Consider the following 64,258-nt stretch of genomic DNA (forward strand, 5'->3'; position numbering starts at 1 on the left):
GTATTGGATTTACCACCACTGTGCACAGCACCAGTGGTCTGCCCCACTTTTCCCCACTACAAAGACCCCGATAAGACCCCGTAAAGGCGATAAAACCCCCCGACACGTTTCATCACATATCCAGGCACGTAGCATCGCCCTTTGAGCCACCACATGGTCTAATTAGAAATTCAATTAGACGCCTTTACCTGTCCGTCACGTGACCAGAACACCTCCGCGCCCACTTCCGCAGCTGCAGCCTGCCCCCTAAACGCGTCGTTTTCCGTTGTTATTTTCGGGACAGGAGGAGAGACCGGTCCGGCAGGTTTGTGTGGACTAAACCAGGTGAGGCAGCGGGAGAAGAAGGGCGGGGAGCCGCTGCCTGAGACTGCACAATCAGGAAGAAGCTGACAACATGGTGCGGTGACAGAGCGCTCCGGACACCGACTGAGAGCAGGATTCACCTTTTTAATACTATTCTGACGAGGAAACGAGTAAGTCGAGCTAAAATATAGACGTATAAGCGTTGCTTTGAGTACTTTGCTGTTTGTGAGGTTTGTAAGTGTTAAAGATTGGGCATAAACCAGAGTTTCCCCTGGGCGGCTCACCTTTCCTCTGTTGTCGGTTAAAGTTTCCCACTGGAAACTCCTCAATGATCGCGAATGTTTTGAAATAAGGGTCTTTTTGTCATGTCCAAGAAGAGGTTAACTTTAAAATCTCTACTACATATTTTAGCGGAAACACTGCTTTAGGCTACTTACAAAAATGATTTTAAAAAGCTGCTGGTTCTGTTTGAATGATGTCTGAATTGTTTCCAAATTTCTGGGTAGTAACAATTACTTTTACGTTTCTTTTGTTTCCTGTGAAGGAAGGCTACACGTTAGAAGCTCTCAAGTCAGTATCATTCAGCAATTTACAACTTCAAAAATGATCATAACATGATGATCCATTAGGAGGAATTTCCCTAACAGGATCCAGTTGCTCTCAAGTGGAATCTCTCTGGAATCTGAGTGGGGTTGGGATATATTCAGTACTTCTATATTTTTATATACCTTAATGTGTTCCCTAGATTTAAAATAAGCAAATAAATAAAATTAAGCCCCATGGGCATGAAAACATGGGCATCACCTGTCTCGTCACAATCACATTCTTCTTCCTGGTTGAAATCAGATAAATTTGAAGTATGCTGTGGATTATTCTGTCTGCTGTGGCTCACGTCCGTGCTTTTCTCTGGCCCACATTTGGTCTTCACTAACACTTTTAATGAGGTTTGAGTGGTGCAGTCTCAGCTTTGCCACAAGCCCACATTGTATGGGACAAAGGTCCTGACATTTGGGCCACACCTCTGCCATACAACACATACCAGCGCCTTACCTGAGCTGTGGGTCGCCAAAAGTAGCTGCAATTAGGACCAAATACAGTCTGGATTGTGTTTGGATGGGCGACATGTCTTTATTATGGTATTTCAATGTGGTATCAAATTGTATTCATGTTACATTTGTGATACCCAGACAAACTTGGAGGGCTGGTAAAAGTGGCTGTGTTCCACAATAAATACCAGAATGACTAAGGCAAATCACAGCTGCGAAAATTATCATACGTTTTCCATTCCTCGTGTTTCTGTGTTCGTTCAGTGTCTGAGGTAAATGGACATGTGTATTGAACAGATGTGTCCAAAAAAAAAAAACCCCAGTGTATTGCATTTTACAAAAATATCTTTTTATGTGCTTCCAATGAAATCTTTTGCTTTTGCTCAAGTTTGGGAATTCTGATTAAAATCCATAAGAATAATGAAACTTGACTGAGGTGAATTCCAGAATTTGGCTGTCACAGAAGACAGAAAAATTAAGCACTTAACTTAAACATCACATCCTCATTTTACGGCTGTATTAAAAACTGATTTTAAAATCTGGGTTTTCAGCACGTGTTTACTCTGAAAAATGTAGATTATAAAATGAAAGGGGGATTACCAAGTGGACTGAGTACATTTATACTTCATCCTGGTGTTGTGGGCAACTCTGTATCTCTTTTCTTTGTTTACCTGTTTACACTATTGTTCTTATTTTTATTGTATTTGTATCTACATGGTCAACAATCAATGACGTCACTTAACTGGACCGAGCCCATGCAACGTTAATCTAGACAAGCACAAAACTAAAGCCCAGCTATACAGATGCATTGTGTGATTATAAAACCCAAGGCTTTGGATAGATGCACATCAGCTGTGACGAGGGCTGGCACTACGCTCACTAAACTGGCATCTGAGCTACATATACATATAACTGACAGTGGCTCAACAGGCTCAGTCCCACGTGTGGTTAGATGTAACAACCCAGCGTTTTTAGTGTGCGGAGGACATATTGTTTAATTTTGGAATGTGACTTTTGAATGACTTGAAGGTTATTTATTCAAACAATGAATTAATAATAATACTTATTTATTATTATTATCCCTGTGTCCCTTCTAGGCCTCCATATAAATTTTAGTTGTGTTGACGCCACCCCATTTCCTTCTTTATAACTTGCGTAACCTCTCCATGCTGCAAACTTCTCACGGTCTAACATTTGATAGTAAAAAAGTGGAGCCCTTTACATATGGCTACTATATAAACACGTCTTGTCTGCAGTTAAAACACTGTGATTCAAGCCTGGACACCCTCAATTGTGGCTACTGTTGTATTTGTGAACACAATGGCGGCTGGTGGGTACACCCATCCCAGCCAGCCTGGATGTTTTTTCCATAAACATGCAAGGAAGTTTTTCCTCAGCAGACGCAGCAAGTTGGAGTCTCTTTGATTAGGGAAATATTCGTACTTCTTATGGAAATGCCTGACCTTGAAAGCACAGACAGAGAATTTGAATCGTGACTTGAGAGGCAAATGGACAGAAGAGTGATGTGAGGTCAAGGCTTCACGAAGGCTGTTTTAAAATTTTCTTCAAATTTTCCATATGGACGATCGGACAGGTTTCACTTACTCCATCTGAAGCTTTCTGTTCGTGCTGTCACGACTGTCTATCTGCTTTTATCCATGGTTTAGGAGTCTGTTCTTAAATTAGTGCTTTATTCAATAATATCACAGATTTTCATTCATTTCATTTTTTGCCCTTCTTCTTTTATTAGGTTATCATACTTTCTCCCCCCCAGTACCATCCATGTCTAAGCTTAAGAAATGCTTCCATGGCTAATGTTTGAGATAAGCGTCAGATTTAACAACGTGACGACACCGGGAAGTGTTTTGTGCCAGCGTACTTAATAAATCCGATGTTTGCTACTGAGTTATCCGCAAATATCTGCTAAAGAACTTTCACAAACATTATGACAATGAAACAGGAATAATAGGAACACATAGGATAACAGGAAGGCTCACATCTGTCTTCTTGTCACCATGAAAGTGAATCTATCAACTTTTTCTCTCCCCTCCAACACCTATTTGAACACTGAGTCCATCTTTAGGTATTTTAATTAATATTTAGGGTAATTACTAATCGCTTATTTACTCCTTGAACTGATAATTAGGGAAATAATGTTTTTAAATTGGCATATAAAGTAAGGAGTACGCTTCATTAATCTCGCTTAATTCCTTCATTAAGCTCTGAGTTATTTGCATATCCAAAGACACCTGGTCCTTAAACTGTATTTCCCCCGAGAGATGCAATGGCCCAGCTGCAATAGTTTTGCTATATGGGGGTAATTTAAAGTGAGCACCAGGGTTTTAAAAGTATGGCCTGTAGCCCAGAGATGGCCATCCTTTAATACAGATGTTTATTGAGACTTGGGATGTGAGTTCAGTGTATTATTTGTACCTGTTCTGAACTTCTTAAGGTTTGCCCCTAATCAATACCACCCGTTTTTAGAAGACACACAAAAATGAATGTACACAGTTTTTCATTTTCATTCACTTTCAGACACTTAAAAACTAAAACCAAACCAGCAAAACTCTGGAAATCATCAGAGACTAAACTGAATTTAAATAAATGAGTAAATGAATTGGAAAGTGTAAAACTCTTAACAAGGTCATTACAGGCTCTGTTTAGTTCTCTTGCAGACTTTTGTGACCACTTGCCCTGACATACTCACTGTGCCCAGAGGGGAATGTGGCAACGTCTCTGCCAGTTCACCTGTTTTGCTAAAGCAGCTTTGTGGAAGCTTTTTAATAAATTATTGGTTTGATGGTTTTATTTTTCCTTTGTGGCCCTCTGCCCCAGACTCTTTAAAATCCTTAAAATTACTTACCAAGAGCCCCCGATTTAAGAATGTAAACTGAGTGTGGGTGTCTTTGTTGGCCTTGAGGCCTCCCTATAGGTCACTCCAACAAAAACCACTTCTGTTCAGAATCTTTCTTAATCAAACCTTGAGCCATCTTGAGGTTTCAGTCACTGCTCACATGTGAGGAAAGGCAAACAGATGCAAACTAGGAGTCAAATAGAATTTGACTGCATAGGATATGAAGTCTATGCGTGTTTGTTATTTTAAAAAGGGGGGGAAAGCCAGTTATTGTGATTCCTGCCACGGTCTTAGAGCTTCATCTTAATCCACAGAAACGTTAAAGTCCTAGCGGTACAGTGGTTTGCCCCAGGGCCACGCAGTTCTTCTATTTTATATAGACAGAGAATTCACTTTCCCCAAAAGACTTTTGCAAGCTATCTAAATGCAAACAGAAACATGTTTTTCAAATCATCTTACATCTTTTATCTTTAATAGAGAAGTTGTACGAAAACGACATCTCAAATGGGGACACTAAGACGCTGGTTGTTTTATTGAAAAGAAGTAGACATGGGGCAACATAGAAAACGTATCAGTTTCTTGGAGGCGAAAAAATATACTCGGGTCATTAATGTGAGTGGGAACAAAAAAAAAGAGTGTAGAGAGACGACACCTTTCAAGAGTACAGATGGTGAGGACTTTGCCAGCATGTTGGCAAAACATGAAACATTTCTCAAAGTACAGAATTTTCATAATCTTTGCTACCTTTTACCCTTTTTTTTAAACCTCTATTTTTTTTAATCTATTTTATTTATTTAATGTGCATATTTACTCAGCCACTCATGTAAACATTAAGAGCATTGTGAAAAAGAAAGTGTGATGGAGGACAAACTGTTGAGCAACCAAATTCCTATATGAAACAGTGATGGCATAAACCTGTGTGGCTTAAATATGAGAACTCCTCAGATCTTATTCTAATTAAAGGATTAAGGTCTTTAAAGTGTTCTTAATTTAAATCCAAACGTGATGATGATGATGCTTTGAGGTCATAGCGCCTAAACTTTGGAACCACCTTCCTCAGCCCGTCACGTCGGCTGAATCAGCCGCTTGTTTTAAACAACTGTTTAAAAACCAAACAAACTTTTATAGATTAGTCTTTCTTTAATCATTTACCTGTTAAATTTGGCTATAGCATACACACATATGGAAGCACGTATCTGTAAATGAGTTAAAATATATATTTCATAATGTAAACATAAGTTTATTTATTAAATGCTTTTTACTTAATTAGATAATAAGTGTCATTATAGCCAATACAGAGATACAATAAGACAAACGGATAAACAACTGTTTTAAAAATGAGTGAGTAACAATTCACTAAAAATTCTCAACAGCCTGTTTAAACACTCGTCTGTGTCATCACAATACAATCTACAGTCATCTAAACGTCATGACACAAAAGCAGGAATAATATTCTCCCGTTGAGCTGAGGCGACCACACATTACAGTTTACAAATGTTCCTCAAATGAATCAAACTGATTTTTGAAAAACAACCTTTTTATGATTTTTTTTTTTTTTTTTTTTTTTTTTTTTTTTTCCCCAGTCTCAGTTGTTTTACATTAAAATACAGAGATGGACTCTGCTGACTGAAAAGAACTGAGTATTAAAGAAGATGTTAAGGAAGCAGGAATATGGTGAATAGTTTAGCTTTGTACTGGACTTTAACACCGACTCTGCAGAGAACAGGCAGTCATTGTTCAGGTTGGGGGTTTTTTTTTTTTTTTTTTTTTTTTTTGGGTATTACAGACATCAGCTCACACGGATTCCCCTCAGGTGCTGCAGAAACCCGACTCTGTGTTAATGCGACCAATCGCATCTATTCTGTCCTCAAAGTTCCACAGACACAAATATCTTTCAGTTTTTTAAATGAGGTCAACCAAATCGGTTTTGTTTTCTTCCCCCTTTTTGACTCTGTTAGCAGGAAAATCAGAAATGACTTCCATAAGCGTTAAGTCAGGTTTAGGTTTTAATTCAAGGAACAAGGGATTTGGTTTTGTGGATTAGGGCTCAGCAGTACCACAGACTTGTAAAATCTCATTTTCTTACAACCAATTATGTTTATTTAAAAATATAAACAAACAAAAACTAAGAACAAACCTTTTCAAAATGCCCAAATTCACATACAAAATGTTTCTTCTCAACATCTAAATTTGAAAGTCAAACCTGTTAGTTTGACAGTTATTGCTAATTGTGTAGAACAAAAAATGCCTCTCTTCTTAAATATGTTTTTCATTTAATGAGCAGTTTTTCAGCATTTGAGTGTATTCTCCTTATGTATAGTCCTGATCAAAAGTTTTAGAACACTTGAAAAATGGCAAAAAAAATCATATTTTGCTTGGTTGGATCTTAACAAGGTTCCAAGCAGAGCTTCAACATGCAACAAGAAGAAATGGTAGTGAGACAAAACATTTTTTGAGCATGCAATTTATTGAAAACAACGCTTAACATGAAACAGTCTGTTTTACAGCTGATCAATAGTTTAGGACCACATCCCTTTAAAAGGCCAAATCTGTGCAAAAATGTGGATTCATTGTCATTTTCTGTCAGGTAGTCACACTGTCATGACGTACTGATGGCAAAGGCAAAAAAACTTTCCCTTTTTGAATGTGGTGTTATTGTTGAACTGCATAAGCAGGGTCTCACGCAGCGCACAATCCCTGCTGAGGTGGGACGCAATAAGAAAGTCATTTGGGACTTCTTAAATGATCCTGAGGGTTATGGAACAAAAAAAGTTAAGTGGAAGACTCCAAAATTTTACCAGCACTGAGCCGGAGGACCCAACTGGCTGTCCATCAAGACACTGGATGATCCTCGACCCAAATTAAGGCAGTTACTGGTGCAGACTGCAGCCCCATAACCATCAGACGGCATCGGAGACTGAAGGGCTTCAAAAACAAAAAACGTCTACAAAGGCCTCGTCTCCTTGAACGCCACAGAACCGATCATTTAGACTTTGCAAGAGTGCACCAAACATGGGACAATGAAAGATGGAAGAAAGTTTTATTCTCAGAGAGGAAAAAATGTAACCCTGATGGTCCTGATGGTTTCTAACATCACTGCCATGACAAGCAGATCCCAACTGACATGTACAGTGCGTGGGTACTATAATGGTCTGGGATGCTTTTTCCTTCAGTGGAACAATGCAGGGGCGTCAAACGGCTGCTGGCTATGTCCAGATGTTGCAGAGAGCATTCCTCATGACTGATGGCCCTCATCTGTGTGGTAACGACTGGGGTTTTCAACAGGACAACGAGACAGTACACAGAACAAGGGAATATATCCAGGAGAATAACATCAATCTTTTGGATCATCCTGTGTGTTTTCCTGATCTAAATCCAATTGAGAAGCTTTGGGGATGGATGGCAAGGGAAGTTTACAAAAATGGACAACAGTTCCAGACAGGAGATGCTCTTCACCAATTTGAGAAATGTTCCCACTCACCTCATGGAAGTGCTTGCATGAAGCATCCTGCAATGAAGTGATCATCAATAATGGTGGAGCTACTTTGATTTCTGTTTTGGGGGTGGTTACAGGTTTTTTGGAGGTGTGGTCCTAAACTTTTGATCAGCTATAAAACAACCTGTTTCAGTTTAAGCGTTGTTTTCAATAAATTGCATGCTCAAAGAAATGTTTTGTCTCACTCCCATTTCTTCTTGTTGCATGTTGAAGCTCTATTTGCAACCTTGTTAAGACCAGTACAGTATATTTCGTGTGAGCTTTCTGTAGGTCAGCAGCAGTATTTTAAATATTTCATGATTTTAAAAAACTTCTCTAAATGTAGAGATGGTTTTGAGTTTTAAGCACAGCAGTAAGAAAAATGCGTTTTTCTTGAAAACTGGAATGATCAGTGACTTAATGCTATTTATGATTTTTTTCATACTTTTAAATGTCAGACACCTTTAACAGCACTAATCTTCATAATGGAAGCCATCTTTCCTGCTGTAAAGTCCAAAATGATGCTGTTCTCTTTTAGGCTTTGGAAATAACTGAGAAAACATGAATAAACCTCAGTCTTATTGTAATTGTGTTCTTCTGGATATGAACCAAGTAGAAATGGGCCAAGTGAAATTTCTTATCAGATTATTTTCTTTTCTAATAACTGAAACACAAATACTGGAGCTGGTAGTGGATGACTGCTGTTTGAGTTCCTGCTGTTGTGTTTATATTTCACAATATTCTCAGATTAATGATGGACATTTAGAGAAGTAGTCGTCTCTGGTTTGTATTTTTCATTTCTGAAACCTGAGGCCTACATTACCCACAATACAGTGGATGTGGTGTGCTACGCTAGCAGAGTTTAACTCAGGCAACCATCTGGTGAGCTCATATTTTCATACATGCCTGTGTGTGGTTTGTTTTTTTTGTTTTTGTTTTGCTCTTCAAACTTGTTTTTCACCTAAACAAACATGCAGTCACATGACTTTAACACATTTTTCACACATACAAAAGTGCACTTCGATCCTGTTCATGTACCCTGATGTGAAGACACTGTTTACTAAAAACAAAAGCTGCCTTTCAGCCTTCAAACTTCACACACTGCATAACTATTTCCAGTGAGGTCTTCCCGCAATGCTGCAAACTGTAAATATTATATTTACAGCTGGTACGGCATTATATCAATAAGGGACTAACTTTGAGTTTACTTGCAAACTGGCACTCAAAGTCATTTATTTTATGATTACATTTTTATTTCTGTATCTTTTAATTGACTTTTTTTGGATGGCTTTCTGCGCAGATCTTAGAGAAGACATAGACTAAATATTAGGCCAAATGCAAATTTGATATTTAAGGGTCATTATCTACAGATCCGCAGTCTTGTGCTTCTTGTTTGACTTGTCTGAAGGCTCACCTGAGCAGTCTCACGGAGCGCTGTACCTCCTCCCTCCTCAGGTTTCAGTGTCGTCAGTTAGGTATGCTCTATTCTGTCCCACTCTGTGAATCCCCCCCCACCCCTTCCTGCTCCCCCTGGTTGCCATAGGGATATCCTGTACCAGATAGCAAAACCTGTTTTCTGAAGAGCGATCCTGAAGAGCGTGGCTGCCTCTAAGCCTCACTTTGGTCGTTATCTGTTATCAGGGAGACCTGTGCAGGAACCGCTGAGCTCTCGGGAAAGAAAACTGATGAATTTGTTTGTTAATGAGGCTGCTTTCAACCTCAGTTGACTTCCCAGGTGATAAAACCAGCTTTTTAGGTCAAGTTGATGAGGTTCCGCTTCTTCGTTATTTCACAGTAGTGTCTGATATATTTATTTATACCTCCTAAAGAACTTGAAAATATATTAACATTTAATATTGACAACAGATTGAAGATATCAGCCACAGGAAAAGACATTTAACTTCACTTGTCTAGTTCCAGAAGTTAAAGGGGACCTAGCTCTTTATTTTAACGACTGCACTGTTCTAGAATAGTTTTGTATGATTCACAGTTCAAAATAATCTTTATTTCATGTCTTTGGCACAGCCCAAAGTGCCCTTTTGTTTTGTTTTTTTTCTTCCCCCGTTACTGGCTGTTCATTGTAAACATAAGATTTGAACAGCCATCTCAGAGTCATGACACAAAGAAAGGGTCATCAAAAAGCACGATCCCCTCTGCAGCATGGTGGTTGTTGAGACAAGAAAATTAAGCATTAAAAAAAAAAGTTGTTACCATTATATTTCAACTCAAACCTTTTTTCTTTCATTTTTTTCAAACCCAAAGAGTAGTATTCATTGATACTGTTTCTGACAGGGCAGGTTTCTACATTTCAACTGTGTCATGTTAACTGGATTATAAAGTGCAGTCTGTGGTGTGAGACAAAAGCCCTGCCAGCCTTTAAAATCAACAGATATGAGACATGTTGGTAAAATAAAAAATAATGATAAGGGAAACTATTTCCTGAACTACGGTAAGAGTGTGTCTCATTACCACCATAAACATTTAAAAGTTGAAAAGGAAGGGTCTCAAATGACTCATTTAGAGCCGTGTGAAGCTGGAGCTCATGATGCAATGCTAGACTCATCGTGGCCAAACACAAGCATTTTTCTCATATGCTTGGGAAATTTCTCAGCATCATCCAGTTCAGTGCAGTAATGGCATATTTATAGTAATTTTGATGCAAAAATCATGACTGGCTAATAAGGAGGGGAAACTAAAAAGGAGTGGAAACTTCCTGATAAACGGCTCATTTGCAGCTTTGTAAAACCAAATAATTTTCATATGATTCAATGCTTCTTTCAAGATTCAACATTCAAGAACTTTGTCAGTACAACAATATACACAGTATACAACGTACAGTGGAACCCTGACTTACGAAAGTAATTTGTTCCCGAGGGTCTTTCGTAAGTGAAAAATTTTCATAAGTAGAAGCACCCATCGCTCCTTTTGAGTGAACTATAGGCTAATTGCTAACTGCAACAACAATACGTTGTTCAAATGGAACAGCGAAGCACAAGTACGAAAGCCAAGGGGGTTGTCACATGATTCGGAAGGCATTGTGGGCCTTCTGGACTCAGCCAATCAGAGCCAGCAGATTTTGTTACACGGGCATTTTGCCGTAACACGGGCAGAAAGATTGCCGTTAAGTGCCTTTGTAACTTGAATTTTTCGTTAAATGGGGTATTCGTAAGTCGGGGTTCCACTGTACTGAAATGCTGTTTCACCCCAAGCCCTACATGGTGTATTTATAAGAATATAAAAGATCTATCTGCAAGAGATAGAAAACTAGGAATTACAAATAAATAATAATGATTATTTGTTATCGTTGTCTTTATAATAAAGATTAAAAAGTACTATTACTAAGTATACAATACTATAATAATAACTATACAATACTAACTGTACAATAAACAAAGATGGGACAGAGACAATACAAAGTGGATTGTGCAGTAGGTATTGAATAGCAGGTTCAAGTTATGGTCAGGATATTGTAGACAAGACAGGACGAAGGCATGTGTAAGGTCCAAAATGTGCAAATATAGTATTATGTAGATGTGTTCAGTAACCGTGTGACTGAGTGTGACAAAGTGGAGGAGCAGTTATAATTCTCTCCATTTGTCCCACATGTGTTTACTTTTTTTTTTTTTTTTTTTTTTTGCACATTGTACACGTTATTCCGTTTCTATGTATTTGCTATGATTTGCTATTTGTCAAGTAACATTGCTTCACTCACTATCCCGGGTTTGTTTGTGTAAGCGTTTTGTTGCCGGCAAATCAAACATTCTGCAAATTAAGACAAATACTAAGTTATGTTTCTTCATACTTTATTATGTTACAGATTAAGTCATTTGTTCATACTTACTTTGTTTGTCTTTTCAGTCGTCATAAGGGTCAGGTGTGGGAAACGCCCGCCTGGCATTTCCTCATTTTAAAGTCCTGATGATGTCACATATGACACCAGCAGGTCAAACCAAGTGGAGGGGTTTCTTTGTCCATAGAGATACTTCATTTTGTTTGTGTTAAGGTTTAAAGTGATTTGTTGAATGTTTTTCCTTTCGTTAATACTGCCATTTAGTTGTGTAAATGTGCATATTAGAAGTGTGTAGAGGTTTTGTGTTTTTAGATAATCTGTGTAGAGTTTTAGATCCCTCAGTTGAGTGAGTGGTACTGGCTGGGCAATTGGAGGGAAATTGATGGCCCTATTTAAAGCCAGTCTCTACCAGATGCAGGAGAGAGGAGAGGTGAGCTGTGTCACCAGATCCATGTTATGTTGAGTTTTGTTAATTGAATTGATTTGGGGGAAGTTTTGTTAAGTTACATTAAATTAAGTTCACTGTAAATAAATTGCTCACCTTGGAAACCTAAAATGTCTGCATAGTCTGCTTCCCTACCACCTTCTTTGACGTTCGAGTCTGACTACTTCACACTGAGTGTGCAAATAAGCATGTTGTTCTCAGGTCCAGTTTGTAGTGAATTTGTGCAAGTTTTTATTGTTTTTGAGTCTTTTGGTGAGTATTGTAAGGCGTTTGTGTATATCAGTTGTTTGGTGGTAGTGAGTTGAGGGCTCTGACTGCTTGGGGGGGTGGGGGGGAAGCTCTTGCAGTGTCTGGTCATTATGGTTTTGATGTTGCAAAACCGTCTGCCAGATGGAAGGAGGGAGAAAGGTGCATCTGAGGGGTGGAAAGTGTCCTTCACTACACTGTTCGCACGTCGGATGATGTGTTTGTTGTAGAGTTGGGAGACGGGTGGGAGAGGCCTCCAGTGATCCTCTCTGCTGTCCTCACTATGCGCTGCAGACACTTCTTTTCAGCAAAAGTATTGTTCCCGTACCAGATATATATTTTCTTAGACACATCTATTTTGCATTTGTTTGAATGAGTTCTATATCATGTTCTCCCCTTGTTAATTGACTGAATATTAGTCCACGGATCATTGAGCCTTCTTTGGTTGTATTTTTTTGCTTTTTCTGAAACAACACTGTGGATTTTTCACTTTAAACATGAAGAGTGAGTTAATATTGTGGGCATGTTGACACTGATGCATCTGACTTTAAGCAAGGCTAAAGCTCCACTCCGTTGGTCCAGAGCTGTTTTTATGTTAAGTGGATTGCTTAGGTGGACATGGTGTGTTGCTCTTTAGCGTGTCTTTACAGCTGGTCACACTGAAATAAAGACCCTGTTTATTTCTTACAAACATACACGGAGTTGTTGGAGACGGCTGCATTTACTGGAGTGCATTCTTGTAACCATCAGCTGTCTTTGTACTTCGCATGGACACATCAGGAAGTCTTGGTCTGGATATCCTGACAAATTTCCCAGTAATTGCCTTTTTATTAAAGCAGCTGCAAAACTGTAACTTAACAGAACTTTTAGACTTGTGCATTTATGAAGCCAACTCGCTTGGAAGAAGTTGTTTTGATGGCATGCATACCTGCAGTGATGACAGGTGTCTTAAAGGATATATCCGTGAATGCAGGAGTGACGCAGAGCATTATTTGGCATTGTGTGTTCCTTTGGCGTGGTGTTGTTTGACTGGGTGATGAAAGTTTTTCTGGTTAGACGGACTGTTGTTTAGAATAATTTGACTTTTTTAAAGGTGGCGTTTTTGCTGAGAGATGGTGGAAATGCCAAGTGAGGTCAGAGCAGCAAGTTTTTACTCTACACACTCGATCCCCCTCTTCCTCTCCCGCCCCTCCCGTCATCAAATCTCTGTGTTCCCATGTTTTCGTGTTTGGACTTGTATGTTCAAACAAGGCCCATTCAGCCAAAACACCCACTGTAAATGGAGAGCTTGAATAGAAATGAACTTCTTATATAAATCTCTAGCTGAATGAAAACTTTTAGGAGCGATCTGAATATTACCTTGTTTGTTCAGTCTGTTTGAGCAGTTTCCTGCTGTTTTTGTTGAGTGTATTATTATCAGTATAATCACAGCAAGAGTCTGAAGACATACTCTTACTGCCCCATTTTTTTTTTCTTTCCCTTTCTATGGCTCTGCTTTATCTTTGATGGGACATAAAACCTTTTAAGCAAAACGGCTTTATTCAGCGGCAGTGAATACATAGCTATTAACCATCTTGCATGTACAGTATATTGTGTGTTCGTTGTGTGTTAAATATGTTCATCCCTGTTTTTTGTGGGTCAGACATGAAATTCATGTGTGCCAACAAGTCATTGGTGGAAATTTTGCTGCAACTGTTAATTAAAGTTGTGAAATACTGTTGACGAACACGACGCATGGGAACACACTACAGGCTGTGAGGAGGGCGGGGCTTAAACATGTATGCACAAAGCGTGCCGAGCTGTGTTCCTGGTCTGTGAGAAGACTTCTGTGCTTACCAATTAATAAATAAATAGCCTTTACAGAGGCTCTGGCAAGGAAAGCATGATTAATATTTAATTAAATGTTGACACCGAGCTGGTAATAAATAGTAAATGTAAGCTGGCAGAACATAGAATTGGGCAATCAGTTACAAGCTATGGAACATTTCCTGCAAAAACGCTGTTACATGAACACTGATTGTGGAGATAAAGGTGATAAATGCACTGAGACATAACATGTCGTCTGGTTTAGAAACCTTTGAAACCATGGTTGTGTAGACTGAAGACTCAATGACTAAAATATTTTTCCTTTATGACTTAAGAAGGCTTTAAAACTCGATTTTCTTGCCCAACAAGTGGAAAGGAATTTCTTTGTGTGGCTCACATTCATAATAGGAACACAAGAAAAGCTGGTCCAAGCCGGCAATGTCAGCTGTCAGATGGGCCTGTTACATGGCAGACGTGTTGACGTGTCATTAAGTACACCTGTTTTGTAAAAAAACAAAAACAATATTAGCAAAAGCTCCAAGTGTGACCAAAGCTTTGAATCTGAATGAGTTGCTTGAAATTTAGCTGCCACTGATTTATTCATTGTGCAGTTTTAATTTGACGTAAACCTCTTTTTGGGAAGAGCGCTTGCATACAGATAGACAGATGTTTAAATTCAAAGTGGAAAAAGTGTTCATTAATATGAAGACGAAGAACAGGATGCTGACTGCACTATAATTGCCTCGAGTGGCCTGCTAAGCTCTGTTTGGTACATTTCTGTGTCTCCTGACATTGTTCAGTGCTTATGTTTGGTTTTTGGAAACCAAATTAATCAACCTTATCAGCTGTGCTAAAAGACTCTTTAACAACATTAAACATTAAGCTGATTGAGCGTGCCAATCTGAGCTTGGCGCCTTTTAATCAGGAACTGTTAGTCAGTCAGATGTCAGAGGGAGATTTCCCATAAAATGGCCAATTCATTACATTATCTATCAAAGCTGAGGTAAGACCAAACAATTTTATTTTATTTTTTTTAAAAAGTCATGTATGTTATAGTTATAACCCTCTAGTTTATTTAAAATGAACTATGGCGTCATGCATATTGCCTCTATTGCCGCATATATACTGAAACAAGGTGTTAGACACAATGTTTAAAAATTTATTTGTGGCATGAAATCACAAGCTTATTGGGTAACAACTTATCAATTACAAGTTGTGAGCCCATGAGCGTACAGTTCCACATTGAGACCCGCCTTTCTTTGTCACATCCAGTTTTCCCCCCCACACAAGATTGTAACAATGGAAACGCTCATCTCGAGGCTTCAGAAACCAGTGGATGACATCATTGTAGCTACATCCACCTTTAATCTGTCTACAAAAGATGGACACACATTGATATTATGAAAATAAATTTTCATCTTTTGGATATTTAAACCCTGAATTTGTGCTTTCTAGTATTAGCTGACAAAGAAAATAAGCTATAAAGCTTGGTTAATTTCTTGGTTGATTAGTTACTTGCTAATAAGTGCTAATTAACATACCATCCAATATTAGAATTTCAGTCACCCAAAGGTAAATGGGATTAATTACACAAATAAAGTTATTATTATCATATAACTCTATTACAAATGTTCCAAAAGACACAAAACACAGTTGAGGTCAGAGACTGGTGTAGCATGAAGACAGGTGGCAGCTATTCCCCTTAAAATACATAACTTTAAACTTTAATAATAAATGGATGAGTGGGTTTTTGTTTTTGTTTTTTTGTTTTGTCACCAGTGTACAGTTGTCACTAAGTCGCTACAGAGATCAACAACATTTTGTACCAGGCTGTAAATATGTTTCTGGTCTAAAATTGCACATTTTAACTATTGGCGAGGATTTCAGGTTGCTACCTCATCAGGGCAAACTATATTTTGAAGTGGATCTTGTGCCTCGTGCTGTTTTGTGAGACTGGATGTTTCCCCGATTCTCTTCTTTGTCGTGGAGAGTGCAAAGTTGGCAAAAGAAATAGTCACATTAGGAAAAAATGAAAACTATGCCAGGTTTAAGTAAACTGGAAAAATGTTTTGTTAGAAAGTAAAGTTTATTTATACAACTCTTTTCAGACATAAGTCTCAAAGCACTGTACAACAGTTAAAATACAATATCAACAGAGAAAACCAAATCCTGTATATTTCCATCCTGTAAATTGCACTCGGCTTGGTTCATTTCTGAAGATGTGCTTTAAGACCTCTGTAATTTCCAAAAACAGGTGGACACGGTAGTTTTTAGGGAACACGACGGAAACAAGAAGACAGAAACGTTTCTTTTGTGAGGAACTATTATTAGCAGTCGATAAATAATCTGTGTTCCACTGAGTAACTGAACCGCACAGAAGCACATAGGTTATTATCTGTGTCATGCCATTCAGTGCAGCGGTAAGACCAACAAGGTTTGCTTTATTAAATGTCACAGAACCACACCTCCCCTTCAGATAAACTTTTCAAACACAAGACTTTGCTTTAAACTCTGAAAACTGCTGTTGGAGGTTTGTCCTGCTGTTCCAGTCGTCGCAAATAGGCTATAAAAAGCTCATCCTTAATGAGAGGTGGTGATGACAAGGAGGGAGTGATTGCATTCCTCACATGGACACGATCACTTCGACACGGATCCCACGTCATCACACTGCATCGTTTTGCTCATGGCATTTGTCAGTCAAAGTAGGGAGAAAAACAGAAGTACAGCTCCCTTCTTGTGACTGATTACTGAGTATTAATGGCTATAATGATACTACACGTGGGCGGTCAGTTTTCCGGCCGTGAAAACTTTTAGAGTTGATCAGTCAGCTGGAGGCAGATCTGCATTTCCTGCTTCAGCTGCATTCCTGCTCTTTTCATATTCTTAAGTCAGTGTGTGGCATCTGTAAACCTGTTAGACTTGTGACTGCTGTCACAGCTTTTCCCCCCTTCTTTTTCCCCCTGCAGTGTTCTTACTTTCACTTCTTCGTCTGAGAAACTGAGGCCTGTGGAACCATTAATCCTTGTCAACCTGACCAATTTTTTTTCTTTTATTTATTGAAATATTAATGTTTTAAATTTATTTAGATTGTTTTCATTATAGTCAATGCATTTATTTACAGTTTACTGTGTACATTATGGAAATCTGAAGGCCCCATTGATTTCAACTGTACTACTTTGTATGATGCATTATAGTGTTTGCATCATCTTCCTCATTTATGAAACAGACTTGGAATTAAAAAGAAAAATGCAAATCACGACTTCATGAGCTGTATATAAATGATGGATGCAACGTGTGGGTCTGAAAACTGAGGCCAGAACAAATTGTATAATTATTGTACAAATAAAATATGCTGAATCTGAGGGCTTATGTGGAACGAGCCCTAAGGAAAACTGTCAGTTTAAGTTTCTGGAGATTGTGAGTTTACATTTTCTTTAAGACAATCTTGATACTAACATATGTAAGAGGCCCCACATCCTGAGCAGGTTAGCTTTTAGCATTGGTATTATCATCTAAGTCATATCTAGTGTCTGATGCATCCTTAGTATAAACCTTTATTCAGGAAATCACACTACAGATCATTCATATATTAGTTTTGTCTGGATTAAACTGATCTGCTGACTCCATCTATTCATTTATGTATTCATTAATTTTTTTTTTTTTTTTTGTAAGCAGGTCTGGAAAAAAAGGCACCTGGTGCATCATTGCAGTCGTTGCACAACGTAGCTGTTGGATTGATTGTTTTTAAAAAGTTGCAGAACTTCTCAGAAACGGTCTGAAGACTCCACTGTGAAACAATCTGTAAAATTATTATTGAACCTACTGATCTCTTCATATTTTTTCCTTTCTCAGAGATAACTGACCCGCCAAGATGAGTCGACGACGTGTCGACACCCGGAGCTCCCTGGGGCCTGATGATGAGGTCATGCCATACAGTGACGATGAGACGGATGACGAATTGGAAGAGGAAAGCTCTGAAGGGGAAGAAGAGGCACCAGAAAGAGCACCGCAACCCCAAGTGGAGACAAGACCCACTGGTGAGTTATTCAAGACGTGCGCTGATCCTTTTTTTTTTTTTTTTTTTTTTTTTTTTTTTTCTCCTTCTGATTCAGGGGATGAATGTGTCATTTTATAGCAGTTTTCCTGTTTCATACCAATTTCTATTTCTCCCAAAGTATTGATCAGATTTTAATGGACATGAGATTAATTTGAGGTGAATGACAAATATGTTTGAGCCTCCTTAAATTCTCAGTGGATTTTTAAGTGTTATTAACATGTGCATAACTAATGTCACTATAAGGCAAATAATACTGGTTGATGTGTGGTTAAATGTCCTAGCATCACATCATACTGTGACCCACTTTTGGGGACTTTCTAGTTTCTTCTGAGAAGGTTGATTCTGTTCATCTGGACGTAGCGTTTTTAGTGGGAGAAACCTTTCGTTATTCATCCAAGTGACTTCTTCAACCTCAGCTGACTGCAGTTTTCCCCAACCTTATAAACAGTACATTTGCACAATGACGGAAACTAGCACCACTGAATGAACAGTGGGCTGTAAGGTCAGTTCCTTGATTATTAATATGCAAATTGTTATGACCATTGATAAGCTGATGTTTACTGTAAGCCTACACACACAGATCAGTATTTAAGGGGTTGACTCTCATTATCCACTGGAGCATAAACTGAGTGTCATCAGGACGCTACAACACAGAGCGAACACCATCCCCACTGACAGAGAGACAGCGGCCAGGGAAGCAGAAGAACAGCACATCAAGAAGGCCCTGAGTAAATGTGGTTATCCCAGCTGGACTTTTGTCAAAGCTGGGAAGGCGCCTAAAGAAAGCTCCAACCAATCCAGGAGAGAAGGACAACCGCTGCCTAAGTGAAAACCTGTAATGATCCCATATGTGTCAGGAGCAGTTGAGACGCATTTTTTCTAAACACCGGGTCTCTGTAGCTTTTAAACCCCAAAACACGCTGCGCCAAAAATTGGTCCACCCCAAGGATCGGGTCCCCGACACAAACAGAGTAACATAGTGTACGCTGTGAAGTGCCAGGAGGATTGCCAGGATTTATACATCGGGGAAACCAAACAACCTCTGGTGAAGCAGATGACACAACACAGAAAAGCCACCTCGTCATGCCAGGACTCTGCAGTCTATTCACACCTACAGGCCAGTGGACACTCTTTCAAGGATGAGGATGTACACATCCTGGACAGGGAGGAACGCTGGTTTGAGCGCAGAGTCAAGGAGGCCATTTACGTGAAAAGGGAAAGACCATCTCTGAATCGAGGAGGGGGCCTAAGGGTACATCTGTCACCATCTTATAATGCTGTGATTGCAGCCATCCCCGAACTCTCTGTGAATGGTACTAGTGGCCATTAATCAGTGGTTGTTGATCAATGGTTATGACAGTTTGCATATTTATGATCAAGGAACTGACCTCCCAGCCCATTGTTCATTCAGTTGGCTGGTTTCAGTCACTGTGCAATGTCCTGTTTATAGGATTGGGGAAACCTGCAGTCAGCTGAGACTGAAGAAGTCTCTTTGATGAGTGACGAAACGTTTCTCCCACAAAACGCTACGTCCAGATGAACAGAATCAATCTTTTTTGATTTACTTACCTGGATGATTGAGCATATGCATCAAGACATTTCTAGTTTCTTGATTTTTACTTTGGAAAATTGAGTTGTTCTGTTTTTTTTTTCTTCTTGTTTTTAATTTAACTGGTGGGTGAAGTTATGTTGATTACATCCATCTTTCACATACAGTCTGTGTTTTCTAGAGTATATAAGTAACAGACATGTTATTTATTCTATAGTTTACTTCATCAACATTAGGTATATTTTTAAAACACTGTCTTTTTTTTCTTTTTTTCTTCTTGTTTCGCAGACGTCACCTGGAAAGTGAAAGCCAATGACCGACCCTATCACCAGCTGCCAGAGTTTAAGAAAAAAGTCTTTCTGTGTATAAAGAAGAGCAAATACTCTGTAAGTTTAGACATTACGTCAGCAGGCCATTTAATGTACTTATCTGCAGATTGACTGTTGGTTGTGGTGTAAACCAAACCCTCAGCATATAGAGCTGAACATGGCACACCCTAAACAAATACCAGGGCAGGTGTGTATTTTCCATCAGGCATCCCACTGAGAGGGTGTTTTATAAAATATGATGTTTTTATTTTGTACGCTGTTCAGTTATGAATGGAACTGTAGATGAATAATGGGATGAGGTGGATGTAACTCGATGAGGGTTGGGCGTGCTACACTGGAGTCAAATGAGAAAATCTTGTTCTTTGATTTATGTACAGCTTTTGTTCATCACACAGTTCATTTGTTAAATTTGTCTCCCTTCATGTGGAAAACCATTTAAAGTAGTTGTTGCTGGCTGTGTGGTTTATCCTTCTGACAGCCGGTTAACACGGAAGAGATTTTTATGCTTCGTGTCACTGGCCTTTGTCAAGGTTGAAACCTGATCACCCTGCTGGGGCGGCCTTTCTTTCACCAGCAAACACAGTCAGATACGGTAGATCCTGATGCCAGGAGATGTTTAAAAATACTCGTAGCTCTTCTGTAGTTCTGTGGATCTCTAGATTGTTTTGGTATTAGCTGCCCAAAATGGATATGCTGCCTTCTCTACTATATAATTGAAGCCACATAGCGTTGCCCGGTGGTGCTAAAGTGTCATAAATTACATTATAAATAAATTACATCAATACCACTGCATAATAACCTGTTGATGACGCCATATTTTTTTGTGTGTTAATCTAAAGAAGTACAAGTATATTCTGAAAAAGTTCACATTTAATGCATGTAGTAAACAGATGCCAAAAGCTTGACGTCTTAATAAAAACAGGTGCAGTCCTGTAAATTAAAAAACAAAAACAAAAAAAAGCAAAACACAAGTATGCACCATGATTTAGTAGCTTCTAGAGTTCATTGATGTGTGTGGGCATGGTAAAATCTTAAATGGATCAGTTCTTATGTAGCTCTATAATACTTCGGCATGAAGAGGAGTTTATGGTTGACTTATAATACCCAAGTCCTGTGGCTGCGAGACAAGATTGTGTTATGGCGTGAATAAAAACCTGAATGCTTCAGACTAGCAAGATGCCAAAACGTCAGTGCGTTTCTTACTGTTAATTGCTATAAAAGTGGTTAATAGTATGTAGTTTCTCAAAGAACTGGACATATTCCTGAGGAAATACTTCTTTTTTCTCATATTGATGATGACTGAGATCACTAGCTTGAATAAGACAAGTTTGGAAACCTTTCCCATTTTCTCCCATGACATTTTGCAACAGAAAATGAATTTTTATTAAAACAAAAACAAAAAAAACCTGCTTCACCTGCAGGTCTTAGTCTAAAAAGCAATCCGCTGTTCCAGACTAGAACCTTTGGCTAACTGCTTCTGTTTGCTTTGATATTTATGTGAAGGTTCAACATAACACAGATACAGAATGGAAGCATAGCCTCAGATAGAACAATGTCCATCACCCCATTGGACACCAGCTGGGGGAATCTGCCCTGAGCCAGCTCTTATCATTCAGCACCAGTAAGAAGAGAGTCTGCCCTCTGTGAAATCAAACTCTGAGCTCTCCCACAGTGGCAGAGCTTCAGTGTCTTGCTCAGTGGAAACCAGGTGTAATAAGCAGAGTTTAGATGGTTATCTGTAAATGAAACACAGCATCAGCTCAGTACTGACAGCATGATAAGTTTACAATTTCTCAACCCTACTTTCTGCAGAGCATCTTTGTCTTTCTAACCAGAATCGAGAATTTTATAACTCTTGCTTTATCATAAACATGTAGTCTTCAAGCCTAGTCTGAATTTACTTTTGTAGTAGAATTGAAATCAAGTTGTTTTTAAATAAGCTGCCAAAATAAGCTCTTGCGTTTAAAATGACTCGTTTTTTTGGAATAGAGAAGTAAGCAAATTGTTTGTTTCTTTTCTCTGCAGGGAAATGCCATTAAGACGTACAAGTACAATTTCTTGACCTTTCTGCCCCTGAATCTGTATGAGCAGTTTAGGAGAGTAGCCAATGTCTACTTCCTGGCTCTGCTCATCCTACAGGTATAAATATTACTTCTATGCATTATCTGTTTTATGACTGACAGTTTTGCAAAGAATGGGGATCAGTGAGTGCCACCAAATGTCTTGTTTGTTTAGATTATTCCAGAGATTTCTACTCTGCCCTGGTATACTACTCTGATTCCCCTGGTCATCGTGCTTGGAATCACCGCTATCAAAGATCTGGTGGACGATCTGGTAAGATTTGGTCTTTGGAAGACATGCGAGGTTAATTCTTCTGTCATTGTCTTCTCGACTTGGCCCTCAGGTGCAAACTTGCTTACTCTCATTGTTCATCTTGGCAAAACAACATGCAGCATTGTTTTAATCAGTTCAAAAAAAACCTAGCGATATATTTTCAGTTTCCTTTGTAGAAGAACGAGGAAAAGGTTCAAGTTGACTGGATGCTCCTACAGCTACTCTGCATAGTTTTTGATTGTTTTATTCTTCATGTTCTTATGTCTTTTTACTTCAGGCACGCCACAGGATGGACAACGAGATCAACAACAGGAAGTCTGAGGTTCTACTAAATGGCAGGTTGGAAGAAAGCTGCTTATTAAAATTTTTTTTTTTTTAAATCAATTTAAAAAAACAAAACAAAACCCATTTCCCTTTTTTTTTGTTTTTTTTTTTTTTTTGTTTTTTTTTTTGTTTTTTTTTTTGTTTTTTTTTTTGTGCTTTTCTCTTTGCTTCAGGTTTCAAGAGGCCAAGTGGAGGGAAATCCAGGTTGGAGATGTGGTTCGTCTCAAGAAAAATGACTTTATTCCGGTATGATAATTCACCCAAAGTGGGGGTTTTTCCTACAAGGTTGCATTAGTTTTAATTTAAATCAGCCAAGCTCACATAATGAGCACACACTTAATTTATTTCCTTCAAAAATCCCTATTACGATGTGAACTGAATTTCAACTTTTTTAGCGCTATGGGACTTTAAGATGAAATATTATTACGTGAAGACCAATAACCTCACTAAATTGATGTAATCTTTAAAATAATAGTCTTCGTTAGAATCAGAAAGCATTATCCAGGATGTGTGTGTGTGTGGTTTCAGTCACTTTCATGATGTAGTAAATTCAGTGCTCAGTTTTAACTTGAGATTTCACAAACTAATGGGTAACATCAAACAGCTGCATCCATTTTTATATATATTTAACTGTAGAGAAAAGGTACAGAAGAAAACTCAAAGATGGCAAATGGACTTTAGAGGGACATGCTGAGGCCATTATGAGGTTCACTGTTACATAAACTAATGTGTCATCTACATACGTTTACAAAAATATAATCTTCAGTGTATAGTCATTTTCTTTATACTTTACTTAAAAGGGACTCCTGATCGATCCTGGAGGCACTCCACTCATCAAATGTATTTGGATTAAAATGTATCCACATCTGCTAGGTATAAAGAAATGAGCTGAATAAAATGATACAGCATTGCATAATCCAGAACTTAAAATATTAGCTGATTGATCATTTAGTTTTGAGCAAAAGCGAAAGTCTTAAGAAATCGCAGATGTGTGCCTTGAATCCTTTGAGTGCTTTATAAATTTGAAAACTCAAATGTTTATATTTTCAGATATTTTATATATATATTTTTCACTCTGTAGGCTGACCTCCTGCTGTTGTCCAGCTCCAACCCAAACAGCCTGTGTTATGTTGAAACAGCTGAACTCGACGGGTAAGAAAGAGGGGGAAAACGCCATGTACTGTGCTATCACCATATATTAGGTTAAACTGTACAAACGATGCAATGGACTGTTGGAGTAGAGTACTGTGTTTGAGGAATTTCTATTTAATCAGTCTTTTTCCCAAGTGTTCAGTCAACAAATTACTAACTGAGAAGAGAAGAGCAAATTTGAAAAGCCTTTTCTAAGAACCAAACAGTCTTTGCTCTGGTGTGTGAACGCGTTCTGCTTTTAAGAGGGAACACCTTTAAATCAAACAGATACTTGTATATGTGGTGCAGTTAGATCCTCCAATAGAACGTGTTTACAGTGAATGGGAATAGAAATGAAATGAAATAGAAAGTGATACAAACAAGATCATAATCATTTATTTATTTTTTGCAAAAACAAAGAAATGATCTGGGGATTTTTCTTTGTTTTTAATCATTCTCCCAGACGGGGTTGGAATCAGTTCTCAGGTCTTTGTGTATATATTGTTTTCCCGTTGCAGCGAAACCAACCTCAAGTTTAGGATGGGACTTCGAGTGACTGATGAAAGACTTCAGGAGGATCATCAGCTCGCTGACTTCAATGGTAAGAACTGGATCACCACAACACACTCATTCAGTTTGAATCATGCTTACAGAAACAAGCTATTTCTTATTTTATTTCTCTGAACCAACGCCTTTTTTTCTGTCCCGTAGCCCTGATCGAGTGCGAGGAGCCAAACAACCGTCTTGACAAGTTTACGGGGATGATGCTGTGGGACAGGGAGCGCTACCCTTTGGAACTGGACAACATGCTGCTCCGAGGTTGCAAGATAAGAAACACTGACTGGTGTCATGGGCTGGTCATCTTTGCAGGTGTGTGTTTGTTGTTGTTGTTGTTGTTGTTGTTGTTTGTTTAAAAAGTATATAAATAATTAAATATAAATGTGTGTGTTATTGGTTTTTGTTTCTAACTCAATACCAGATTGTACTTTCTTGTGTTGTAGTTTGGCAGTTCCTCTTCTTAAAACATTGGTATTTCAAAAGTTTGGTTAATTTGATTGTAAAGGTTAAAATAATGAACGTATTTTACTGACTTCTTGTTGTAGGAGGTGATACCAAAATCATGAAAAATGGTGGCAAGACGAGGTTCAAGAGGACCAAAATTGATGAACTGATGAACTACATGGTTTACACAGTAAGCTTCAATCACCATTTTAACACACAGTGTATATTTATTTTCATATCTATTATCTGATGCACCTCCTCGCCACAGACTGAGGTAAATGTTGGCCTGTATGACTGAATGTGTAAGCCCAATCTTCCTGAAGGCTTCTGTTTAAGTGATGCAAATATGCTATTGATGATGTTTGCTTTTTCTGAATATGTTTTGAGGTCTCCCCCCCCCCCCCCCCCAAATTTCTTGCACTGACACTTAAACAATACATTTGCAATAAGTAAGTCAAGCCATACAAGTAGTATATGAAGTCTTCTCAACAGCTATTTGGTGTCTCTCTGTTACTCCTCACCATAGATCTTTGCACTGCTCATCCTGGTGTCCGCGGGTTTGGCTATTGGTCACACATACTGGTATGAGGCTATCGGCACCAAGGCCTGGTATCTGTTCGATGGCAAAGATCAGACCCCCGGCTACAGAGGCTTCCTTAGCTTCTGGGGATACATCATCGTTCTCAACACCATGGTGCCCATTTCGCTCTATGTCAGGTACATAAAGCCAGACAAAATTAAGTGAAAACAATTATATTAATGCGTTTTGTGCTCACTTTCAGATTTGTGTGTGTTCAACAGTACACCAAATAAAAGTTTTTGTGCTTTGTCTACAGCGTGGAGGTGATTCGCTTGGGCCAGAGTAAGTTCATCAACTGGGACCTGCAGATGTATTTTGCAGAAAAAGACACCCCAGCTAAGGTACATTAACACTTGCATGTTTGTTTTTCAATTATCTTTTTTAACTGATTTTTTTTCACCGCACTTTTATGCTGTATGTTGTTGAAGGCCTGTGAGTGTTGCCCCTCAATTAAATGGCCATTTCCGGTATTCAAGAATATAATGACGTTTAAACAGGCGAAGAGTATTTGTGGGAGTGTTTCGTTTTTTTTGTACCAAACCAAAATCATATGACATAAATGAAGAATATATGCTGTTTTGTGGTAAACCAGACCTTTTTAATTGGAGATTATTTTGTGAAAATGGCAGATTTTCCACCCTCAGTTGATCACTACAGCTCTGCTGCATAAACTCCTTTAACTGTCTGCAGGCTCGGACCACCACCCTGAATGAGGAGCTGGGTCAGATCCAGTACATCTTCTCCGACAAGACAGGAACTCTGACGCAGAATATCATGCAGTTCAAGAAGTGCACCATCGCTGGACGCAATTATGGTACTGAGGAGTTTTTGTTTCACACAAGGAAAAAATAAGATTCAGGAATGGGAGTTTTACATACCCCCCCCCCCCCCCCCCCCCCCCCAAAGAAAAGTTACCCAAACTTTAAGCTACACAGGTAATAATGGCACATAACTACCGGCAATGAAGTTTGTGCCAAATACATGTTTTTGATTAATGGTAACAAAAGAAAAGCAGCAGTTTCCTGATCAGTGGCCTGTGGCACAGCTTTGAGGGAGTTAAAAGATCGAATCAAATGCAAATTAAAGCAGAAAATGAAACAAATACATGAATCTAGGAAAATATGTTAAGTAAATTGTTGGGTCCTGTATCAACTCTATTTAAAACCTCTCATTCCTGTCTTTCAGTGTGTTTTTTGTTTTTTGACAGTTGCTGTACTGTGGATTTGTAATTTTGGCATTAAAAGTTTGTTTTGTGGGGGGTTGTCTTTGGTTTTTTTCCCCACAGGTGATCCAACTACTGCTGAGGGTGTGTCACTGGAACGAGGAAAGGTAAAATCTAAATAATGAGTTGAAAGAATTTTCATGAGTAGAAACAAATTAAATGTCAGTTCGATCTTCAGCAATCTGTAAAAATGGTCCCCAAAAAACCCTATAAACCCAGGAAAATGGAAAGTCATAAAACCTTTTTCTATTTTATGTCAGCTGGTGGACTGGAGCTGGAACCGCTATGCTGATAAGAAGTTCCAGTTCATAGATCATTCCCTGGTTGCCCATGTCCGATCCAAGAAGGATAAAGATGCCATGGAGTTCTTCAAACTGCTCTCCCTCTGCCACACCGTCATGGTGGAGCACAAAGACGGTAATCCTACAGTCACATAATATAGGTCCTATTTAAAAAGAAGACTGCAGGTACTGACATCTGCTTTTGTACTGTCCTCTCAGATGATCTCGTATACCAGGCAGCGTCTCCTGATGAGGGCGCCCTGGTCACGGCTGCCAGGAACTTTGGTTACGTGTTTCTGTCTCGTACGCAGGACACCATGACCATCAGGGAGATGGATCAGGAGATGACCTACGAAATGTTGGCGCTTCTCGACTTCAACTCTGACCGCAAGCGCATGTCTATCATCTGTACGAGCACACAGCCTGACATAATGTCCTTAAATACTTCTTTAGATGTACAGTTATCTGCATACACATGAAGCTGCAAGGGAAAAAAACCCATCAAACTTTGAAACAGAAACAAAACAAAGTACCAAGTTACTGAAGGATGCGCAATGAATGAAAAACTTGATGAAATGCCACCTAAAAACTGAATAAATCAAGTCTTCACTAAATCATGGAAGGATTTTATTATGTTTCTACTCAAAATGCACAACTGGCACAGAACTCAAAAGTATTTGAACAGTTTTACTTGTTTTGGACAATCTTTAATATAAATGCATACGTAGTTAATCCTAAACATATTCTGTAATTTCAATATGTGTGGATGCTGCATGACCTGGACGTGGATCCAGATCTTGCTAAAACCGTCGCTACTGCACCACATGCCATCCTTTTATAGTGTAAGGAATATAGATTGTATATAAATGGGCATATTGCTTCAGGGCCTAAAAAGTGAAACATGTGACTTACCTTCTTTCTAGTTGTCAGCAGGCGGCAGCACCTCTGGATGCAAAAAGAAGTGCGGTCATTTAGAAATCTAAAGGAAATGACCCTACTTATATCTTTGATTTCAACAAACAGGTTCCCGATGACTTTATGGTCTCAGTCAATAGTTTCATTCATAGTTTTATTTCTCTAAATTCTTATTTTTAATTTAAAGTGAAATAGAAAATAAAACAGGGTTTGTTTGTTTGTTTGTTTTTTGCAAACTGGCAAAAATTACAAATTTCAAAAAAGGTTTCCAAACGTCACTATGACTACGGTCTTTTTATAGAAATAACTAAAACAAATAAGAGCAATATTATCAAAGCTATTTAGACTGGACAGATTGGACCTGCTACTTTTGACTTTTTACCTCACTGAGACTTCTGTCTAATTACCGCTGATCTTTCTATGTACTGTCTTTTTAGTGAAGTTTCCCGATGGCCGTATTCGTCTCTACTGTAAAGGAGCAGACACTGTCATTTACGAGCGTCTCTCCCCCAGCTCCAAACATAAGGAAACCACCCAGACTGCTCTTGATGTGAGCTATTGTTTAATCTCATTTGCAGCATGCCAGATGCTGTCTTTTTCTCTCAGGAGTAAACAAAGTCAACATTTTCATGTTATCAGGTCTTTGCCAACGAGACCTTGCGGACACTGTGCTTGTGTTACAAAGACATCAGCGCTGAAGAGTTCGAAGCCTGGTCCAGGAGACACAAAGAGGCCCAGGTGACCATGAATGACCGCGAAGCTGCCCTGGATGCTGTGTATGAGCAGATCGAGAACAACCTGATGGTGAGTGGGAAATGACTACGCTTTAGTTTCTATATACATGTAGACTTCATTTGAATGTTTTAATTAAAAAATCTCTTCTGCTAAAAATCGATCGGATTTTAAAGCAAGAAGCTCCCGTTACAGCTAGTAACGAGTTCTCTTGCATTTAGCTAATTGGAGCAACGGCTATTGAGGATAAACTACAGGATGGAGTTCCAGAAACCATTGCCAAGCTGGCTAAAGCAGACATCAAGATCTGGGTCCTGACTGGAGATAAGAAAGGTACCATCACCCCAAAGTGCACAAGAAATAAAACGCCTGTATCACATGAATAACAGCGACATGCCTGAGCTGGTTAAAGTAACAATTTGGATGAATTGAATCTGAACTCGTGTTTTAATCTTCATAATTTATCCCCAGAAACGGCAGAGAACATCGGATATTCCTGTTCACTTCTGACAGACGACATGGAGATCCACTACGGAGATGATGTCAAGTAGGTTGACAAGAACATTGCAAACGACATCCCAAGGCGGACTGTCCCTGCAGACTCAATTAAATTCAGTTTTATTTATATAGCGCCAAATCACAACATCGTAGCCTGAAGGTGCTTTATATTGTAAGGTAGACCCCACAATAATACATGGAGAGAAAAACCCGACAATCACATGACCCCCTATGAGCAAGCACTTTGGCGACAGTGGGGAGGAAAAACTCCCTTTTAACAGGAAGAAACCTCTGGCAGAACCAGGCTCAGGGAGGGGCGGAGCCATCTGCTGCAAGCGGTTGGGGTGAGAGAAGGAAGACAGGATAAAGACATGCTGTGGAAGAGAGACAGATATTAATAACAAATGTGATTCAGCAGAGAGGTCTATTAACACAGTGAGTGAGAAAGGTGATTGAAAAGGAAAGACTCAATGCATCATGGGAATCCTCGGCCTACACCTATTGCAGCATAACTAAGGGAGGATTCAGGGTCACCTGGTCCAGCCCTAACTGTATGCTTTAGCAAAAGTAAAGTTTTAAGTCTAATCTTAAAAGTAGAGATAGTGTCTGTCTCCCGAATCCAAACTGGGAGCTGGTTCCACAGAAGAGGGGCCTCTTCTTTTTTTTTTTTTAAATTTTTTTTTTTATTTTTAATTTAATTTTAGGTTAGATTAATTTCCATCCATCCATCCATCTTCATCCGCTTTATCCGAGGCTGGGTCGCGGAGGCAGCAGCCTAAGCAAAGATGCCCAGACCTCCCTCTCCCCAGCCACCTCCTCCAGCTTATCCGGGGGAACACCAAGGCGTTCCCAGGCCAGCCAAGAGATATAATCTCTCCAGCGTGTCCTGGGTCTGCCCCGGGGCCTCCTCCCGGTGGGACATGCCTGGAACACCTCACCCAAGAGGCGCCCAGGGGGCATCCTTGTCAGATGCACGAACCACCTCAGCTGGCTCCTTTCGATGTGGAGCAGCAGCTGCTCTACTCTGAGCCCCTCCCGGATGGCCGAACTTCTCACCCTATCTCTAAGGGAGAGGCCAGCCACCCTTCGGAGGAAGCTCATTTCTGCCGCTTGTATCCGCGATCTCGTTCTTTCGGTCACTACCCACAGCTCGTGGCCATAGGTGAGGTGAGGTTCGACTAGCGGACGAACTCTCCTTTCCAGCACCCTGGCATAGACTTTCCCAGGGAGGCTGAGGAGTGTGATCCCCCTGTAGTTGGAACACACCCTCCGGTCCCCCTTCTTAAAGATGGGGACCACCACCTGGTCCCCATCACAGATGTAAAATTTTCTTTTTAACATGTAACTTGATGATGATGATGATGTGTTCCATCATCAAGTTACATGTTAAAAAGAAAATAACTTGATGATTGGACACATCGCCATCAAAACATCAAAAAACAGTGAAATGAAACCATTGCATTCTGTTTCCATTCATATTTAAAGTGTTCCAACCATCTTTTATACTATTTATGGCCCAACTGTGTTGCAATTGAGCACTGTTATCACCTGTATTGTGTGTCTACAGTGAGAAGCTAACCAGACGTCAGGCCAGCAGAAGGGATGACCCTCAAGCTTACCGTCGCGGCAAAAAGAAAACGGCCGAGCCTTTCTTTCCCGGATCAAACAAAAATGCTCTCATCATCACTGGAGGATGGCTGGTGAGCTTTCTTCAAAAACCAAAACTAAATTAAAGCTACTATAAAAGATGAATTGGTAGTACTAAAAAGCCTAGCCAATGTTATAGTCTAAAGATAAATGTAATATATTGCCTTTAATACGGTTTCCCTGCATGGTTTACATACTAATCTACTCTCTTTATTCTTTTCAGAATGAAATTCTGTATGAAAAGAAGAAGAAACGCCGTCGTCTGCGTCGTCTGCGTCTAAAGAGGCGGCAACCTCCAAGCAACCCTCAGGACGGACAGCCGATGGATGATTGGGAGAAAGAGATGAGACAGGTTTAACAAAAAACTTTGATTATTGTGAGTAAGAAGAATTTTTGTCTTCATGATATTAAATCCAGTGAAATGTTTCTCTCTACCGGTAGATTGACTTTGTGGATATGGCTTGTGAATGCGAGGCGGTCATCTGCTGCCGTGTAACACCGAAACAAAAGGCTAATGTGGTGAGTTTGGTGAAGAAGTACAAGAAGGCTGTGACACTGTCCATCGGAGACGGAGCCAACGACGTCAATATGATCAAAAGTAAGGACACAAGCTAACTGTGCTCACGCCAAGTGTGTAAGATTCTACGAATCTGCTCTAAGATTTCTCCCCGTCCGCTCTCCCTCCAGCTGCAGACATCGGTGTCGGTATCAGCGGTCAGGAGGGGATGCAGGCCGTCATGTCCAGCGACTACGCCTTTGCTCAGTTCCGTTACCTGCAGCGCCTCCTGCTGGTGCACGGGCGTTGGTCTTACATCCGAATGTGCAAGTTCCTGCGTTTCTTCTTCTTCAAGAACTTTGCCTTCACTCTGGTCCACTTCTGGTACTCCTTTTTCAACGGATACTCCTCACAGGTCAGCAGCACTGTGAAAGTCATCCCTTTTGATTTTATTCTGAAAAGAAGGGAATGTTTGTAGTATCATAGCCATCATTAGACTAACTTTTCATGGAGTTTGCCCATTATAACATGTACTTTAACCAGAGGTGTGGACTCGAGTCACATGACTTGGACTCGAGTCAGACTCGAGTCATTAATTTTATGACTTTAGACTTGACTTGAAAAAATGTTCTAAGACTTGTGACTTGACTTGGACTTTTACACCAATGACCTGGGACTTGAATTGGACTTGAACCGGTTTACTTGAAAAGACTTGATATTTCACCCCAAATATAAAATTTAACATGCATATTATATAGAGATTGAAAATGTGACGTCATTCAGGGGTAAAACCGCAAAGGATTCTGGGAACTCGTGGCAAGAGGTACTAGCGCACGCAGGCTTTCAATTGAACTCAGTCACACAGCGATAAAAAGAAACACAAAAATGTCAAGAAGCTGTTGTATTATTAACTGCAATAGCCGGTCGCATGACAGCCACGGGAAGCCGACGGGTAAAGAGATCGGTTGTTATCGGATTACGTCGTTGAAGAGAAATTGTTCGAGCCATGTTTCCGAAGTAACAAAGAGGCGACGGATGGCCTGGATTGCAGCCATTCAAAGATCAAATATAACGTCCCAGAACCCTCCAGCTCACAGGTTAGTCTGCTCCAAGCATTTACACGAAGGTCAGTCTGCTGTTGTAGTTAATGAGTCATTTTCATAACATAATTGGTGATATAGGTTACAAGCAAGTCTGGCGCTGAACAGAAATTGTGGCGCTATGCTCCTTTGTTTATTGTGCATAAATAGTGAATTGTCCTGACACAATATTGTGTTTCGCTTCTGTTATTATGGCACATTGACAAAAACATATACTTTTATTCACAGGATAAAACAGATTTTTTGTATCACTAATTGTCCAGTACAATTACAGCATACAATATTATTGTCACTGCTACATTTCTGTAATGCTACCAGAAATTATTTCCACTACTAATTAATTATTGTTGAGCTCAAAGGTCCTATTAATAAACGGTTAACGTATGTGTATTTATGACGACGATTTGTGAGACTGGTAAACTTACCTTTGTTCGTACGATGGTCTTTACTTTCTACACGGTGCATTTCAAGGTCCTGCACCCATCCGTCGGTAAACTGTACCTGGGCTTGTTGCAGTGACCTGAAGTTACTAAACTTCATGAGTGTATGCACTCACTCCAAGAACCGTATGATTATAAATATGCATATAAATATGCTACGATGAGATAGCTGACTTCATCTAACTAGCAAATGTTGTCCAGGCTACGTTGGTGATGCAGTTTTTTTTAATATGTATGATATTTTTGTCATGCGATTTTAAAGCCGGTCCTAAAACCGCATCCAAGAATAACATGCAGCTTATCTCAGAACTGTCGGTGAAAATTATTCTTGGAGCTAGGTTTAATTGAGCTGCATTTTAAAGAGGTGCAATTTCACAATTTGTGTATATTTTCTAAGTTCACTATTTTGTCATGTGTTGAGAAAAACACAGATTTAAAAATTACATGGTCTAATATTTACATTTAGCATAACTGCAACATTTTTTTTCATTTTTTTTTTTTTTTAAAGACTCGAAAGGACTTGAAATTCAAAATTTCAGACTTGTGACTTTACTTGGACTTTTACACCAGTGACTTGAGACTCGACTCTGACTTGCCTGACATTACTTGAGACTTGACTTGAGACTTGAGGATAAAGACTTGAGACTTACTCGAGACTTGCAAAACAATGACTTGGTCCCACCTCTGACTTTAACCCTGTGAAAATTGCAAACGTAGTGAGTAGCTCCCACACAAAACACTGAAGCTCATTTCTGTAGAATTTTTAATCCATGTTCAAACATGGCAGAGAGTAAATGTTCTCCTGCTGGAAGACATCCACAGAAAACGCCTTTCACACACACAACCTAATTTCCATTAGTCAACATCAACTTCTCGGTTTAATGTCTAAATTTGTACCTTGGTCCTTTTGCCTAAGGGGTCGTAATGTTAACCTTCAAAGGTTTTTACTGAGCAACACCTAAAAGAATACTTTTAACGGTGCATACATCTGAATGCTCCAGTCGCACAAGAGGCAAGAACAAGATTATGATACTGCAGACGTCTCTCCTACATCTTCAATTCCTCATCCCACTAAGTAGCATGATTGCTATGGATTAGGTTGTGCAGTGAGAAGTGCAGATTTGTGGTGCTTTACTTCTAAAGTACACACTCAGTGACAGATAATACTGAACAGCAACAGAGACGATAAATGATTGTTTTTTTCCTTCCCGCAGATCACCTTTGAAGACTGGTTTATCACACTCTACAATCTGGCTTACAGCAGCTTGCCTGTTCTACTTGTTGGACTTCTTGACCAGGTAAAAGCTGAATTTGTTGTAGACCAAAGAAAAGAGGGCTATTGTATCCTGCATGAATGTAAAAACTAATTATGAATACCGGTAGCTTTTTTTTTTTTCTTCATAATTTTCTCATAATTTCATGGCACAAAGACAGAGTTAAAGTTTAGTTGAGTCATTCTTCAGTAGATATTTTTTTCTTAATCTTAAAATTTCTTGAAACCTTCTCTTTCTTTCTCTGTTGTAGGATGTCAACGACAGACTGAGTTTAAAATTCCCCAAACTCTACATTCCCGGTCAGCAGGGGACGTTGTTTAACTACAAAAACTTTTTCATCAGCTTGTTCCACGGCATCTTCGTCTCACTCATCATCTTCTTCATACCTTATGGAGCCTTCCTGCAAACCATGGGGCAAGACGGAGAAGCCCCCTCAGACTATCAGTCCTTTGCTGTTGTTGCTGCCTCGTCCTTGATTTTTATCGTGAATCTGCAGGTTGGTTACAAATTTCTGAGGATGTGCAGTGCATAAATTTTCAGTTTTTGCTTTTAGGAATTATAATTCGGATTTTGTGACTTATTTGAAGTATTGATGTTGTCAAAATATGGAGCTACTCAAGAATATTGATATTTGTAATGGCTTTTATGTAAAATATCCTGTCTGTCTTTTCTCCTTCCTGTCTTGTCAGATCTCCTTAGATACCTCCTACTGGACTTTTGTCAACTGCTTTGCAGTTCTGGGCAGCATAGCCATCTACTTTGGGGTCATGTTTGACATCCACAGTGCTGGGATCCATGTCATCTTCCCCTCAGTTTTCACCTTCACAGGTTAGTTGACCACAGCTTCACTAATTTAAGCGGTTTGTCTGACTGTTATTCAAAAAGCCAATAAGGGTTGATGACGTATTCTAAAATTCCTGTGTTGGTTGGCCTCCAATTTAAAGCCTGCTTCAGATTAAATCGCTCCTAGGGGATCTCTGGCCAGCTGAAGCTGCAATATCACTGACAAATTACTTGTTGATATATTAAACAATAATTGCATTAAGGCAACTTCATCATTCATTTGTAGCTTTCAGTGTAGACACTCCTTACAGCTGTTTGTCAAGAAAAGTTAAGTCTCTTTAACTGCTAAATCCTCTACAAGTTGTCAGTAAGTCAGGCTTTGACAAAAGGCTTTTTATTTTCATTAGCATGAATGCAATAGCCTTCTACTAATAATTTTACCCAATGAGAATCATGTCCAAGTATTGAAGGTCCCCACATAAACCCCTCATTCTTCATTTCTCTGTTAACATGTGTGTGTGTATTTATATGTTGTGTTTATAGGGGTAGCACCAAATGCTTTACGCCAGCCGTACCTGTGGTTAACCATCATCCTAACTGTGGGCATCAGCCTTCTGCCTGTCATCTGCATCCAGTTTCTCTCTAAAACCATCTGGCCCTCTGTAGGAGACAAGGTGAGACCTCTGCCAGTGCAGCAACAAGCCTGCTGGTCATTTTCTGACCCATCAGCCTGAACCCTCTCAGGGAAGGTGGGGGAGTCCTGGGTGATGGGCAATAAGATGCTTGACATACATAAATATATTAATAAACATAAAACAACATAGCTTTGTTTTTTTGTTTCTTTCATGCATTGCTTTAAATGTATGATTATCACTTACTAATTCTGGCCACAACTTTATTTCCTAACATTGATGGCAGGGCTGTAGCATAGATTATCCTAACCCACCATTCTTACATTACAATTACACAGCATCATTAGGGTGCCGGCTGTATTGCAGAATATGCAAGCGCTCTTTTGTAATTACAAGTTGCTTTTAAGGCTGTATTCTGACCATCTTTTGAAGTAAAATTGATTTCTTCTTTCCATTATGACTTTCTACTTTATTTCCATGGACCCTTCTGCTTCATATATTACCGGCTTATTTCCAATCGTCCTTTAGGTCCAGAGAAACAGAAAGAAATACGAGATGGAGCTGAAGGAAGATGACGATAAGAAAAAGCCAGCGCCCTTCCAGCGAGGCCGGCGTTCCCGGCGATCTGCATACGCCTTCTCTCACGCCCAAGGCTACGCTGACCTTATTGCATCTGGGCAGAGCTTTCGACGGCGCCCACGGGCACATGGTGGACCTCAAGAGAGCATCAGGGAGATTCCCCGGAGAGAGGCCGAAAACATCTGAAGGGGCGGGTCTGAGTCTGAGACGGAGCAAAACTGCAGTAGGGGGAGCTGTAAATATTTGGGAGTGCAAAGAGCACTTAGTTATTCTATTGCAGTTTAAGAACATTTTCCCTATAAGATATTCTGAGCATGCCAGAAGGGAATAAAAGAAATTGAGCTCTCCTGAAGTTTCTTAAATGAAACTCTTGTTTTTCGCTCCTGTCTGTGACCTAGACTCCCCGCCTCCAGATGCACCTCTATGCACAAACTTTGTTGAAATACTAAAGCGAAAGAAGCTCACCGAAAACGACCGTCATTATGAGGTCTGAGGTCACGCAGCATCTGTGTGACTGACAATGTTATTTAACTCAGGATTTTAAAAGAGTTTTATTTTTAGTCAGTTTATCCCTGCTAAGTCTTTCTGTACTGTAACACTAATATAATAATTTTGATTTTGAGTTTTAGCCTTGTGTCTACAGCACACTTGACATATTAGTGTTTTCGTTAAAAGTATAAGAATAATATTTAATCTGTACTGCATTAAGTCAGACTAAAGCATCGGTTAGTTTGATTTCCATTCGTTGACCTCCAAAGATTTACCTTCACATTAAGCTAGTGGGCTAAAGTTAAACAAGTCAAGACATCATCTTTTTAATATTTTATTCTACATAATAGTGGGACGTTACTATGCTAGGCAATGCAGGGTGGTCAGATGTTATAAAGTGTGTCTTAATTTAACAGTGAGATGTGAATGGTGATCTTTTCTCCTCTGCAGCATCAAACCAGGTGTACTTAGAGTAATCACTAAATCTTTTAAATACCTCTTTCCAAGTTGGATCCTTGTTTTGTTCGGTGCCTTACATTAAAAAAAAAAACCCCACACTTTCCTCCTCCAACAATCTTCAGAGCTTACTTCAGAAATAGAGCAAGGGTTTGTCGGTTTATCTTCATTTGATTAACTTTTACTAGTTTGTACGTTCCTTTCTGTTTTTACAAATTATTCCAAGTTAACTTACATGTTCTTTAGGTTCAAACAGGAGAATTATCTTAGTGTGAGTGGGTATGTGTGTGTATGTGTATGTTTGTTTCATTTTGTTTACAATCAACCCAAAGAAAAGGTTTTTTTTTCCAGTCCTCTAATCAGGTTTAGAATATTGAGGAGCCAAGACTGATGATAGTTCCTGTTCTGACTGTTACTGTATCTTTTTCATGCTAGTGTTACTGTCCACAGATGATGTCTTTTTATTCCTGAATGAATGGAATAGTCGATCAGGACTGCTGTTAAGTAAAAGCAGCAGTATGGTCTTTGATGTATGATGGTGTTTTATCATGTGGTTGTTAATAAAAGCCAAGGGCACATTTGGCAATCTGAAATGTGTCTTTATTTAAATTTTAATTTGAGTATTGCTCCTCTTTTCTGCAGTCTCTCACCCTCCCAAACTGGTCAAAAACAGATTCCTGCCAGTACTTCAACTTTGTTCTAATGAAGGTGTCTTCCTGGCAGAAGTGCTTTCTTACAAGAGAGATAATGTATAAGCAATCTTCTTAGTCCAAGCTCTGTTGAGCTGAGTCTTCCTTTAACCTTAACTAGTAATGACTTAATGAATTTATTCACAAATCAAATAATAATCATCTCACAAATCTATCATTACATACAGCAACCTTCAATACCACTGATATTTATTTAGTGTCTCTCTGACTGAGCTTTCTGAGTGAACTTCAACCATTACTTCCCGCAGACAGTCAACACGTCTGTTAGAACCCATCCCTTCAAAAGTGCTCAAAGAAATCCTACCACTAATTGGTCATGTTTGAGAAGCAATAATCTCTCTGTTAATGGGCAACGTGCCACAGGCCTTTAAAAGGCCGTAACTAAGCCATGACTTGAGAAGCCAGAAGTTGACACAGCTCTTACCTAATTATCGATACATCTCCAACCTTCGTCTCATCTCAAAGATTCTTGAAAGAGTAGTTGTCAAACAGCTAACAGATCATCTTCAGATGAATGGCTTATTTGAAAAGTTTCAGAGCTCATCATAGTGCTCTCTGTGCTCGTCCTGCTAGACCTCAGCGATTAGACCATGCTGTCAGTATAAGATGGTTTGACTCCTATCTAATAGACTCTTATTTGTTCCTGGAAATGGATGGAGTGTGTGTAGCTGTATCCCAATTCAGGGTCTGCAGCCTTAAAGGCCGCATTTTAAGGCCGATTACATCACAGCAACACAACGAAGGCTGTCCCAATTCGAAGGCTGCTCGAAATGCGGCCCTCAAATGCGTCCTCCTTTTCCCTGAATTTTAAGGACGTGGCGGTGTAGACTTCGTCGTGGCCCAACATATCCCAGAATGCATAGCGCGGCGGTGGGTGTGGACAATTTTTCCGAAAAAAAAACGGCGGATGAGGGGCGCCCGAGAAAACTTTAAGTATGTACTGAATATTATGTCACTTATTTATGTGCAAATGTTTAATAACGAAGAACATTAAACATTACTGTTGGCCACATGTCGGCAAAGTTATGTGACATTAGTGACGTTTGTACTAACTTGGTTTTAAAGCCTTTACTTTAAAATATACACCGTTCATTAGCTGAGCTTAATCTTACAGAGAATGATCAAAGCGCATGTAGAAACAAACAAACAAATGAACAAATTATGTTCTCCTTCATTTCTGTCAAACAAAGCTGTATGAAACGTTTCCAGCTGTTAGTATCATGGTTGCTAGGCAACCTGGGCAGCGCGACGGAGGCTAGACCGTCCCATTTCACAAGCCTCGCACTTCCGGCCTTAGCGGTCTTTGAGTACGCGGCCCTTGTGGACCGTTAAGGCTGCGTACTTTAAGGCTGCAGACCCTGAATTGGGATATAGCCTGCGTGTGTGCTTAACAGCGTCTTCTTCACACACTGTTAAATATGCAGTTCCACAGGATTTAGTGCCAGAACAGGTTCTGTTTACATCATATGCTTTCCTTAGGCAGTATCATTTGAAGGGATAATATACATTTTCACTGCTAAACAAGGATCCCCAGCTTAGTCAAACTGCAGGAATGTCATAAAGATCTTGATGACCTGTATATTCTTGCTGCTAAATTCAGATAAAACTGAGGTTATTGTATTCTCTCTCTTTTGCAAGGGCAGGTCTGTCCAGTCTGAGCATCGCGTTTAATATGGACTCTACAACATTTTGAAGTGTATGTAGGTGCACTTCTGCCACTGACAAAGCTATGTCCAGATGAACAGAATCAACTTTTTGGGATTTTCTTACTGGGGTGATTGAGCATGCATCAAGCTGTAGGTGCAGGTTGTAGTTTACACAGGTCACACTCCCCTCACATTCCCTCATTCTCTTCAGAATCCCAACCAACGTTTTATGAGATGGTGCCTCCTTCTTCAGTCATATGATCTCGATGTTCAACATATAAAGGTGCACACAATGTTTTGGCTGATGCACTATCGAGGGCTGTGTCTCGGTACTATTCTTTTCAATTTTTTGTTAAATGTTAACTTCTTTCTGCTTCCATATGCCTCTATAGGAAGAAATGGGGCTGAGATGAAGGAAGTTCAAAAGTTTAAACCAGCTTTGTAGATGGCTAGCTAAGCCATATTTTTATTGGTGGGAGTGTGATGGCCTTGTAGCACTGCTATTGTCACCTTTGTGTTTTGGGTTAGATTGTTAAAGTATCCAGCTGCACCTGTAAGGTGGGAGTGACGGGAGTATATCATCTGTCACACACACTCTCTCTGGGAGGCTGTTGCCAACATGTTTTTGTTACATGCCTCTTTTTACAACATATTGCACAAACCTTTACAAGCACCCATGCTGGGCATTTCATACATACACATACATACTTACCATTACTCATTACCTCTATAGTTACATGCATTTATTCAATGCAATCATTTTTTGAAAAGGATATTATTTAAGGAGGGAAATGTCCTCAGTTTCACCTTCATGAAATCTTTTGGTGGTTATTTACATTTGTATTCATATATTTGTCTTTAAAATTTTACACAAGTAAACGGGAAAGTCACTTTTTATTCCTGCTTTAAAACATTTTAACGTAGAGCTTAATTAAAAATCCTTTAGCTTTGTTATTTTGGAATATTGTACAAAGATTTTTGGATAAAATATATGAACCGATTTGAGAAATAAGAAGAGATTCATACATGATCGCTTTTAAGTGCGAATAATAACAAGATTGAAGGTTAATCTTGAATAAGCAATAAGTTATGGTCCATGAGTCTTTAATCTGTTTCTTTCACACACTTTCACTCAGATCAGATGTTTCAGTTCAGACGGACACTGATCTTTGTAACACAGAGAAATAAGCTTCCTGCTTTCCAAACAAACACTCCCACTCGGTCCACATGTTTCCTGTTCCTATACTTAGATCTACAAGTTTACAGATGGGTGTGACCAGCATGGTGTGCACGTAAACCCCATTCAGTGCATGTGAACAGAAGGAATGAGAGTCAGTTTTGTTTCTTTGTATGACAAAAGTGAAACTATTTCACAATCATAGTCTCTGACCGGTGAAATGGCGCAGGGAGGAACCCACTGAAACCAGGACAAACTCTGCTGTTCGATCTGTTTGGATCTCCCGAAGGATCCGGTGAATATTCCCTGTGGACACAGCTACTGTATGAACTGTATTCAAATCCACTGGGATAAAGAGGATCAGAAGGAAACCCACAGCTGTCCTCAGTGGAGACAGACCTTTGCACCGAGATCTGCTCTAGGGAAAAACACCATGTTGGGAGAGTCAGTGGAGGACCTGAAGAAGACTTCAGTCAGCGCTTCTTCTGAACTTGAAGATGTGAGCTGTGATTTCTGCACTGACACAAAGCTGAAAGCTGTCAAGTCCTGTGTGCAGTGTCGGGTCTCTTACTGTGAGCAGCACCTCCAGCCTCACTATGAATCCCCTGCCTTTGAAAAACACAAGCTGGTGGACCCCTCCCAGAAGCTTGATGACCATGTCTGCTCTCATCACAGTGAAGCTATGAAGATTTTCTGCCGCACTGATCAGCAGTGTATCTGTTGTCTGTGCTCCAAGGTTGAACATAAAGGCCACGACACAGTCCCAGCTTCAACAGAAAGGAAAGAGAAACAGAGAGAGCTCGAGGTGAGTCAGCAAAACATCCAGCAGAGAATTAAAGAAAAGGAGAAAGACGTGAAGGTGCTTCAGCAGGAGGTGGAGGCGATCAATCAGTCTGCTGATAAAGCTGTGAGAGACAATGAGAAGGTCTTCGAGGATCTTGTTTCACTCATCAAAAAAAGAAGCTCCAATCTGAAGCAGCAGATCAGATCTAAGCAGAAAAATGAGTTGAACAGAGTCGGGGAGCTACAGGAGAAGCTGCAGCAGGAGCTCGCTGAACTGAAGAGGAAAGGGACAGAGCTGGAACAGCTGTCATGCACACAAGATCACATCCACTTCCTACACAGTTACCCTCTTCTGTCGTCTCTAAGTGAATCCACAAACTCGCCCAGTATCAATATTCACTCACCGTGTTACTTTGATGAAGTAACAGCAGCTGTATCAGAGGTCAGAAAGAAACTCGAGAATACTATTAAACTTGAGTGGACCAAGATCTCACTTAAAGTGACCAGTGCGGATTTTTTACTCCTACCGGAGCCAGAACCCAAGACCAGAGCTGACTTCTTGCAGTATTCACGTCAAATCACACTGGATCTAAACACTGCACACCCACAGCTGATATTATCTGAAGGCAACAGAGTAGCTAGATTGACGATAAAAAAACAGCTGTATCCTGATCATCCAGACAGATTCACTCAAAGACAGCAGGTTCTGAGCAGAGAGAGCCTGACTGGACGTTGCTACTGGGAGGTGGAGATGGGACCAGCTAGTGCTACAGTTGCAGTCACATACAAGGACATTAGCAGAACAGGAGATGAAAGTGAATTTGGATGCAATGACAGATCTTGGGCTTTAGAAAATTCTGTTGAATTTATTCACAACAGCATGAGCAACACCATCTCGGGTCCTCGGTCTGCTAGAATTGGAGTGTACCTGGATCACAGTGCAGGTGTTCTGTCTTTCTACTGGATCTCTAACACCATGACTCTCCTCCACAGAGTCCAGACCACATTCAGTCAGCCGCTCTATGCTGGACTCAGTGTTTATGGTTGTGGTAATTCTCTGAAATTGTGTGAACTCAAATAGATGGGCAGGAGAAAGAGTAACTGTGTCACTCTGTGTAGTGTTATTTTACGATGCACCTACTGTAATCAGTCGTTTCTTATTGTAGATTTTACCAGGATAGAATAAAAGCTTTACACCATAATACTGTCAGCAGCTGGTTGCCATTCAAATGTTATTTGAACATGTCTTAGTGTTGACATAATTTATCACAGCTATTGTCCACATATATAGCTGCAGAACCAGTCAAAGGTTGAATACAGTCATAGTGGGGAACACTATTTAATTTTCTTTTTCAGTTATTTTCCATGTTTTATACCAGGAGTATAAAAATGACCCCATTACTAAAGAACAACATGTGGAGCTTTTTATGCCATACTGTGCAGAAAAGTATCCCTACTACCAAATATGCTACGTTTGGGATAAATCAAAAGTCCACTAAGAGGAAAATTAAACCACAAATGAACCTTTATGAGTGATCAAGATGATTAGAAATTTCCCTTTAAACTATCTCTCTACCACCATTGATGTTCTGTTAGGAAATTTACTTGTTTAGAACAAATTTGCAGAAGCTTGTTTTATGTATTATTATTATAATTAAACTTGACCAAACCAATGATTGGTACTGTATCTGTTAGGGTGTTGGGGTTTACTTAATATCTGTGAATCAGGGTTTTGTTTCCTCATTTGTAAACTAATATTTGTTTGTGTTCATGCTTACCCTTCTCTCCAGTGTTTCTTTTTCTGCTTTTGCTTTTGCTTTGCTGATTTGTGTTTCTTTTCTCCGTTCTAATTATTTCATATTTCATAAACCTTGCCTGTGGATTTCTGATTTGTATACTCGGGACAATTTCCCTCTATTATTATTGTCTGCCTGGCTCTTATTGATTGATTTGCACTGGTGTTTTTCCTAGTTAGCTTATAACTTTTGGGCCTTTTTATCTTTTTAGTAATTCACATCATCTGAGTGCTGGAAATACTTATTCTTTTTGTTCTTTTCAGCCTTTTCTTCCACATTGGGTTCTCATTTTGCAAAAACATGGGGTACACCTGTACTAAAACATTAAGACTGAGTAAATTAGGTTTGCTCAATTTAATGTAACTTTAGGTTTTAAAGTTATTTGTTTGTGAAAATACTGCTGATGTAAATAATATACAGTGCACAGTTATTGTTGCTGTGGGAAACCTGACTAGGGATTTGGTTTTCTTTAACATAAATAAAATTTGTACTATTTGAATGCATATAATCTTTTTTTTCTGTTTGTGTTCCTGTTGATGTTCATTAAAGTGTTTCGAGAGGGTAAAAGCTGTGAATTAAAAACAGCAGGAGAGCAAATGTGCATCGGTAAGGCCTGATTAACTTTGAAGGTGATTTAAGTAGTTAAAGGCATTAAATATGTACATTAAATGAATAAACATCCAACATGACACAGACGTGGAGGATTCCTCGACAATTAGATGTTTTATCAGGTTCGTCCAGAGAGAAGAAAGTATCTTAATGCTGAAATAAAGGACGTGATTGACAATGGGACTGCAGAGCCATCTAGTTCTAGCTCAGTGTTTGCTTTCAGATAATATAATAATATAACTTATACTTTTAAAGGCCACTTTGAAGAAGATATAACATTTAAAAGATGAAGTAAAATGTTAATATTTTGAAAATGAATGGATGCATAAATGAATGAATTAATTGTGTTGGTGAACAAAATCGCGGATAGCAAATTTTAAGTGAAAATAATGAATTGTGAGGTACAAGTGTACCTCACCCACACAATAACTGCTAGTTCTATAAGTTTGGAAGTGGCATCTGTTCAGTCATAAGACTAATCTTTAATCCTCTTTAACTCATGATACAATGAAATTGGTGCAGTTCAGTCACAGATAAGCTAAGTTGCTAAGCTTATTGTGCTCTTACTCTCAAACACACACTCTTGACAAACTTTGACCTTTGTTTGATGAGGAAGGAATTAGCCCCTCCCCCCTCATTCCTGTTATATAGAAAAGTCAGTCCCATTCATTTCAGGTGTTTTCTGTTCCTGCCCTGATCACAGATCTGCAAGTTTAAAGATGAGTGTAACCGGCATGCTGTGCTCTGACATGCCAGTCAGTGCGTGTTAGAAGCTGAAATGAAATAACTGCAGCTCAGCCCTGTTTTTCTGGTAAGATGAAAGTGAAACTATTTCACAATCGCATTCTCAGAGGTGAAATGACGCAGCGAGGAGCCCAGATAAACCAGGACAAACTCTGCTGTTCGATCTGTTTGGATCTCCTGAAGGATCCGGTAACTATTCCCTGTGGACACAACTACTGTATGAACTGTATTCAAAACCACTGGGATGAAGAGGATCGGAAGAACATCCACAGCTGTCCTCAGTGCAGACAGACATTTGCACCGAGGCCTGCTCTGGGGAAAAACACCATGTTGGCAGAATTAGTGGAGGACCTGAAGAAGACTGGACAAACTGCTCCTGCTACTCACCGCTATGCTGGACCTGAAGATGTGAGCTGTGATGTCTGCACTGAGAGAAAGCTGAAAGCTGTCAAGTCCTGTCTGCAGTGTCTGGTCTCTTACTGTGAGCAGCACCTCCAGCCTCACTATGAATCCCCCGCCTTTAGGAAACACAAGCTGGTGGACCCCTCCCAGAAGCTTCAGGACAATATCTGCTCTCATCACAATGAAGCTATGAAGATTTTCTGTCGCACTGATCAGCAGTGTATCTGTTATCTGTGCTCCATGGATGAACATAAAGGCCACGACACAGTTTCAGCTGCAAAAGAAATGAGTGAGAAGCAGAGAGAGCTCGAGGTGTGTCAGGAGAAAATCCAGCAGAGAATTAAGGACCAAGATAAACACATGTGGGTTCTTCAGCAGAAAATGAAGGCCATCAGTCAATCTGCAGATAAAGCTGTAAGGGACAGTGAGATAATCTTCACAGAGCTTATCTGCCTCCTAGAAAAAATAAGGTCTGATTTAAAGCAGCTGATCAGATCTAAGCAAAAAAAGGAGGTGAGTCGACTTACAGAGATTCAAGAAAAGTTGAAGCAGGAGACTGTTGATCTACAACAGAAGAAATCTGAGTTGGAACAACTCTGTCACATGCAGGATTACATCACCTTTCTACAAAAGTATCCCTCACAGCCAAGCTTGACTTTCAGTGAGAAGCCACCCAGCATCAGTATTCACCCTCTGTGTAACTTTGATGATGTGACAGCTTCTCTGTCAGAAATCAGGGAAAAGACGCAGGACATACTCAAAGGACAATGGACCAAGCTATCAGCAACAGTGAGTGACTGTGATCAGTCACCGTCACAAAGAGAACACACAACTAGAGAGGAATTCTTAAACTATTCACAACATATCACACTGGTTCCAAACACAGAAAGTGAGATTTTAATATCTGCTAGCAAGAAAAAAGCACTACAAAAACATAGTACACAAACAAAATTTTTTTTAATAACCTGCTGATGTTAGCACAATTAGGATCTCCTGAAAGAAAAAAAATGAGACATTTTTTTTCTTTCAGGAGATCCTAATTGTGCTGGCCAGTGTTACTGGGAGGTGACGTGGTCTAGGACTGTTGCAGTAGCAGTCACAAACACAAACAGACTACCAGTTTATGGATTTGGGAATGATGACACATCTTGGGCGCTATATAGTATAAGAGATAAATTTGAATTTAGACATGACAATATCAGGACTCACATCTCCACGTGTCAGTCCTCCACTATTGGAGTGTATCTGGACCACAGTGCAGGTACTCTGTCCTTCTACAGTGTTTCTGACGACATGACTCTCCTCCACAGAGTGCAGGCAACATTCACTCAGCCGCTCTATGCAGGATTTTTTGTTGGTTATGGATCTGTAGTTGAGCTCAAGTAGACCGCAGTCATTAGATGAGATTGTAAAGATTAGTTTCTTATTTTGGACTAATTAAGTTTTTGTTAAACACACTCACTTATGTCATCTTGAAGTTTATAAATTGGATGTAAACTGTAAAATATGATAACATAGAAACGTGATTTTCTAGTGCTAGCCCCCCTGCTCCACAGCTCTCCGTCTCTAATTAAAAATATTACACTGATTAAAGTTTACTGTCAAGAATGGGAAAGGGCATTTGTATACAGCTTGGTTGGATTCAATTGAAATGACACTTCTAATCACTTTTATATATGCATTTCCTTTATTTAAGTTCCAAATATGATGGTGCCCTAAAATAAAAAGAGCTCTGAAAATTTCTGGTCAAACTGAAATGTAAACACAGGAATAACAAACTCCCTAAATATGTGAATTTCATCCATCAGTCCATTCAGAGCTGCAAGTCTGTCACAGGGCAAGCAGTAGGGTACATCACCATCACCAATCACATGTATGACTGAGTTTTCATTTTAAATAACATTCTAACTAATTCTAACTATTGGAAGATATAAAGGTCTTTGTCATAGCCATCATGGAAGACACTGTCACCGATATCTGCAGTTATAAGAGAGATATGCGTTTTTGGTATCTTACATTATTTTGTTCATATTTCATTGATTTGTACATATATTTCTTTTGACAAAGCAGTGTTTAAGGTTTATAAATGCATGTTTGTGTCTTGACCTGAGTGCAACCACTGAAATAAGCAGCAGCCTGCGTTTAAATAGAGCAGTACTGTTTGCACCCTCTTGATGTCACTGCATGACTGCATTTGTCTCTCTCAGCTTTGCTTTCATTATAATTCTCACTTCAGTGAAGAATCAGCGCCACCAGTGAGAACAGCCAGCATTATTAATATTTTCACATATATTACTGCATCTTTTTGTGATTGAGAGGTTTAAAGATTTTTTAGTAGTAGTTTAACTTTGCAAGCTTTGACATGTTTGGTATATGTTTAACTACGACAATAACGTTATTAAATTATTCTTTCACAACATTTTCCAGTCACAATCACTTCTCCATTAGAGGTTCAACCTTCAAATATATATATTTTTTGTTGTTTATTGTTTTTTGTTTTTTTTTATCTTAATTGAAATGAGAATTGCAATAGTGACAAACATAAAAACTGATGTTTTCTGGGGACACAAACTATTTATAAGACTTACAAAACTTCAATGCTGTACTGCTGCATAGACGTTTTCTGATTGTTTTCTTCATTTATTTATTCTGCTAATGTCTTTCAAACTAGAGTTGACTTTACTAATTTTATTTATCTACCTGTTAATATTATTACCATTGTTGTTGTTGTTGTTGTTGTTGTTACAGGATTCTTGCCTCCTTTTCATTCCAGTCTATGGTAAAAAACAAAAACACTTTTTTTAATGGTTCTGTTTCTGTTCATTATATGTTTTATATATCATTATATTGTCTCCTTTATCTTTTATCTATGACACATATTCCAAAATGTTTTAATGTATACGCTTTTATTTTCAGCAATTTTTAAGCAAAACTGCAATTATCTGTGTTCCTTTGGGTTTTAAGTACATGCCTGATGTTTTCGGCTGCAGTACACTGTAAGACATGATTGACTGCAAAACTTTAGTATGTTGTGATTAGAAAACTTAAATTAAAATAAAAATAATTACCTTAAAATTAAAGCTTGTAATGTCAAAAAAATATGCATACTGAATATTTCCAGAGTCATAAATACAGCTCACCTCAGGAAGGCGCCAGTGACTAAAAAAACAAAACAAAAACTAAAAATTGTAGGGGAAGTAGACTGACAAATTTATGATAGCAGATATGCTATGCTTGTATCATCAGTACAGTCAACTGACTGGCCTGAAACCTACATTTATTCAAGGGAAAAATAAGTGAAATACATAACAAAATGTGTAACTGATTTTACAGCAAGGAATACAGAAAATGTTTTGCTGTAGACACACTGTGGAATGAGGTTAATCGTGACTGTAATGCTGCATTATGTGCATATTCTTTTATTACCACGATATGATAAATGCAGACTATAAAGTGCATTAAAAGCACTATTACAGCTGTATGCCTGGTATATATTTTCAAAGAAACAATCTGTTCAACCAACCTTTAAAATAAAGTTTTTAAAAAGAGCAACCGCAACATTAAAGCTTTGCTTTGGCCTTCAAAGGTATCAAATAAGTTGAGAGAACAATCCTGTATGAATGACCAGGCTGCATCAGACTTTTAAAAGTTGAAATTTGATTCAATTCATCTCTACAACCAATCAAATTACCGCTGTAACTACGTCAACAGCATGTTAAATCATCTTTTTTTGGCCACTATCTCTCAGTCTCTCTGTCAAATCTGCATCAGTTCCACATCAGAGGCCTCCAGGCGGACGCAGATAATGCTCTCCATATTTACAGTGGCAGGAGGATTGGGAGGTTTTTGACTAGATCCCATTTGTGTGAACCTATTAGTGCAGAGCGCTCTGAGCTCCCTCTGATACGCCTCTGAGATTAGGCAATGGTATTACTGTAAGAGGATCGACTCGCCTCGAGGTGAGGGCCGAATATACAGAGAGAGAGAGCGAGAGGAACACACACAAAGACGGGAACATGCTCACACAGATAGGACCACACACTCCCCAGGAAAAGAAAAAAAAAAATCAGGATCTGGCAGTGAGAGCGGAAAAAAGAGAGGGAGGAACACACACACACACACACACACACATTTTAAAATAATGAACTGAAACCAAGGGCCCGCACTGATAACAAGGTGCATGATGATCCTCAATTTTAAGATGCTAAATTTCCAGTGATCACTCTCCTGAACACTGATAAGTGTGACTGAGCAACTATTTGGAGGAGGAGATCTAATATGATTGTCTCAATATCAGCTAAATCTAATCAGTCACATGCACGCTGCAGGTTTAATCTGCAATTAAGCTTATGGCACTTTTAATATCCTAAAACTGAAATAAAGAAAATAAGACTGGTATATGTTTAAATCTTTACATAAAGGTATGTATTTCTGTCAGGCATTAATTAGAACCCTTACCTTGTTTTGTTCGTTCTCGCCTTATTTACAACGTTTTGCAGTTTATTTTGTGGGGAACTAATACTATGTAAAAAAACAATACATCAAATGTACAAATGCTAAACAAACTCAGTCATACCCCAATTACACATCTACTGTAATTAGATACTGCATTCAGTATAATAAGATAAAAAAAACTGCTAAACTACTATATGTACACATAGCAAGTTATATCATGATAATGAAGCAAAGCACTGAACTCAAAAAAAAAAGGTACTTATCAAATCTTTTACATTGTTTTAATTTATCACGGCATCATTTTATGCTCATTAGAGAGGAAATTTTAATCTGAAGTCAAGCCACATGTTTCATTCCCTGAATGCTTTTGGAGTTGGAGCAACTTCCTTTTAACTGTCTTGAAAACAGGTACTGACATACAATACTTGGCTACATGAAATACTACATGAAAGCATGGGGAATATGAAGAGTGAATCATGTCCTGACCTCCTCCCTAGACCTATTTGGGCTACTAAGATTGGTCAGTGACATGACATTTCCAAACCTGTAGGGGGTGTAGGGTGCCAAGTACCTGACGTGATGTGGCTGAAGTCCCCGGTATGCTTTCTTAATGTGCAACAAATGTTTCTCTAATGAATTAAAACAATGTAATTCTAGGGTTTTGTTATATTGATTTTTGGTTGTGGTTCTGATTTTGTTTTTCTATTCTCCCCAGTGTTTCCTCTGCGCCTGTGTTATATTGAGTGTGTCTTCTTGTCTCTGGGTTTAAGATGTGAATTTTAGTTGCTTCCTGTTTTATTTCAAAAGTTGTTTTACATCTTGTATCTTGTTTTGGGTTTTGCTTCCTTTATGTCTGACTGGAAACACTTATGCTCACCTGATTTCTATCTAGATTTCCATCTATCCACTGATAGATATTTGACTTTGTTTAAAGTGTTATTTTTTCCCTCCTACTTTAGTTTTGCTCCTTATGTTGGTTTTTTGACTTTGCCACTGTTTCGATTTTGCTTATTTGCTTGCCAGAGTCTTGCAACTTTTAGCTTGAGATTAATTTATTTCTCCTTGCACCACTTTGTAGAAAACTGATGAAACATGTTGCATTGGAATCGAGTTTGATAGCAGTGCAGATTCGCTGCAGTCATTTGCCCCGAGGTTCCTGCCTCCTATAGAAATATTTTGAGTAGAATGTCCAGAAGCCCCTTGTGGGCTTGTGTGGTGAAACCAGTCTAACAACGCTATATTTTTTATTAGATTGAATATTTGATCTATGATGTCCAGTGTTTGACAATATTTGTTTAAAAATAATAAAAAAAAATTATCATTTATAGTTTTGTCAAATTTTTTACAAGGCATTGCACTGTTAGTGTGACTGTTTTCACTGCTTTCACAGTCTGTTTACGATCCAGCAAACCAGTTTATACGACTTTCTGCAGTGAATTGATGGGCCAAGGGCTACATGGTTATATTGGACACTGATAAAATGCCCACCTCCTCATCACGTATCTGTTATTTTATGCAAAGCCTGTAACCGTCACATAAACTAGCTGCAATCCAGTGAAATAACAATCAAATATTAGCATAGAAAGACACATGGCTGGAGTAGCCAGAAGTTCATAAAGGAGCCACATTCTCTGTATGCGCTGATAAAAAAAAAAGGTGCTCTTTGTGGTGATCAAAATGAAACAGCTAATCAAATATTGTTTTAAGTACCTAAACCAGGGGCTTGTAAAATATTTCATGAGTCATTGCCTTCTTAGGAAGCAAGTATCGTTTCCGAGGTTGGCCTGGAGAAATGAACACATCTAACACTAGGTGGTTTTCACACAGACACTGCAGCACAAAACTTGGACATGATCTTACAGAGCTGTAAAGAAAACAACTGTGAGAAACCAACTGTGGCAACTGTCAAATAACTACAACCACATGACAGGGACACCAGCACAAACTTCATCCAGAATCAAATCACTACTTTGTACCAGCGACACACACCATGTCTCCTCCTTATTACTGGAACGTATAAAAGATCTTTGGGCACAAGAAGCACACAAAGGTGATACCACCCCACTTCCATCCTGATAGAAACAGTGCTTTTCTCCCATCACTCAGAACTCAAAGCATTCTGATACTGTCTTGTTGTTTACCCGCAATCTTCCCTGACATATCTACCATCTTACTTAATTTGAGAAGAAGTGTTTATAATAAGTGAAAAAGTTAATAAGGCTGGAGAAGCCAACAGAAGAATGAAAAATGTTTCTCTCTCCCACTGAAAACATTAAATCCAGATGTACAAAATGAGCTTCCTGTGTTTGTCGTGTAGTGCTCTGTGTATCTCCCTTTGGTCACTCCTTACTCCACCCTTTTATATAAATAGTCCAGTCTTAAGCTGGGCAAACACTGTGCGATTTTTTCAGTCGCATTATTCAGCTCCTGCTCAAACTGCACGACTAAATCGCAGGGGTTAGAAGTTCGTAGGTCACGATCACACGATCACGGGTCTCACACTATACAGCCCGATGCTCTGAGGCAACCTGAGTGCTCACACTGTGCGTCCATAACATGACACAAAGTCTGTCTCTCGCTCTCTTTTTTTTACTGACACAGACACACCACCGCCATCAGCTTTGCTAAATTGCTAATGAAAAACATTGATCAGGCAGCTGTGATTGAGCAGCAATGTCCATCCAACTATTTTCACGGTTGTTGCGGTCGTGATAATTTTGTGAGGCCACATCGAAAAGGCTCGGATGAGCTTGCCAAAGTTATACAAGTTGGGCCTCCATCGCTTGTGTCCAGATCACACACTGCACCGCCGTGCTACTCTGTCTTTTTTACTTCCATTTCTGTGTTTGCACGTGCGCAGTGTGAGAAGTTGTGTTAAACTGGCTCGTGGCACTACTTCAACAGTGCGATACCCTCACGAGGGGCGACCAGGACTTCAAACAGGTTTGATTTTCTTGTGACTATACGATTGCTGATCAGGAGCTGGTTGTGAGGTGTTAATCGCTTCTCATTACCCCATGTATACATGATGCATAATACACGATTAAGGCGAAACTCAGGCCGATCCCCAAAATGGTCATGTGACTGAAAAATCTTCTCTAAATGAGCCAAAAATCATACAGTGTATGCTCAGCTTTACCCTCAGTCTTCGTCACAGCATCAATTATGATTCCCACATTTGTTCCTCAGGTGCAGCCTGGCATTTTTCCTTGCCCTTCACATCTTGTGGATTTACAATGTCACTCTCTGATTTATTTAAGGACTTACATTAAAACTAATGCTTCTAGTCTCCTGTATTTGGGTCCTAACTTTTACATGACACTCATCTGCATTAAACCTGCAGCCAGCTGCATCAATATCACGTTACTGTTATTGACAATCAGCCAGATAACATGCTTCCGGATGTGTGGGCTTAGGCATTTTAACAGTGAAGCTGTCATACTAGACATTAAAGAGTGCATTAGGCACATTTTCAGAATTTTCTTCAACTTCCATGCTCATTCTGTTTGTTAACAAATATTTTTATTAAAAGTTCATGCTTGTGGGTTACAGCAAGCATTTGTTACAACTTTTCTTTGTTTTGCCATCGATTCACCTCTATCTGGACATTGCATCCAGGTAATACCTGAAACCCAGAAATATGGTAACATCAGTGAAAAGTACTGAAAAAGAAATTAGCAAACAGGATATAAATAAGCCAAAATCTTATGTAAACTGCATTTTCAAAAAGCCACCCATGTTAAAAAGGAAACATAAAAATAACAGAAGCTTTCTAAGTCTCTTCTTTGTTATTATCAGTAGAAATTATAGTTAAAACTAAAATTCCACAAAATGCTACTACTACATGCTCATACTACATAATACTAGTATGGAGGATTTTTCCATGTGGTATCCTCAAGTGTGGATATCTCATTCAACACTCGCTCCTTTTAATTTTGGCTTTTCTGTGAGACGGTGAGAGACTGAGAATTTCAGTCAGGAAGAGGATGGTTGACGAGGAGGGAGTCACAGCCACCCACCTCACCCTCCACCCCACCGGCAAGAGGAGAGAGCAGCGTGTCATAATTTATGACTTAAAAAGCATGAATTTTTCAGCGCACAGTGGCAGGGATGGCACTTCATGTTTACGGCAATCATTTCCTTAGTGAATGATTCATGTGGATGTGGCGCTTATGAATCTTTCAGGGAACAAACAGAAACACTGATGCTCAGAGCTTTAAACTCCTTCGTTGGTTGCTGCCTCAACAGCCAAACTGTGTCTGGGAATCGAAGAAACGGTGACATGAGCGTGGGAATGAAAACAAAAAAGATCCCGTTTCATCTTAAGGTTCTTGTATGCTTCTCTTTTTTTCTGAGCATATTTAAAAGACACTCTTCGATATTTTAGCACTCTTCGAAGGAAGCTTGTGACCATAGGTGACCATGTATCCCTCCAAATGCTGTCGAAACTCTGCCAGAGGTGCGAGGTGAAGATCTCGTGGACCGGGGCCTCTGTCACTTTACGTTGTCTCGTCGTATACGTGTAGGCGCCTCAGGTCTGTCCAGCATCCTACTCTGCCACCTGATCCAACTCTAAAGTCAGGACCTGTTCCCCAGCCAGCCTCCTGCAGGTGGTGTGCCCATGTCCCTTTTTCAGGTTGTTCCCAGCAGGGCCCCATGGACTAAGGCCCGGCCACAAGGCACTCACCTTCAGGCACCCTCAGGCCTGGGCCATGGTGACCCTATCCTGGGCAGGGTGAACTGTTCCCTAGGTTCCCTGTCACTGACACGGCTTTCTAAATCGCTCTTTGTCTGGTTCCTCACCCAGGACTAATTTGCCATGGAACACCCTACCAGGGTGCAAAAAACCCCATGACAACATAGCCCCTGGGATCCCTGGGACACACAAACCCATCCGCCATGATAAGGTATTGGATGACAGAAGAAATATTTGTGTAGCTGATAAATTGCATTGCATACTATTTCATATTCTCTCACATAATTTTGTAGATCCTTCAAATAGCTATACCTCAAAATTAATTGTCTTATCTTATAAAAAATCCAAATCCAAAACAAGTACAAGGGCCCAAAAAGACTCACATTTAGTCCTCTAATGCTATACATCACTCAGCTGCAACAATCCAGGCTACTGTTAGCTTACAAATTTTAAAAAGTTATAAAATGTTTTGCAATATTTTTCTTTGTTTCTGATACGACTGTAACTTTAGGTTGCACAGCTGAAAAAACCCTTTATATAAACTCCAACACTATATTGTGCTCATCATATAGCACTGTACTACAGTGCTATATCAATAAGCAGAATATTAGCCATCTTTAAGATCTTTTGGATGCCTCTTTAAATATTTGCTACTCTGCAGTTCCTTTAACAGCCAGCAGATGCTTTTCCCTAGCTGAGTGGAAAAAATGGTGGCAACCTCAGGGGCTGATAAAACAAGCCAAGAAGAAGTTCCAAAAAACTGCAGTTCCTCTGAAGCTGACTCTGAAAGCAATTCTCCATAGACCTTTATAGTAAATATAAATCATTTTATAGCCTGGTACAAAAAGCAGTATTTTTTGTCTCTCTTAATGACTAATGTGGGAGGGTAATATTTTTTTTACCTTAGTTAGTATTATTATTGGCCTGGCCCCTTGAGTGGCAAGTGGTTGCCAATAGGCCTGCTAGCTGTCTGCTAGGCCTCACCTCTGTTAATTTAAAAAACTGGAACTCCCAGCAGCGTTTATGGTTTTGGTGCCTTTTCAAGCATTTTTAATGCATTTGTCTGACAGTGTTGCATGGACTGCAGCCTTCCCAAGATGAGTAAAATGTTTTAATTTATTAGTCTGCTACTTAGCACTAATCAGCACGTACCCACAGAGACTATAGATGCACCTTGCTAACCCTGTTAGCTATCATTAGCTGATATTTTTGATCTCCACCCACCAATAAATCTAAAAAAAACCCGAGATGAGTACTACCAGATGACGAACTGGAAGCTTCATATGTTGGTCACATATACCTTTTGCATATGATCATTACTGGCCATTGGAGCCACCTATGACAACAAAGCAAATAAACTCACTGTGTTTACATATGTTGCTTCTAGCCAGTGTGTTTGGTTGTATCTTCTGTGAAATATTGATCAGATAGTCACATTCACTGATGCACCATGCAGACTAACATGTAACCAGATTATTATTAGCTATATAAAGATGTTGGATGGAGCACTCTCACCCTGATATTCACTGTCACTTCTCTGCTCAGCGGAGCCATGTCCTCCTTTAAGAATCACATTTAACTGTTGCCTAGAAGCTGCAGTCGCCTGGTGGAAATCTTTCATCTTGCCTGCGTAGTGCCCTTCAGAGGGCCCTACCGGCTGTTTGGATTTTAGCCAAGGTTACTATAGAAACACACTGAGGGAGAATGGCAGGGAAACAGGAAAGCCTGGCGCTGGCTAATAGAGAACACGGTTGCTACACAAAACCCCACACATTTTTAAATGCGAACGAAGGGTAAACATGAAAGTTTGTTTTTAATCTTTGTTACGAAAAAGCAGATAGATGCATTGATTATTCATTTCATAGACTGGCTGTTTAAATGAGTCATTCACCCAAAGCATCAGAAGATCAACTCCACAGACAACACACACTTGTCTTTCTGTGCAAAATATAATATGGATGAAATATACATTATAAAACATGGATTAAAAAATATAATACCTTTGAGTAATTAAAACAAACTTCAAAAATGTATTAATGTACTTATTTGTAAATTGAGTTAGTGAAGAGAGTGATCAAGTGACTTCAAGTCACAGCATGCATACTGGATGTGTGTGCTTCAGAAGAGCGTTAGTCACTTTGAGGGGAGTTTGATATTCATGAAAGATACCTGCACAGATCACAGCTGAAAAATGTAAATCAACCTACAACCTACAAACAGATGAATGAATTAAACCGCTGATCAAACGTGTTAAATTAAAATGTATGTTTGACTGAAGTCATCCACATTGAATGCACTCAACATGCATATTGAAAAATGTATATAACATGAATTGATGCATGCATGATTGAGAGCGAGAGAGGCAATGAATAAATTGATGAACAAATGAGAGCGTGAAGCAATGTTAAATTAAAGTTTAGAAATATTTAATTGATCAGTGTTAAAAAAAACCAAATATTGCTAAGAAATTGTGCTGTTGACGGATAAATCTTTTGGTCAGGAGTGAAATTTGCAATGTCTAAATCCTATTTAATCAAACTGTGCTGCTTTACTGCTTTAAATAAAATGTATTTAAAGTTTATTTAATTAAGAAATTTTTGCTTTCATACCATGGATAATTTCTGAGTTACAGGTTCTTTAAGTAAGGATATGCAGAAATTCTGCACTTTATGTTTTCTGTGTTTTGTGTTGTTTTGTTTTTTTGCATTTTTGAGCTCTCTTAACTTTTAAAGTAAAGGGGATATATATATATATATATATATATATAATATATATATATATATATTCTCTTGTGTCAACATCATTTTCTCTTATATGTATGTGTGTGTGTGTGTATATATATATAATATATATATATATATATATATATATATATATATATTATATATTATATATATATATATTATATATATATATACACACACACACACACACACATACATATAAGAGAAAATGATGTTGACACAAGAGAATCCTAATAGAAGATGAGCTTGGCAAAAAAATGGAGAACCTGCTTTGACCAGCAACCTATGCCACATGGTGAAATGTCCCTGTGTCGCTGAAAGTATACCTAAAATGACACCGTCATATATGAAATTGTTACTGTTGTGCTATTGGTTTAAATCCACTTATTATCCGGTTGCAGATGACAAAACAAGATTTTGGTTTTAGGGTGTGATACCTGGAGTGGATGTGAATTTGATTTGATTGTGGTTTTTAACAGAGGCTAAATGTGTTTTTCAGCCATAGAAAATTCAAATGCATACATAAATTACTGAATTTAAATAATTGCCATCTGCCAATCTTATATGCTGCTGCAATCAAATTCAAAATGAACTAATATTTTTAATAAAATGCTACATTTTTGCAGTTATCTATTCTAGTGTAAATAAAATGCAAATTTATGAAATATGGAGATCATTACTTTTTTAAAATCTTTTTTACATACTACCTTTGCAGCACCCAACATTTTGAATTTCATTTCAACATCCTTTCAATTACACAGTTTTATTTATTTACTGCCAAATCACAGTAGTCGCCTCGAGATGCTTTATAATGTAAGGTAAAGAGCTTAAAAATAATAAACGAAAACACCAAAACCATAAGACAACTACCTATGTGTAAGCACTTGGCAACAGTGGGAAGGAAAAACTCCCTTCAAACAGGAAGAAACCTCTACCAGAACCAGGCTCAGGGACGAACGACTGTTTGGGAGTGAGGGGAGAGAGACAGGACATAATACATGCTGTGGAAGACAGTGTTGGGGAGTAACGGAATACATGTACCGCCGTTACGTATTTAAAATACAAAATATGAGTAACTGTATTCCGTTACAGTTACCGTTTAAAAAGGTGGTATTTAGAATACAGTTACTTTGTTGAAATAAATGGATTACACTGCGGTACTTTCCTGTTTCATTTTGTCAGGACTGTTTGGGTTTTGTTTGACAGCTATGTTCTGTTGTTCCAGGGGGCAGCGTTACGGTTGCCATGGTTACAGGGCAACGCTCTCTCTCTCTCTGCGACTGTGTGTTTCCTGGGTGAGAGAGCGCCTTTTCGTTGTTGTTGTTGTTGTTGTGCTAAGCTAACAGGCAGAATGCTACAAGCATAGCTCTAAAGAATGTAGCATCATGGGCAGTGTAGTCCGTGCTGCAGGGAGAATGGACTGCCATACACGTTATGGGTCTGTGAGCGCGAGGAGGGAGAAAAAGGGGAGTGGAAAGGTACGAGTTGTTATCGAGCAAAAACGGGAGCTGGAAGCATGTAAATATAATAATAACCACTTCAGCCAAGAAGAGTGCCTGACGAGCCCAGTTGTAAGTAAGCTATTAAGACTCGACTGTACACTGTGTTCGTGTTTTCCTCCGAAAACAATAAGTTCCGTTGGAGCAGCCTTTCAACGCCTCTCTCTGTCTCTCGCCAGAAAAGTTGACCCACACAACAAAGTAAAGCTATTTTTCGGCTACGAGCCGACAGGGACCCCGCTGTATTAGTCAGAGGTCCCTTTACTACAGTTCGGAGTTGCGGATCTTCAGTAATAGTAATAAATCACACAGCAATAGTACATTCACGTTGTTGTAAAAAGCATGATAATATATTAAGTAATCCAAAGTATTCAGAATACGTTACTGTCATTGAGTAACATAATGGAATACGTTACAGAATACATTTTGGGGCATGTATTCTGTAATGGAATACATTTTAAAAGTAACCTTCCCAACACTGGTGGAAGAGAGCCAGAGATTATATTTGTATGTTATACATATCATATATTTAGTATAGTATAAATGTAAATCAAATGCTGGATTAAAATTGTTTTAATAATTATATGTCTTAAACTTTTCCACTAAATGTAACCTTATTTGTATCTTTTAGACATCCACTTCCTCAATAGGATAAACATACAAATATGACTGAAATTTAGTTACATTTATATCCAGAGGTGTGGACTCGAGTCACATGACTTGGACTCGAGTCAGACTCGAGTCATTAATTTTATGACTTTAGACTTGACTTGAAAAAATGTTCTAAGACTTGTGACTTGACTTGGACTTTTACACCAATGACCTGGGACTTGAATTGGACTTGAACCGGTTTACTTGAAAAGACTTGATATTTTACCCCAAATATAAAATTTAACATGCATATTATATAGAGATTGAAAATGTGACGTCATTCAGGGGTAAACCGCAAAGGATTCTGGGAACTCGTGGCAAGAGGTACTAGCGCACGCAGGCTTTCAATTGAAATCAGTCACACAGTGATAAAAAGAAACACAAAAATGTCAAGAAGCTGTTGTATTATTAACTGCAATAGCCGGTCGCATGACAGCCACGGGAAGCCGACGGGTAAAGAGATCGGTTGTTATCGGATTACGTCGTTGAAGAGAAATTGTTCGAGCCATGTTTCCGAAGTAACAAAGACAAGACGGATGGCCTGGATTGCAGCCATTCAAAGATCAAATATAACGTCCCAGAACACTCCAGCTCACAGGTTAGTCTGCTCCAAGCATTTACACGAAGGTCAGTGTTTTTTAGTAGTTAATACGTCATTTTCATAACATAATTGGTGATATAGGTTACAAGCAAGTCTGGCGCTGAACAGAAATTGTCGCGCTATGCTCCTTTATTTATTGTGCATAAATAGTGAATTGTCCTGACACAATATTGCGTTTCGCTTCTGTTATTATGGTACATTGACAAAAACATATACTTTTATTCACAGGATAAAACAGTTGTTTTGTATCACTAATTGCCCAGTACGATTACAGCATACAATATTATTGTCACTGCTACATTTCTGTAATGCGTACCAGAAATTATTTCCACTACTAATTAATTACCGTTGAGCTCAAAGGTCCTATTAATAAACGGTTAAGGAATGTGTATTTATGAAGACACTTTGTGAGACTGGTAAACTTATGATACGTACGATGGTCTTTCGTTCTACACGGTGCATTTCAAGGTCCTGTACCCATCCGTCGGTAAACTGTACCTGGGCTTGTTGCAGTGACCTGAAGTTACTAAACTTCATGAGTGTGTGCACTCACTCCAAGAACCGTGTAATTATAAATATGCATATAAATATGCTAAGATGAGATAGCTGACTTCATCTAACTAGCAAATCTTGTCCAGGCTACGTTGGTGATACAGTTTTTTTTAATATGTATGATATTTTTGTCATGCGATTTTAAAGCCGGTCCTACAACCGCATCCAAGAATAACATGCAGCTTATCTCAGAACTGTCGGTGAAAATTATTCTTGGAGCTAGGTTTAATTGAGCTGCATTTTAAAGAGGTGCAATTTCACAATTTGTGTATATTTTCTAAGTTCACTATTTTGTCATGTGTTGAGAAAAACACAGATTTAAAAATTACATGGTCTAATATTTACATTTAGCATAACTGCAACATGCTTTTTTCATTTTTTTTTTAAAGACTCGAAAGGACTTGAAATTCAAAGTTTCAGACTTGTGACTTGACTCGGACTTTTACACCAGTGACTTGAGACTCGACTCTGACTTGCCTGACATTACTTGAGACTTGACTTGAGACTTGAGGATAAAGACTTGAGACTTACTTGAGACTTGCAAAACAATGACTTGGTCCCACCTCTGTTTATATCTTTGTAAGAGTCTAAGAAGGGTGACTTTTTACGGTTAAGTTTTCAACCAAATGTAGACACCATGACTGACCAAACAGAATTAGCCCAGGAAACATTGTCTGTAAACATTCATCTTTAGAAATGTCTTGTTCCCTCTACCCTGCAGTCCTTAATCTAAATTTTCTTTTTTCCCCATAGAAGCTGCAGAAAGATGCATTCTTCATCTTTTACACAAATATTGTGTACAGTTACACTTCTGCAGTTGCAGTGTACGGGTGTTACTTTGTAGCATCTTGGTGTCTTTTGCATGTACCTTAATGAAGACAAACAACACAGAGGACTGTCATGGGGCAATGGCACTACACTTCTGCACAGTATAAAAAGCTACAGGGATTGGGCATCCCACATTTATATTTCCTTCACAAAAGTTGGGGGGGAAATCCCATATATGCTGCTGGCACCAGTTTCAGCTGTTTGTTTCAGCTTTTAGTACAAACATTTTCACTTTGACCAAAATACCAAATTCTTTTATGAAATGAGTTTTTGTTTGTTTTCTGTAAGAACTGCTCAAATCAATTTGCATGGCCTCAGAGCTCAAACAGCAAGTAGAAGAATACTGAGAGATGGACATGGACAATATTGTTAATAGGAATAAACAAATACTAATAGCAAAATATAGCAATATGCATTAATAATCTTATTTTAGTTGCAATATAAAGGCATTAGGCATAGAAACAAATGCATTATGTATAGCCGGATAATCTCTCTAAAGGCTTCTATATTTTCATTTAAACGCTTTCTCCTTTATGTTTAACCTAATTCCTCATAACACTTAAGCTCCCTCGGCACATTTCATCCCCTGAGGGTTCTTGTTCGTTTGACTCTGAATCGCTTCCTGTCATATTCAAATACACATACTTTATTATTATTAAACATATCTAATAGATGTTCCGTTTAGCCGGGCACAGTTTTTGCTTATTTTTAATATGTTTGGGCCCCCGCTGGGAATCGAATTCTCACCCAGGCTTCGTTAGTGCCTTGCTCATCCGATTAGGGACAGCAGATCAGTAAACAGCTTCACCCAGGGGATGATAAAGAAATGGGAGTTTTGGATTTGAACTGATAAATCAAACCAATACACGATCATTATGTAAATCTTAACCTCAAAGGGCAGTTTCACTTAGGTAGGTGCGTGTGTGTGTGTGTGTGTGTGTGTGTGTGTGTGGCATAAGCAGTTTTTCCTCAAAGCCATGTTTCTATCATTTTAGAGGATACAACAGTGGCTTACATGAATCTCCTGGAGAATTACTCTAATCTTAACCATAAGGTCTAACCCTAAGCCTATGCCATGTTACTCTTTAACCATTTACATTAGAAGATCCTACTGTTTGTCCCCATAAGGAGGAAATGTTCCCATAATTTGATGCAAATACAGTTAAGTCCCCATAACATGTGGAATATCGGAATCACACACACACACACACACACACACACACACACACACACACACACACACACACACACACACACACACACACACACACACACACACACACACAGAGAGAGAGAGAGAGAGAGAATATGTTGTATCTGCCAGCTGAGACCCAAACAATAAAAAAACCCAACAAATAATAAAACACTTCCCTCGTCCCTTCAGGACAATCCCTTTCACTCTTTCCTTTCTCTCTCTCTGTCCCCACTCTCCACCTATCTCTGTGTATTTCTTTTCCCCTTGTGAATTATTATCCAGCTTTTGAACTGCTTTCCTATCAGTCCTACAGAGGATTTTCACCTTTCTTGCACCAGTGTTTTGCAGAGGCTTCACAGCACATTCACTGTTTGCTTCATTATCTCATTGAATTTTCTTTGAAGTAGCAGTAATATAAAGTGAAGTAAATAATTTTTGATGAATCACCCACTTTGGGTGAGGAAGTGTATGGTAGGTGAAAGGTTAGAAACCAGTCTATACTACAGATGTTCTAATAGACATGTTGATGGTTTGGATGAAATATGCTCAGAGACAACAATAGGAATAGCAGTCTAAATAAATATCAGCAGTTAAATAATACATCTGTGAGGAGTCTGTGGTTAGTGATGAATGTTTTATTTCTTTTTATTTGTGACTTCTTGAAGTCAATACTATGGAGAGCTAAAGGAATAGAAGGATCAACAGAGCTGTGACTCTTTGTCAGCCTGGCTATAGTGCTGAAAAGAAATCTGGGACCATATTCCTCTATCAGTGGCCAAGAGTAAGATGTCCCATCATTACGAACACTTTTTTTTCCTCCATTTTTACAAACTTGCTACAGTTCATTGAGGTTTCCAGATTTGTTTATTTACAGTTGTATTTTTTTAAATATCATTTTAATCATTTTAAAGATCATAAAGATCCTGCCACAACATTTTCATCATACTGAAATCTGGACTTTTGGGCATTGCAGCACCTTGATTCTTTTTCAGCTACTCTGTTGTAGGTTTGCTGCTGCGCTTGGGATCATTGTAATGTTTTGTGACAGAGTTTGGGTCAAGCTTTAGTTGCTAAACAGGCAGCCTCACATTTATCTCTAGAATACTCCGGTATACAGAGGACTTCATGGTTGATGGAGCAAGTGCAACTTACCCGTGACCTGTGGCTGCAAAACAAAGTCAGATGCTTGACAGTGAGGTGTTTGCACTGATATCCTGTGTTTGGTTTTTACCAAACATGCTGCTGTGATTTATGACCAAACATCTCTACTCATCTGTCCAAGGGACATTGTTCCATAAATCTTGTGGTTTGCTCAATGGCAGTTTTGCAACCCTAAGCTGTGCTGCCATGTTCTTTTCAGAGAGAAGAGGCACATCTCATTCTTGTTCAGTTTTTTTTTTCTAATTCTAATACTGTAAAAAACTTTAAAATCTAACATGAAAACTGAGGTGTAAAGTGTGACGTGTAGCTCTTGGACTTTTTGCAATTTCTTTGACCATTGTACAGTCTGGCCTACAGATTGTGGCTCTATGATAATACACCCAAATACTCCAGACCAGCAAACTGCCAAACATCTGCTTCTGCAGAGGTGCTCGCACTTGATGGTGGCTGCTACTTACCTTCTTAATTCTTATTGCAAATATAAGAGTGTACTCAGTTTTTCACATGGTTGCATATAACACACTGAAAACTTTGAGCTGCTGTGTGTGGTGCTGCCACATGGCACCGAAGGACATAATAGTGGGAGAAAAGGTTCAAATTAACTGTAGCGTAAATTAAATCTGTTAATCTTGTAGCTTTGAGTTACCACCAGTCAATAGGTTTAAATCGACTGACAACCAATCTGACACACAGCTGCTCCACTTCAATGACTGCTCTCAGAATATGTCAGCTAAACAGGTACTGAACAGAGCAAGAATCTGTTTGTGGTGATGAGAGTAGCGTGTAGATGAGAGAAAGAGGTCAAAAAATAAAAGCAACATGAATATCCCACCGTTTCTTCACGTACTGATTCATTTTCATGTTCACAAAACCTGTAGTTTCCCTTTTAAAGACCAAAAAAACACATTTGAAGGCTGGATGGTTGGTGGTGAAGGGGTTGTTTGTGGTTCGCCATTCACAAATGAAACAATTTGGTTTGGTTTAGGCATTAAAAACCTAAACCTACTTTAGAAAAAAGCAACTGTTCTTTTCCACTTCTTTTAAAGTGCCGGTTCTTGTCTTGCCAAAGTGACTCATTCCCACTTGATCTGGACAAAATATGTGCTGCAGACATGAAACATGTTTGTTTTTTGAAAACATTGGTTACACTGTTGTTCTGAGTGTTATAAAAAAAAGTGACATTTCATGCCCTTA

General features: G+C 39.0%; 3 protein-coding genes across 3 annotated transcripts; all 3 read left to right on the forward strand.

The window, feature by feature from the left end:
* The first annotated feature begins 298 nt into the window (after window positions 1-298).
* Window positions 299-37,408, forward strand: atp8b1 (ATPase phospholipid transporting 8B1). Its single transcript, XM_085413407.1, has 30 exons — window positions 299-473; window positions 17,818-18,002; window positions 19,860-19,957; window positions 21,926-22,039; window positions 22,136-22,234; window positions 22,512-22,573; window positions 22,732-22,804; window positions 23,640-23,710; window positions 24,208-24,290; window positions 24,401-24,559; window positions 24,793-24,881; window positions 25,218-25,408; window positions 25,528-25,612; window positions 25,962-26,085; window positions 26,557-26,600; window positions 26,754-26,910; window positions 26,994-27,182; window positions 28,127-28,239; window positions 28,329-28,493; window positions 28,643-28,754; window positions 28,893-28,968; window positions 30,487-30,619; window positions 30,790-30,918; window positions 31,008-31,164; window positions 31,254-31,477; window positions 33,817-33,900; window positions 34,127-34,372; window positions 34,566-34,704; window positions 35,203-35,333; window positions 35,820-37,408. The coding sequence occupies exons 2-30, from the start codon at window positions 17,837-17,839 to the stop codon at window positions 36,054-36,056; spliced, it is 3,750 nt and encodes a 1,249-aa protein (XP_085269533.1). The 5' UTR covers window positions 299-473; window positions 17,818-17,836; the 3' UTR covers window positions 36,057-37,408.
* A 3,152-nt stretch (window positions 37,409-40,560) lies between these two features.
* LOC146665687 (tripartite motif-containing protein 16-like) lies at window positions 40,561-43,244 on the forward strand. The gene has a single exon (XM_085413408.1). It carries the CDS (start codon window positions 40,674-40,676, stop codon window positions 42,210-42,212), a length of 1,539 nt encoding a protein of 512 aa, XP_085269534.1. The 5' UTR covers window positions 40,561-40,673; the 3' UTR covers window positions 42,213-43,244.
* Window positions 43,245-44,293: 1,049 nt separating this feature from the next.
* Window positions 44,294-45,654, forward strand: LOC146665688 (E3 ubiquitin/ISG15 ligase TRIM25-like). The gene has a single exon (XM_085411189.1). The coding sequence runs from the start codon at window positions 44,353-44,355 to the stop codon at window positions 45,652-45,654; it is 1,302 nt and encodes a 433-aa protein (XP_085267315.1). The 5' UTR covers window positions 44,294-44,352.
* The last annotated feature ends 18,604 nt before the right edge of the window (window positions 45,655-64,258 follow it).

This window comes from Rhamphochromis longiceps, linkage group LG7 (assembly GCF_057381845.1).
Source record: "Rhamphochromis longiceps isolate RC_006_pf linkage group LG7, R_longiceps_female_GT1.1, whole genome shotgun sequence".
NCBI classification, from domain to species: domain Eukaryota; kingdom Metazoa; phylum Chordata; class Actinopteri; order Cichliformes; family Cichlidae; genus Rhamphochromis; species Rhamphochromis longiceps.

Coding starts and splice junctions, on each gene's coding strand:
- atp8b1 (XM_085413407.1), top strand. CDS start 17,837: ATGAGTCGACGACGTGTCGACACCCGGAGCTCCCTGGGGCCTGATGAT. Junction 22,574..22,731: donor GAGGTTCTACTAAATGGCAG/GTTGGAAGAAAG, acceptor TCTTTGCTTCAG/GTTTCAAGAGGCCAAGTGGA. Junction 25,409..25,527: donor CCCATTTCGCTCTATGTCAG/GTACATAAAGCC, acceptor CTTTGTCTACAG/CGTGGAGGTGATTCGCTTGG.
- LOC146665687 (XM_085413408.1), top strand. CDS start 40,674: ATGAACTGTATTCAAATCCACTGGGATAAAGAGGATCAGAAGGAAACC.
- LOC146665688 (XM_085411189.1), top strand. CDS start 44,353: ATGAAAGTGAAACTATTTCACAATCGCATTCTCAGAGGTGAAATGACG.